Below are 52473 nucleotides of genomic sequence, written 5' to 3'. Positions count from 1 at the left end.
AGACGAGCCCACGCAGGGATCCCTGGAGGGTGGTGGGCTGGGAGAGGAACTGTACCCTCCCTCCGAGCAGCTGCCTGTCATAATGCAGCCACAGGAGGCAGCAAAAGTTCAGTCAGGTTCACCCCAAATTGATAAAGAAGCTCTGGGGCACTGGACACCAGCATGAGGGTGGGAGAGTGGCAAAGAGCCAAGACTGGGACAGGAGGAGGAGCAACAGGCAAGACACTTCCTCTGTAAACCCCTGCTCCCAGCTGGGAAGAGACAGCAGCAGTACTGTGGACACCAGTGCTCGGAGGCACTGGAGGAGCGCCTGGGTGGGTGTGATAGACTCAGTGTGACCAGATAGTCCCATGCTGAGTCACGTCTGAGAGGCCCTGCAGCTTCCTCCCCTTGCTGTTGGGTCCTGGAGCACACCCCATTGCTCCTCCCTTCTTCAAAAGGAAGGAAAGTGTGAGCTCCAGCCCTCTGCAGAGTAAGAGCAGCCAAGAGGCCCAAGCCACCAGCCCTCTGAAAACCTTCCCCCATCAGAGCTCTGCAGGGGACAGATTGACTCACCACAAGAGTGTGCAGCCAGTGGTCCCTCCCCCCACTGCTGGGATGGACAGTCGGCAGCACACCACCACCACCAAGGAGCCTGAGATCGAGCTGTTTGTGAAGGTGGGTCTTGGGGGCGGGGGGGGGGCAGGGGAGCAGTGACTCTTTGGCTCACCCTCACCAAGATCCAGCTGGGTCCAAGTGGTGGAACTTCATGGGTGTCTTCATATTCTGTGAGGCTAGAGATGGGTACCAATTTCAGTGCCACTCGCCACAAAGACCGGCTAAACGGTTGCCCAAATGAGGGGACCACACGGTGATGTGGGGACTGTGGGGTGTCACACCCAGCATCCTGAAGGATGCCCTGGTCTTGTGAGTTTTGTGCACCCTGGACAAGTGGCACAGCATGATGAAGGAGTGGGAACACACATGCCTCTCAAAACCCAGATAAGCCTAGACAAGACAAGCCCCAGCCTGGGAACAGCAAGCAGGAGGGCTGGGAGCAGCCACTTCAGCTGCTTCTGAGAGCAGGATTACGAAACAAGCATGGATAGCTTGGGGAACTGGTGCGGGAGTCCATGTATGGGCGAGATGGGGTGGCATCGCAGAGGAGTATTTGCTGGAAATGGTTTTTGTTTTTTTCCCTGTTAAGCAATTTTCCGAACCCTTTCCTTGGAATATTTTAACGCTCAAGTTCGAAGTATCTGCAGCAGCCATGGGTGGTGCAAAAAGAGAGGAGCTAAAGCTGGTGGTTGGTAACTCTGTCTGCCCACAGCAATGCCTGGGAGGCCCCGGGACATGCTGTCAAGTGACAGTGGCTAGGGGGCAATGCCTCTCTGTGCCACCTCATGGAGGTTTTAAGGGTGGATTCTCTGTAGCCACTCAGGTCCACAGGCTTCATTGCCCTCCTCCTGGGGCAGTTTAGTGCCCAAAATGACTAGGTCAGAGGCGCTGGCTTCCCTGGCACAGGCACCCAGCAGCTCCAGGCACTGAATGGTGCCTTCCTTGAGCACTAGTTAGACATACTTGCTAGAAGGGATTATCTGAGCCTTCCCAGGAGAGATCTCCCTCATCCCCTTGCCAAAAGTGTAGCCACAGCACTTCCTGCTGGACATTGAGCTTGGCTGAGGAGAACAAGTGAATTCTTGGTAAAAGTAATCTGAGTCTTGAATTCTCTGCTCAACACGTCTCCCTGGGATGGCTAGAAAAGAAAACGATACATGAGGTGACCGCAATGGCGGCAGCACATTCTAGGGGGTTTTCAGAGGGAAGTGAAACAGAAAACCAGCAGCACTGTCAGGACTTCCCCTGTGTTGTAATTTAGTGTGAAAAAACCGTTCTGGCTTGTCTGTCCACAGAAAAGTTGATGCTATGCCTCCCCTTCCCAGCACTCAGGACCCAGCTTTACCAAAGACACAGTGGCTCTAGCTGCTGACAGGCACCTTCCTGTGCCATCAACACCTCCCTAGGCTGGGAACACCCCAGACAGGGCTGTTGCTGTGACCAGTGACAGCTGTAAATCATGGGGGAAGCTGGTGCTCCCACAGGCACCTACTGATCCAGCATGGCATGGCATGGCATGGCATGGCATGGCATGGCATAGCACCCTGCCTTTCACTTTGGCAAATGCTGCAGTTACCATGGTAAGCATGGACAGGGTGCAGAGCAACTTCTGCTTTACCCTGAGGCCAGGGTGGGTGGTTTCCAAGGGGCTGGCAGTTTCTCACCCTGCCACATCCCTCACAAGAGCATCCTCTTGCCGGCTGCGAGATTCTCCCTGCCTGGGAGCAGGCTCTGCTCTGCAGCTCCACCAGGCATTTCGCTGCTTCCTGGCTCTCAGAGTGGCTGTAGGAGCTGTGGCAGGTCCCATGGGGACCGAATATTTAGCAGTGCCCCAAGCAGGCAAAACTGTTCCCTCCTCCCACTGAGTTCAAGGTTGTTTCACCACGGGGAAACCACAGGAACTGCCAGTAGAGTTTCAATGCCCTGTGCAGCCTAGTGATGCCTCAGAAAGTTGGGGCTAAAAGCCTACAACCCTCCTAGAGATTCTGTGCTAGTCTATGCTGGGTTTATCTATCATCTGAAGACCAAAGAATGAGGAATGTGCCCCTGCCCCAGTTCCTGCTGCAGCGGGAGGAGCAGCAGAGGCACTTTGGGGATGGAAGTTAGGAGTTAAGAGCAAGGACTCCCCCCACTCTGTGCTGCTCTGCATTTCCCAGGGAGGGAGGGTGCATGGCTGCAAGTCTCCCCTGAGGACTCCTGGCTCCCTGAGGCTCCCCCCACGGCTAGTGGTTGCCAGCAAGGCCCTTCCAGAGCCTGATGGTCCCCCAGCAGTGTCCTGGCACTGGTGGAGCTCCCCTCCAATTCCTCCAGATAAAGGTTTTGGCTCTGAGCATCCTGGTATGGACCTGATTCTTTCTCCCTGCAGAGACCATCCTGATTTTCTTTTCACCTTAGTCCAAAATTCCCCACCTCTCTATTTTTAAAAGATAAGGGGGAAGACCAGCCTGAACAGCTCAGGGACTGACCAGACAAGCATGGAAAAACCTGAAGCAGGAGATCAGAGTCTATGCCCAGAGCAGCCCAAGCAAAGGACAGCCCTCCCCTCCCCTTCACCACTGTCCCAATGCAGCTTCACCAGAGCTATGTGCTGCCATGGCTCAGCACAACAGCTCCTGGGGGGACAAAAGGACAAATTAAGTCCTCGCATTCCCAGCCTTGTGCCAGGCCAGGGAAGTAGAATAGAGTGCAGCTGGCAGGGAGAGCAGGGAGGAAAGCATTGGTCCTCATGCTAGGCAGCCACAAAGGTCTTGCTGAGCTGTTGATTTGGAGATGCTTCAAAGAATGGCCGTAGTTTGGGGTCATAGGTGTCAGGGGTGCTGGGGAGGGGGAGCAGAGATGCCCTGCACTCTTGCCCATGGGCAGCCCTCAAGGCTGTTCTCTGGCTCTCCCCTCTAACTCCTTCAAAGGAGGTCTGAGACCCAGTTTCACCCCTTTCCAAAGAAGCTCTATTTGCTGTTAATGACACAGGATGTTTCTGAGCTGTAGCCCCTCTTGGGAGTATTTGCTATTAATAGACACTGACCAGTCTCATGTGTAGATTCAGCTTCACTGTTGGACACATCCTAGGGAATCAACATTTCTCAGTTCCCATTCGCTGCCTCAGATTTCATTACATAATTTCATGACAGCTGAGTATAAAAAATACTTCTTAAAAGTAATTTTCTTTCCTCTGGAAGGACTAAAAGACCTTGGCATGATGGATAAACAGACCCCCCTGGTCCAGCTTACTACCAGGAGTATTGGGGGTTGTTTTGATCCTTTTACAGTCCCCCTTAGGGTGAGTCTGATGTGAGTGTTATCTTCCTGGAGAAGCTGAGCACTCCAGACTCCACAGGTTTTTGGGCATCTGTAGTGACTTGTAGCACCTACCTCCAGCCCAGGAGAACCAGGCACAGGTCTCTGCCTCTTCAGCCATCCTCTCTTTGGGTCCCAAAAGAGGTGTGAGCTCTGGAGCCACATCCAGCTGCCCACCGTGGAGGTTTTTGCTGCTACTTGACTCTGCCAGATCCTCTTAAATCTCATCACTCTCCTGCTTAGCCTCAGGACTTCAGTTCACTATCAGATATCAAGGCTTAGTGCAGAGCTGTCCCACTATAGCTCATGTCCCACCACACACTGCTCCTTGGGAGCAGCATCCCTCTGTGATGGGGCTGGTGAGAGCTGTACTGCTCCTCCTTGCCAGAGCAGGGTGGCCACATGAGCCGGAGCACCATGGTTCATGTGCAGCTTAGGAGCCTGGTAATTCTCTTAAATACGTTCAGTTTCCTGTGAGCCGTTTTACCTCTTACCACAGCACAACTTTCCTCTCACAGCAGCATCTCAGCCAGTTTTTGTGAACCGAACCTGCCATATCCTCTTTTCAAACTCCTCATAAGGTGTTTCAGTCATTTTTGCAAAGGATATTTCCAGCTGCTACATAGCAAAGAAATGTGCTTTGCTCTGCCTGTGCTCATGGAGAGGGGCTGAAAGGGGTTCCTTTAGCACCTGACAGTCATCTCTGTTTCCTCCCAATGCTGTGTGGGATGCCAGCACAAATTCTCTTTGGCACAACCCTTCTGTACCCAGCCTGGGATAGGCTGCTGGGTGGTTCTTGGCCTGGGGACTTCGTGCCTGGGTTCGTTGTGCCTGGGTTCATTAAACACACACAAGACCGGAAGCAGACATGAACAGCACATGAAAACAAACTTCTCTTTTCCTGGCAAACATGAGCTCATTTCCCTTCTCCCACCCTCTCCAGCCTGGCCTCCTGGCCAAGGGGACCCTCCCTTCCTCCCCATCCATTAGCAATCACCTTCTCCCCCTGCCTCCTTCTCCACTTCCTTTTGGCTTTATCTCACATTTCTGGGAGGATCCAACCCCTGGCATCCTGAGTATGCTCTTATGTTCTTTCCAGTGGCTCTTAGGGCCATGGCTCAGAGTGGGTCCTACAGCTGATCCCCCCTGGAGTCGGGCGGGGCTCCCTGCAGCCTGCTATGCCCCGTGGCTCTTTGGCTCCAGGCATCCTCACTGTGGAAAGGTTAAATTGTCATTTTTCTGCTTTCCTGGCAGGCTGGTCTGGATGGAGAAAACATCGGAAACTGCCCCTTCTGCCAGCGTCTCTTCATGGTGCTCTGGCTCAAAGGGGTCAAGTTCAATGTCACCACAGTGGACATGACCAGGTGAGGTGGCACTGAAGCCCTGGGCCAGCAATGGGGTGAGACATGCCCAGCTCAGCTCCCCCATCAGCACTTCTTCCCCCTGCCTGCTCTGTAGCCAGTGTGTCACTGCACAGGGACAATCGCTGCCCACAGACTGCCCACCTCACTTGGGATGCAAGTGTGGGCCAGCACAGACTTGGGCTACCTGCCAAAGTGCACGGCCCAGGGACTCCCTGTCCTGCTGGATGTGAGGATGACTTGAAGGCACCGCTGGGCAGATGCAGAGGCTGGGGAGCACTTAGCTTCCTGAAGCCAGCAGAGCTGAGAGTGTTTCTGTTCCTGTGCCCCCTCCTAGCCCCCACCTCTGCCATGGCTACTTTCCTTGGGGGCTGGTGGAGGCAGAGGTGGTACAGGCTCTGAGCCAGCTTCTTTTCTCTGCTCCAGGAAACCTGAAGAGTTGAAAGATTTAGCACCGGGCACCAACCCACCCTTCTTGCTGTTCAACAAGGAGCTGAAAACAGACTTCATCAAGATTGAGGAGTTCCTGGAGCAGACCCTGGGTCCACCCATGTAACTGCAAACTCACTTTTTCCCCATTTCGGGGCCTGTCACAGTGTTGTCCAGGACTTGGCAGATGGGGAGACCGAGGCAGGGTGCCAGGAGGTGCCCCAGGGCAGCCCAGGCAGGCGGATGCCTCCCGCAGCCCCTGAGCCTGCTCTGAAGGGCAGGGCCTTCAATGCTGAGGGGCTGAGTCCACCAGGGAGGGCATGGGGACAACAGGAATGGAAAACAATGGGAGGAAATGCACCAGCCATTGCATCCCCACTCTGGGGGCAGAGGTGGAACATGGGAGGTCCCTGCAGGGACCCTGGCACTGGTGGCTTTGCCACTGGCTGCAGCAGCTGGTGTTGAGGTAGAGGGGAATGTGAGACCCCTTTGCCTGTTTGTATTCAGTACACTCAGCTGAGTGAAAGCAAAGGCCCATTCTTGACAGCAGCAATGCAGGTGGCCCATAGGGCGGTTTGGGGGTGGTCTTCCCTGAGTTCACTGGGGAGCCCCCCAAACCAGCCTCCCCCATGCCCTGTGTGGCTTCAGCCCCCCCTTTGCTGCAGAAGAGGAAGCTCAAATGCATTTGTCACCTGCCTCCTTGAATATGTCTGCCCTTGCAGCACACCCTGGGACACAGTTCCTGAGGAAGTCACGGGAGCTTCTGGCTTCCTGAGACCCCTCTGTACCAATGTGCATCCTCTGGGCTGGGCCAGAACTGCCTGCAGGCAGAGCTCTTCTCTGGGGATCCATTGCTACCAGTGTCCCCAAGCTGTGAGGTATCTGCCCTGAGATTATCTCCTGGCAAACACAGCTCACAGGGTGGCAGCTGCAATAATTCACATCATCATCATTCTCCCACAGCCAGCTGAATATCCCCTGAATCCTCCAGTACCAGGCCTGGGCTCTATGGCCCAGAAACTGACACTGATACGTCCCTGCTCCATCGCTGCTCCATCCCTACCTGCACTGATATAAGTGTCTTTTTCAAGGTATCCACACCTGAGCCCAAGGTACAAGGAGTCCTTTGATGTGGGCAGTGACATCTTTGCCAAATTCTCGGCATACATCAAGAACCCACGGAAAGAAGCAAATATCAGTAAGGACTGCGGGTTGCTGGACTCTAGAGAGCTGCAGCAAAAGAAATGCTTTTGTCTGCTGGCAAATCCTGCCATCAGGTTAAGGGTCCTGCTGCCTGCCTCTCCCAAACCTCCATGGGACGTGGAGGGCCAGAGGGGAAGGATAAAGGCAGTTCTCTGCTCCTTCCACAGAGATAACAGCAGAGCATGGGGTGCTGTAGTCCCCTGGGAACAGAGATTGGCCAGGGTCAATGTTGTGTCCCAATGGTGTGGCCCTGAGGGCGTTTTCCCTCTTTGCAAAACCTGTGGGAGGCTTAGCCAGCCCAGCCCAGCCTAAAGCTTGCCTGGGAGCCCAGGGCACACACTCACTACTCTTGGTTTCCCTCCCTCCCAGATTTTGAGAAGGCCCTGCTGCGGGAATTTCAGCGCCTGGATGTCTACCTGAACACTCCTCTCCCAGAGGAGATTGACCAGGACAGTGTGGAGGACATCACCATCTCCAAGAGGAAATTCCTGGATGGAGACCATCTAACTCTGGCTGATTGCAACCTCCTGCCCAAATTGCATATCATCAAGGTAACGGCACCAGCTCCCAGAGCCAGGGTAGGGGGGTACCTGCTCCAAGAAGAGTGGACAGGGAGTACCCCTGCCAAAGCCAGAGAGTGAGTCTTGCCCAGGTCTTGGAAGTTTCAGCCTCCTCCTCCTCCTTCACTCTCCTCTAGATTGCAGCCAAAAAGTACCGTGACTTCGAGATCCCAGAGGACATGACGGGCGTCTGGCGCTACCTCAACAATGCCTATGCCTGTGATGAGTTCAATCACACCTGTCCTGCCGATGAGGAGATCGAGCACACATATGCCAGTGTTGCCAGGAAGATGACCTAACCATAGAGTGGGGTGGGCTGGCGGCATTGCCCTGGCTGAGCCCTCCAACTCTGCAGTCCTGACACAGCCAAAACCAGCCAATGGAGAGACTGGAGAGAGTTTGCAGCATCACTAGCTCCTGCCTTTCAGAAACAGCACCTTGCTTCACAGCCCCTGCCACTGCCTCCTCCTTGTGTGCTGTTGGCTGCAACCCCTGCACACCAGCAGCACTGACCACATGTATACACTCCTCCTGCCTGGATGTAGCTGCATCCCTACTCCCCAAAAACATTTCTCACAGCCTGTGACTATGTGTCATGGGAAAAGCTGAGCACGCACCTCCTGCAGTGGTGCTTTCATGGAAGAGATGAGACCCACAAATGGCTAGGCCAGCCCAGCCTCCCCATCCCCATCTGTCAGCCCTCTATGGTCCCAGCCATCCTGTGCTTGCTTTGGGATCCCAGTGCTTCCCCTGGACTGGAGCTGTTTGCATTCACCTCTTGCCAACCTGCTCAACACCTGGGGCTGGCATTTGGGTAGCCCTCTCTTCCAAGACATCAGCTCCCTCTGAAGATATGGAAAGGCTCTGCCCTGGCAGCTCATTGCAGTGAAAAATTGTGCTCACTGTTGAGGGCTGCGACATGGGTCTGACTCCCCATAGGACATGGGAGTGATGCCTGGTGCAACAGCGCCAGGACCAGCTATGGGAGGAAACAAAGGGTCAGGGGACCTGCAAAGGGCCTGAGGATGAAGGGCTGAGGATCAGGGCATCCCTCCCACGATTGCCAGTGCCCAGGGCCATGTGCTGCTGGTTGCAAGGTCCCGCATAGCTCCTCCCAGCTCAGAAGCCTCTGTGCCTTGCAGGGCTCTGCAGAGGGTGCAGCCATGCTCTAGCTCCATATACCCCTCTAGTTCCCACCAACACCTCTGGCACCTGAGCCTGGGAGCAGCCACAGGGTAGGGCACATGTTAGGTTTCCACACTGGAAAGTCCAGGAGAACAGACGGCAGTTGTTTGGCAAAGTGCTGTCTCTGTGGAAAGGTGTGGGCAGTGCCCTTTGGGTCAGCATGCCTTCATGTTCTGTGTCACTAAAATGAGGCATCATACTGCTCTGCACAGCCATGACATCCTATGTTGCCCCTCCAACACCTCCAGCTCCCCCAGGACTCCCACCAGAGCTTGAGAATTCGGCCAGCCCTCCCTAACCAGCCCCAGGGCAAACCGATACTGTACAGTGGGCGTGGTGGGTTCTGTGGGAACTGAAGTGCGTAGAGCCCCATCGGCCCTCACTGCCACTTTCCTCTTTGCACTAAAAGTGTGTCCTCACAAGCCTGCCTCAGATAGTGCTGGGTTTGGGGACTGGGTTTGTTACTAATGGGTTTTGGTTTGTTGGTTTTTATAAACTAATAACAGCAGTAAACTATGTTTTATTATGCTTTTCTGGTGTGCTGTCAGCCAGGCGCCAAGGCTGCTGGCATAGAGGGTGCTGTGGAGTGGAGGGGGCTTTCCTGCAGTGGAAACTCGTCTGCGATTTAGCAGAAGTGAAGCTGTAGCTGCAGTGTCTCCTGGCCTGGATCACTGGCTCATAGTCAGCCCAACGTGTCCTGGTGCCTGGGGCTGTTCCTCCCTAGAGGCAGGACTGGCACTTCTCCTGGCTGACCAGCACAAGGTCTGGCTTTTCAAAAGCTCTGCTGTTCACTGTGGCTGTGTTGTGGCGCAATTCAGAACAGGTGCTGAGGTCTGGGGAGTGTTGGAGAGGGAAATACCCATACTCACTCTCTGGAAAAAAGGCAGACAATGATGGAGGCCACCAGTGTACCAAAGCACCATCCATTGGATAGGGTGACGAAAGGTGGCTTTTCTGAGGGAACAGCACTGAGGCGGTTCACACTCTTCCCAAAGCTGCAGGTACAGAGGCAGTCCCCAGCCACTGGCTGTGTCAGCTGGGACCTGACCCAGCTCTCCTGTGTTGAGGTTTTTCCAGTTCTCATTAGAGATCTTGTTTTTTACCCCTGACTTCACTTTCAAATTATCATGCTATCAGCCAATTGGAATTGCTTCTAATTACTTGTCTTCCCCTGGAAGGCTTTAATTCAGAGAAATCCACCTGGAATGGGTCCCTCTGATGACCTCAGCCAGGCCCCTTCTTGCTGTGACTGCAGCTCATGCCCTATCTTACTGAGCACCACATTTCCTGAGGGCAGTGGGAAAGTGACTGACAGGCACAAGAAGATTTTAGGAGCAAATTCAGGAGCTTAAAATCCCGAGGTGTTTTTCATGGAGGAGAGGAGACAGGACAACTTGTTCTGTGCCTTTCCCTACCTGCACTGACACTGGAGCTCAGACAGGTTGAACAGTGCTTGCTTCATAGTGCCACATGGAAAGTCCCTCTGAACTGGCATGAGATCCATGTTTCTCAGTCTCGTGTCCTCTCATCTTGTGGGGTGGGACATCACACTGGGACTTCTTGAGGAAGATGGGACAGGATGCTGAGCAGCCCAAGCATCTATTGTTTAATCATGAGGCTGACCGTGATCCTGCTGACCACAAAACAGAGGCTTTCATTTCTCATGGAGTGGTTGAATGTGCGTTATCCAGAGATCATTGATTATCTCTGTCTGCCAGTCCCCATCTGTCAGGCATGGTTATGACTGGGAAACAGCTGAGGTGAAGCTATCATCCATTTCAAGTGGGCATGCCACATAGCTGGGACTTTTCTCCTAAAAAAAAAATCTGTATCTAGCCTGTTTTGCATGCTCTGGAAAACAGAGATGGAAAGAACCAGAATCCTGCCAGGTTTCATGTCACAGCATGAAAAATCCTGGAGACATGCTTATCGTATTTGCTGTGGTGCCATGAGGAGGAAGCACAGACCGCCCCTCCCCAAACTCAGAGTGCATTGTGACCCAATATGCACCCAACTCACAGGGCAGCTTGCTGGTCCTGTCTGTCAGTGTGAGCATGAATGATCCTGGGGAGCAGAGAGCCACTGGAGCAGTGCCAGGAAGTGAGAAAGTGAGCTGAGCTGCTGTTCCTGCAGGCGACAGGATCAGAAATCCCCTGACATGCACCTGAAGGATGGGAAGCACAAGGACTGGCCGAATGTCACAGACCCTGGGAAGAGCAGTGGTGAGTGGTAAGGGCAACACACGGAAGGTTGTCCTGCGGAGTATGGGGACCTGGTGACCAACCTAGGTGGTATATGACTCCATCAGGGTGCCCATGGCACCTTCTGAGTGTAGGCACTTGCCATGCATCCCCAGGGGAGGGCACTACCAGACCGGCACATGAAGTAGGACCAGTTTTGCTTTACAGTCCCCTGGGATGACCTGAACATCCCAATTGCCCTGCTTGGGTCCTGATCCACTTAACTGCAGGAAAGCTCCTGCCTGGAGAGAAACCACACAGGTGTGAGCCACTAAGTTCACTTCTCTGCAGCCTGTCAGCTCGGCAGCCCTCTTCATGCACATCCTCCAACACACCACACCCAGGCTCCAGCTTTTGGGGCTCTCACAGTCCCCACCCACATCCTGATGGGCTTCCCAACCAAACCAAGCAGCTGAGAGAGGGAGGTGCAGCAGGAGTCAGTGGCCTGGATGTTGCAGCTCAGACCTGTCAACCCATGAAGGCTTTTTGGGCTGAAGGATGGAGTCCAGCACGACAGCTCTGAGGCTGCTGCTCTGTGCTGCTTCAGGGACCTACCTAGATCTACAGAACTGTCACAAAGGCAACTTGCACTGGGAGGCTGAGTGACAGGGCCTCAGTGAGGTCCCAGGTCTTTGCCCTATACACAGATGTGCTGTACAGCGCTTAAGGTAGCTGTGAGGATTTGGGGTGGCTCTGGGCTGTCCCAGAGAGGTGGCAGGGCAGCTGCAGTGACAGGCAAGAGACAGAGCACACAGAGCAGGGTGGGCGCAGGGTCAGAGCACACCCTCCTCTTTGCAGCTCTGCCTCCCATGGTTTTCAAAGGCGAATGGGGATGGTCCTGGGTACGAGCAGCCTGCTTGATTTTCCCCCATCATTTCAGGGGCCACCACATCTCTCATGGTTGTCAGGCACAATGGTTCCCACGCAGTGACTGTGAAAGTCCCATTACCTCCCAAAAGGAAATTTTCCACTGTGCACCACTTTCATAGGCTGGCAGCTCTGCTCTCTGAGAATTATTAATAAGAAATACCCTCTTGCACAGTTCTAAACCCACTGTTTCTAATAAAGAGTTGTTTGAAGCATCCCTCTTGTTGCTTTGATCTGGCACCAGCAGAACCGGAAAACACCACAGAGAGAAGGCAGTAACAGCCGATAGATCGTGGTGAGTCAGAGCTTTCACCAGCCCCCACACCAGTACCTGCAGGCACAGCGTTGTGCCATGGGCCTGAGGCCAGCACCAGAGATGGCATCTGACCTCTGAGATGATGGTGCTGCTGTAGGGTGGGCTGGGTACCTAAGGCCCAGTCGCTGGCTCAGCCCTTTCCACGCTGTGGAGGAAGCATGGAATGCTGAGAGAAGACCCAGCTGTATGCATGTGACTGAGGCTGAAGTGGTGATGGAGGGACTGGTCCAGTGTCCTGCGCAGACCTGCCTGGCACTGAGGTCTTGCCTGGGGCTGGGGGCTTACCTCTGACCTGGGTCCATTCTCCAGCACAGTCCAGTCCTGTTCAGCATATAATAACCTGCCAGGTATACTGAAGTGGGATCTAATTCAGTGACTCCACCCAGGCCCCATGCTGCACATAGTGGTGACAGGTCTCTCTTGGGACATGCTGGGACCTCACCCTGTAGCGAATGTTGCACTTTCTCTCTGCGACTCTTCGGAAACCTGCATGCTGCTCACACCTCCGAGGCAAAACAGAAACCCCCTCCGCATCCACTCAGAAACTTCAGCTGCTGAACGGCATCTTGAAATGTCAAAAGCCCTCTGTCTTTTTCAGCTCCCCATGAACAACTCTTTCATATGAGTGGGAACATTCTAGCTGCTCAACCACCCCTGGGCCAGGGCAAGCCCCTGCTGCCAGTGACTGCCTGAATCACCCATGGGGATCCCAGCACCCTTGTCCTGCCATGGTCTCAGGAAAGAGTTGATCCTCTTCTGACCTGCAAAGGCCTGGCCAGCTGTGATCAGAGCACTGGTCATGCCCCAGTGCAAGCCCTGCTCCCACAACACAGCAGCTGTGGGAGCCAGTCTGGTCCCATTGCACCAGTCCCATGTTCTGGCAAACCACCCAGGACTGGGCTGGAGCAGCATGATGGACACTCTGCTGGGCCTGGACCAGCTCCTGCCTGGGGTGTGGTTCCTGCCCAGAGCCTGTAGCACAAACAGCAGCTCTGACTGATGCTCCTGCTGAGAGGTGTCTGGGCCCATGCAGTGACCTTCCAGAGTGGTGTGGGCTTGGAGGCCCTATGGGCTCTGGGGATGAGGCAATTGATCAAACAGGGCTGCAGGCATGTAGGGCTTGACCATGACCTTGAGGCAGATCAGAGACTGTGCAGGACAAAGGAGATGGCAACGAGACACCAGTTTCATAGGTAGCAAAAAGCATATGGGTGATACATGTGTTCCTCAAGCAGCTCTTGGGACTGTCTCTTGCCTTTTGTTGTTGTTAATTCAGGTCAATTTCTTCAATACACCACACGTCCTCCCATCATCTGTGCAGGATTGGCCTGGGTCAGATGCCAGATACACCCCAAAGCTGCTCCATCACTCTGTCTACAAGGTCCCAATTCCTGTTAGCAAACCTGTTTCAGCTTGGGCTCCTCACTCCACAGGTCCTGCCTGCCGGGAGCTTGCTCCAGCCATGATCTTCCCATGGAGTCATGGCCTCCTTTGGGCATCTTGTGTGGGGTCCTCTCTAAGCGGCAGGTGGATCTCTGCTCCTTCATGGACCCTTGTGGGCTACAGGGGCCAGCCTGCAGTAGGAGGCAGGGATGGAACATGGCTGGGGTGTCAGGGGTGACTCACAGGGCTGGAACATGGCCCTGCACAGCCCCAAAGGCTCCCCAAGACTGGCAGCACGGTACCTCCATCCCTTCCACCAGCTGCCTGGACACTAGACACCAGTTTCTCACCTGTTCCCAGATCTAGAGTAATTCTTGTGAGTCCAGGAGCCTGGATTTGTCACTGCATTTTGACTCCACTGATCCCAGCATGTGTCACAGCACAAGGAGGTTTCCCCTCGCCTCTGTGGCTTCAGGTACAGCTCCAAAACACATCCCGAGGGACAACTGCAGGGCAGGGCCTCTCAGTCATCAATCATCCCAGTGCTGGCAGCAGGAATACTAAATGTATCCCATGGTGCTAAAACCCAGTCTTTTCCCACAGGGGAGCAAGACAGAGATTGTGGGTGCAATTTTCTGCTGGGAAAACCCCAAGTTTACTCAGTGCCTTTCCTGACTGCTGCACAGGGAAGGGCCGTGCTGGGTCTATAACACAGAATCAATTAATAGAGAAGCCAGTTTTCTACAATAAATTAGTGATATTTAAAAACAACTCCAGCATACAATCAACATTTCCACAGATGTAAAAACCCCAACATTTTTTCATTAAAGACCTTTATAAATATATACATATATATGAGTGTTACATTGGTATAGATACTGTACCACACATGCACACATACAGACAGAGAAATAGGTAAGAGTTTTGGGGGTTCAGTTTTGGTCCATGCTCCCTATGCTGTGTCTCAAGAGCACCAAACTCCAGAGGAAAGCTCTGGATCCCGCCCATCCTTGGCGGCCGAGTCCGGAATATGCCCCTGCCTGCCCGTGGGAGCCAGCCCCAGTCCCACCCCCAGCCCGGAACCAACAGGTTGGGACAGGCAGCCGCCAGGGCTGGGGAGCTCCGGGAGCCGCCTTGGGCTCTGCTGGGAAGCAGGAGGCTGCCGGGGAGCCCCACTCGCTATGGCTCACTGCCGGGCGGGCCACGTGGCTCGTAGCCGGAGAAGGCAAATATCCGCAGGACGCTGCGGGGCGAGGGGGGCAGCTGGCAGGGGCTGGAAACACACGGTTCTGCCGGCTCCGGGTAGCCTCGCTGCACGGTGCTGTCATCTTGCTCTGGCTCAGTCCCGCCACCAAGCAGGGGTTGAGGTGCAGAGAGGAGCTGCCCTCCCTCCTCCTCCTCCACGCTGGTCGGGAGCTTTACCGAGCTCAGCCGGGTCCAGTGCTCAGCCGTGCAGAGCCTCTCCTGCAGGTACTCCTGGCTGCAGCTTCTGCTTCTCATGGGCAGAGGAAGGTGGCTGCCTGCTCCCAGGACTGGGCACTGGCATTTAGAATAAAGCTGGAAGTGCAGGGGGAGCCATATCTCAGGTATCTGGCTGTCCCTATCACCTATGTATCTGTTTCCAGTCAGTCCCACTAACACCAGCTGCTCTGGCAAATCATCTTCATCACCTGCCTCCCCATCTTTCTCCAGCTGTGAGGGGACCTGGGAACCCAAGGCGTGCCCCAGCTGCACCCTTTGAGTGCAGGATGGGTCCCTTCCCTCAGGGCAGTCTGGGCCAAACCCATTGGCACAGTAGCCACTCACATCCCGGGCAAGGCCTCGGAGGACCTGTGGGACCATGGCTGATGTCTGTTCAGCTGTGGATGGCCCGTGGGAGGGGAGCACAGTCTGCAGGAGCAGGGCCAGTGGGTCCTCCTCAAGCTGGAGGGGAGGCACCTGTATGGTCCCACTCAGCTCGCTGTTCTGGAGAGCCTGCAAAGACACAAGCGGTGACATGGTCAGCCTCAGCCAGCCGAAGCTCTGCCAGCTTGGGGATGACGAACTATGGTGAACAGCAAGGGCTGCACTGCCTGAGACCCAATCCTCAGCTGTGACCCATGGCTGGCTGATGCCCTCCACCAGTAGCTTCTTCTTGGGGGACAGTGGTTCAGACAGCAGGGGAGGCACCTGGGTACTAGAATGGGCTTGGTGGTGTGAGTGTTGGAGGAAAGGAGGTGCTGAGCCCCTGCAAATGCAGGGAACCCTGGCTTGGCTGTGGCTACACACAAGATGGAGGCTGAAGGAAGATTGTCACTCACCAGTGCTTTTGGGAGATGCGTCTCTGGAGGACTGGGAAAGACATGCAGCTGCATGAAGCAGAGCCCGGCCACACTTAGTAGCAGTAGCAGGAAGAAGGCACTCAGCACAGCAGGAACCCATGGAAAGCCTGCCAGGAGGTCACAGCAGGCTGAGGGGTCACTCAAGCACATCCCTCCCACCCCACCCTCTATCAGTGTTTCCCATCCATGTCAGGCTGGGATGTTTCAGGAGGCAAGCCCAAGGCAGATGACAAGAAAGCATTGCCATGAGAGGTCCCCACTGGGCAGCACTGGGCCACAACCCTGATCACAGTGGCTGGGAGTGAGGGACCCACACCTCCACACAAGTCCTGTTGTGAGCAGGACCTGAAATGCAACTGTGCCAGCTGAGCTGCTGAGAGTTGTCCCACCTGCAGGGCCTGCTGGAGTCACCAGGCACTGCTCCACCTCCCGGCTCCGCTTCTTGGCCATGTCTGCAGCCACTGTCCGGACACAGTACTGTGTGCTGGACTTCAGGTGCCTAAAGGTGCAAGGCACTTCCTCACTGCTCTGTTTACAAGGCACCTGAAAGCAGATGGGACAGGTGGCCACAGCAGCTGGAGGAGGGGTTTGTGCATGGCTTCACTGCTCTATGCAGCCTCAACATCCCACTTGCCCCATGGTCCCTCCAACACTCAGTTCTTTGCCCCAGGAGGTGTTCAGGTCCCAGAGCATCTCCTGAAACTCCTGTGGCATCACCTTTCATCTGAACAGAACCAGTCCAGTTCTTCTTACCCAGGGCAACGAAGGAGTCTCCTGCCTCACTGAGGTGGGAGCCCCAGATTGGGGATGCAGAGCACCTCACACCTGCATGCACTGCAAGGTATGGGCAGGGCTGCAGCACAGGCACCCCCACACCACTGCAACCTGAGACAGTAGCTTTCCTGCACCAGGAAAGCTTGTGCAAGCCCTGCACCTCTGAGCCCTGCCCAGCTACCACACACCTGCTGGATAAGCAGGTCCCCCTCGTACAGCTGCAGCCAATACCACAACTTCAGCAGCACTTGGTCGACTGGCTTGTAGGAACCAGTTCTTCTCTGGTAGGGAGTGAGTGGTGTGATAATGTTTATGCTGAGGATTTGATCCTGGAGCAGCCAGGACAATCTGGGGGGACCAACAATTGCTGTAGGGAAGGAAATAAAAAAAGAAAATTAAGGCCTTCAAAGGCAGACATTTTGTTTCTCTAGAAATGATATTTTCTGTCTGACATTCCCCTCCCAGAGCACAGAAGCTCCTTGGGTCTTGCCTGATGGCACTTTGTGCTCTGAAACCAGCTCTAGGAATGGCAGCCATCACATCTCCATGACAGCTATCATTGCTTCTGCCTCCTTTTCACACTGACAGACCTATGGCACCACCAGCTTCTGCTGCTGAGACCTTCATCCCTGAGCCATCCACCACGGCCTGGAGACCCACTGCCAAGGCCAGCAATCACTTTCTAACTGAATGCATCCACTTTAATGCCAGTTGGATGCAGAGGGAATGAACAAGGTGAACAAGGGAACACAGACTGCCAACATAGAACCCATTTAGCTGCTCACACGTTCAGTTTATTGCAACAACCCCTGTGATGGAGGTCAGAGGAGGGTCCTGAAAATTTTCTAGGTCCAAGATACTGCCAGTTTTTTTGGACAGAACAGCCAATCTGTGACTGAGAAGAGGCACATTCCCACACCTGGCAAACACAATAGTCAGGGTGAGTGGATGGATGACCAGAGGCTCTGCTCCTGCCTGCACCAGCTTCATCTTGCTGGGGCAAAAACCCCAGGACCATGACAGTGGAGGAAGGTGAGCCTTTCAAAAGCCAAGCCCAGAGGAATATCCTCTTTCCTGCCCCATATTGCTGCATTCCCCAGAGACCCAAATTCTCACAGTTCCTTGGTGGCCTGGGGCCTCCTATCCGTCACCTCACTCTGTCTTTTCTGTCCTTTTTTGCTCTTCACCCAGCCCTCCTCTAGCAGCTCTGCCTCATCCCTTTCCTCTGGTTAGAGCTCTTTCCTCTTTTCCCTCCAATATCCTAATATGCTTTCCCATTGTATCCCATCAGATCTCTCCAAGGACCCCTCTCCCCACTGGCCCCCAGGACGTGCCCAGCTGGAGGATCTCCCCAGTCCTTACTGTCTCTGTACAGCTGCAGCTCGCTGGAACTGGCCCACTCGGACTGCTGACCTCCGGCCACCACTCTCACCCGTGCCCAGTAGATATCATGAATCCTGTCAAAATACAGCTCACACACCCAGGAGCTTCTGCTGTTCCCCCCGCAGGCACCTGCCTTGGTCCAGTTCAAGGTTCTGCCCAGGGAGAAAGCAAAAGGATTGCTTCTTTTCAGCATCTTCCCAACCCAAAGGGAGGGCTGCCCAGCCACTGCCATCCTGCCCAGGTGGAAAGTGTAGGAAAGCCCAGGTATCAGCCAACAGCATCCTGGGATGCGTAAGGAGCGGGGCCACCAGCAAGTCGACTTCCTCCTAGGGACAGATGGCACCTGGCACTGCGCCCTGACCTGTGCTTTCCACGATGAGAAAACACACAGCCATGGCAGGCAGAACCCACCAAGGAGTTGAGGCTGTTGAGGCTCTGTGGTACGAGGGAAACTGAGTGAGCGGTGACAGCTTGAGCCTCAGAAAAAGATGACTTTGGGTGGGGGGTCTTATCAACATGAGAAGGAGATAGAGCCTTCCTCTCAGTGGTGCCCAGCAAAAGGACAAGAGGCAGCGGGCACAGGTTGAAATACAGAAAACCCCATTTAGCATAATGGAAAAAAAACCAAATCCAAAACTCCAGTCCAAAAGCAACCCCTTAGTTTGTTAGTGGGAGAGTGACTGGGAAAGGGACCAAGCTGTCCAGGGAGCTTGTCCTGAAGTTGTTCAAAACCCACCAGGACATAGTCCTGAGCTGACCTTGCATGTACAGGGGGTGGACACGCCAATCCCTGACAATTCCACTGCTCTGTTACTCTGTGGCATTTACTGACAACAGTCCTCTAGCTGCCAGGGGTCCCCAACAGCCTCTGCCAGGGTATAAGAGGACCAGACCCCTTCACCCCCTCCTTCCCACCTACCTGTTCCTCCACTCCACCTCATAAGTGGCATAGCTGGGTGAACTGGGGTCTGGCTCCCAGCGCAGCTGGACGTGGAAGTTCTGTGCCTCCAGCCTCACATGCCGTGGCCTCAGCAGCATCCCTGGGGAGGGAGCAGAGTGGTATGATCCTGCAGGGTCCCCTTGTGGCCCAGTGCACAGGTTCCTCAGCTTCAGCCTGGCATGGGCAAACACTGACTTCAGAGCAGGTGCTCAGCACTTGCATGCCCCCAATCCGTCACACACTGAGAACACCCTCGCCATGCTTCTGCCAAAGCAGACACAGCTGACAAAACAGGGGAGCCAACACCCTGACACAGCTTCTGCTGACCCTGGACTTTTGTTTTTCATCACACCTTGACGACCACTTGGGCCCCTCCTCTTCAGTACCTTCAGTAGGTCTGAGAGGTGTCCCTGTGGCCTCCTGCCCTGAAGCCAGGACCACGCCCCCAACCCCTGTCTGTGGTGACAGCTTCAGCACTGGCTTACCCTGGAGCAGGGAGCAGCTGGCCAGGGACAGCAACAGGAGCAGGGCAGGGCTCATCCTACAACAGCCCATCCATCTGCCCCCACACTACGCTGCTGCACCAGGGGCTGTGGAAAGGGATGGGTGTGCTGGAGCTGTTCCACTACCTGCAGACATGACAGGCTGCTGGGACCTGGGATTAAAAACAGGGTGTTATTCCCAGGAGCTTCAGCCAGTGAAGCTGGTCCCCTGCCCCATGGAGTCCACGTGCCTATCCTGGCACAGAGGTGTCCTCTGTGAAGGGGCAGGGGACCTTCTGCTGCACCCTGGTGCTGCAGCAGGACAGGTACCCTCAGGGTGGTAGGTGTCCACAGGGACAGTGGGCGACTGCCGCACCGTGCACGTGCTGCAGCGACCTTCTGTGGCACCCACCTCTGGCACCCTGTGGTGAGACACCACACTGCCTTTGTCACCAGGATGTGGGTCTGAGAAAGCTCCTCACCTGATGCTCACGCCACTGGGGAGGTGACTCAGCCCAGCTCTGGGTATGAGTCACACTGGCACAACCTGTGACACCACTGCCAGGACACCCCCAGCCATCCCACAGCCTCCCTGGTATGGGGAGGGTATGTGACAGCACCCAAAAGGCAAAATGGGGCACAATGAGGGACCCTCTTGGGCTGTAAGCAGAGACCTCAGACTGCAAATCACAGCACGGGCTTGTCCCACTGGGCACCTGCATCTGACACCTGGCCAGTCACTTCTTACCTTGACCTTGCCCCACCATTTAGCCACCAGGAATCTTTCCCTGTTCTTGCTGGTCATGGAGGTAACCTTCCTCTGCCAGAGTGGACATGCAAGGGCTCTGAGGCCACCAACACCAACCTTCTGGTTATGAGGACACATGAAGTGAAGATGAAAGTGGGGAGCCCAGGGCCATTTCCAGAGGCAGAGGGGTGAGAGCACCCCTGGCCAGACAGGATACCTGTGGGGCTGGCTCACCACTGCCACTGCTTCTTGCTCTTCCCATTTCATACTGACTCTGCACCGTTACAAGCACAACCACCTCAGCACGGGGGTATAAAACATTTCCCCCATGTTTTCTCTGCTGTCCCTTGCAGCATTAAGAGCTTGAAACAAGGAGGAACAGTCAACAAGCAGGGACATGCAGCTGCAAACTGCGGGCGAGGGCTGAGGTGAGACCTCTGAAACACCAGAGCCGAAGCACAGGCAGCTGGTCTAGGGGTTCCCTCTGCCCTGAGACCAGCAAAAGCCCTCCTGGCTTTGCAACAGAGCCCATTGAAGGAGGCAGCATTTCTGCCTGGAGGGAGAAAGAGCCTCCAGGATTGTTCCAGGGGCTTGTGGAGGCACAGAGCTGGGGAACTGACAGAGACCCTAGGACTGGCTGCCTGGAGGCAGGGACAGGGCTGCTCCCACTGCAGAAGGCAGCACAAGGCGGGAAATGCCTCCCTGAAGCAGCAAGGGTGACTGCAGGCCAGTCGCTCCCAGCCCCTCTGAATCCCAGCACATCCATTCCCCTTCTGCCATGCCAGAGGAAAAATCTCAGCAACTCTGTGTTGTGGCAATAACAGATTGCGGGGATTACACATCCTCTCCTTTGCATCCCCATCACACCACCCAGAAGCACCAGCACTCCCCCCTACCTTGATCCAGCACTTACTCTCTGCCCCTCTGCTGTATCAGGAACCCACCTCACCCACTACACTGCTAAACGCAACACCCTCAGCTCAGCAACCTCACGTTTTGCTCGAGTGTTCACAGGAAGCGTTACCACGGTCTGCTCAGCTGCCAGGCTTCCTCCAGATGGGGGGCAGTCCGTGTTGCCTGTGCCACCACGCTGGGAGATGTGATTTGACTTGGGTGGTTTGTACCTCCTTTGCTGAACCAGGGTTTGCTTTTCTTCCTTCCTTGCTTCCTCATTAGCAACGTTCCAGCTGGGGGCGGGCGCTCAGCAGTGCCCTCTGCAAACCAGAGCTGAGCCACAGCCTATCCCAGCACACCGTCCCAGCATACTGCACTTACCCCTGCAGGGACCACCAGTGGCGTGGGGACAGAGAAGCATAGGACTCAGGCCAGGGGTGACACATCGCAGAGCAGACACAGACCAGGACATCCCAGCAAAACCAGTAGCAGGTTTTATCCTTGCCAAGACTAGGGCAGCGGGCTGGGCACACAGGGCTGCGGGCCCTCATTTTGCCCTGGAGACCACAAGGGACTTGCACATGGCTCTACATCACCTCAAGAGTTCCAAGCCTCTGGCAGTCCACTGGGACAAAATACAGCTGGACGTGTGTGCTTCCCAAGAACTGTGCAACCATTACAAGCCTAACAGAGCCACTGACGGCAGCATGTGGGACTCACAGGCACCCTTCAGCTCTGCCCAGAGCCCAGCAGTCACTGTCAGCCTGGGCATTCCAAAACAAGAGCCTCGGAGTGGCCAAGTGCCACCCTGGGGGCTAATGCCAGCATCTCCACTGTTGCCCTGCACCACTCCACTGGCGAGCAGTGCTGGGCAGCCAACACATCCCTGGCAGAGATGAGGCTGGGGCCTGGCGGGAGCTGGGAGGGAGACAGCCATGAGGAAAAGGACACACAGACACAGTAGACTGGACAGGCTCTTTAATACCTCTCTCAATGAGAACACTTTGTGCTTGCTGCCTGCTCAGATGAACCACTCACATTGCTGCCCATGTCCACTCCTGGGGCAGATTAGCAGGACAGGTAGCAGGAGATACCGGGCAGGCAGGACGATCCTCCCAGAGAGAAGGGGAAGACACAAACCGGAGATGCTTTAGCCAGTGCTGAAATGCTCTCAGCCATACCTGACAGCTGCAGAGCCCAGCACTCACCACCCCACAAAGCACTGTTGGTGAGGCAGGCCTATGGCTCCTCCAGCCCCCCGAACCCCTCTCCCTTTTCGGTCAGAGGGTGGGGGTAAGCCTGCAGGAGCTTGGGAGGACTGTGGGGGCTGGCAAGCCGGCGTGCAGCAAGCACACTCCACCCCTGTGGATAAGGCTCAGGCCAAGGAGGAGCCCCATAGGCCCAGGCAGCCCTGAGAGGTGCTGTGCAGCTGCCCCCAGCAGTCTGGAAGCACATCCTCTGCCCAGCTCTCACTCAACGTTTTGAAAGCAGAAGGATTACAGAGCTGGCCAACTCCACAGTCTGGAAAAGGTGGGTGGATGCCCACTGCAGGCAGGATGCAGGCAGGACATCCTCAGACTGTGGCACTGGGCTCCTGAGGGGTTTGGGAAAGGCAGGTCTCTCCCTGACAGAGGGTGCCACAGGGATGAGGACTCCAGTGGCAACGTCCCAGCTGTTCCTGGGCTGGAGGCACCACCAGCCGCTCCCAGCAGGGCACAGGGGGATGCAGAGGGAGCAGGCAGTGCCATGATGGGATGAAGCATCAGCAGTTGTCATTGCCTGTCCCTGCATCCCAAGGTTAAACTTTCCCTGGTAAAACCCATCCTCCAAAGGCTTTCTCCAGGTACCGGGCCACTGCCAGCGTCAAGTGGTCGTTGTAGGCAGCTGCCACCAGCTGAATGCCCAGCGGCAGCCCCTCACTGCCCAGCCCCAGCGGGCATTGTGTCACTGGCAGGCCAAGGACATTGAAGATGGCTGCAAGAGAGAAGGTTGGATGGATCAAAGTGAGCACAATGACTGGGATACATCACTGCCTGGCTCTCCCACCCTGGGCAGGCAGCTCTGCCATAAACAGCACCAAGATCCTGGGAGTTGGTGCTTCATGCAGAAGTCCAGAGACATGGTGACAAGGGACATCACTGGACAGAGATTCCCAGTGCCCACATCATGTGTATAAACAGCACCCATGAGGGATGGCACATACTGTGGCATGCCAAATTTGGGACATTCCTGCCCCAGACACCAGCCCTCCATCACTCCAAAGCCAGACAGCACTGACACTGGCACCGAGGTGTTCAGACCACATGGGAACCACAAAGGGAGCCCCAGGCTGTACCCCAAGAGGTGGCAGGTCTGAGGTTGCTGGTAAACCATTACAGCAGCAACTGTAACCCCTCTGGAGCATGGAGGCCCTCAATATAACACACAAAGTCAGACCTGCCCTGCTGTGGACAGGGATCTTCAGCAAAAGGTAAAAGACAAAAAAAAAGCAAAAAAAGCATGACAACCCTCGCCCCACTCTCTGGAGCAGCAAGACACCTCTCTTAGCTGCACAGCCCACCATCAGCAATGCAAACGCTCTGGATACAACAACCCAGCTACCAGCCCACACTGCTGTCACAGGGAGACCATCTTGGCAGCCCTACCTGCAATCCCACAGATGCCAGGGCTGCTCACCTGTGTAAGCAAAATTGAAGGGCATGCAGATGGGGGAGTGGTGCTTGGGGGCAATGGTGGGGTGCGAGGGATAGAGGAGCACCCCGTCCGGCCCCAGCAGTGCCTCCATCTCCTCCTGTAGACTCTTCCCCATGCTCACCAGCTTGGCCTTTCCACTGAGGTTAAGGTTCACCAGCTTCTCTGTTAGTCCCAGGGCTGCAGCAAAAGTAGAAATGGGGACAGGAACGAGTGAGAGGACTGTGGGCTATGCAGGGCAGAAACACATTGCCCAGCCACATGCAACATCCCCTGCTTCTGGGGTGGCCCCCCAAGTACCCTTTCCTGCCAGTAGCCACAGCGGATTGCCCCTAGCACAGCTTTGTGGGCAGCATCCCCCCAGCTCTGGCAAGGGAAAAACATTCAGCCTGCCCCTTCCTTCCAGCTTTTCCAGCCAGTGGGGATGAGCAGATCTGGCAGAATGACCTCAGCACTCATTAGACAGCAGCACGACTGCACCAATTAGGATTCTCTAGTACCTGCTGCTATGAAACAAGGTCGGTGCAGACCCTGACTGTCCCTCTGAGCCCCCAGCAGTTCCAGCAGGGCTCACAGCAGGAGTGAACCCTGCTCCCAGCTCCATCATCCTCATTTCTTCCCCCAAGCTACCCACTCCCATTTATCAAAGATGCACTCTCTTGAGCTTCCATGTGACTCAAAGACCCAGAGTGTCATTACAAAACTAGGCTGAAGCTGCTCAGGGCAAACCCCGAGTTCCTTTACTGGGCATTGGAAGGGTTGTATCTGCATTTAACTTGCCCACCCCACCACTGCCTCTGCACTTCCTGGGGCCCCTGCCAGCATTACCGATAGCTGGGAGAGTGTGAGAAGACATCCCCACGAGCCACTTCATCAGCTCCCACAGTGGCCACACTGGCTTCCCGTGATCCCCCAGCAGGTCCGTGAATCTTTGTGCCTCCTGTAACACACCCACTCCCCCCATCAGCACAGCCAACATGCAGCAGGGAGGCACAAGCTGGCAAGGGACAGCAAAATTCCGGTTGTCACGTTATCCCAATGTGAGGCGTTCCTGCTGTCACACAGGAGGTGCCCATCAGGAGTACTCCACAGCTCTGACATTGATCCAGGGCAGCAGCAGGAGTATCTTTCCCTGCCACAGACAGCAAGGAGAAGGAAGAGTCCCCCAAACCAGCACCCAGCTGACATGATGCAAGGGATAATGTCCCAGAGGCACTTCCTCCTGTGATATGACCATAGGACCTGGAGAAGGAGGCAGAGGAGCCAGACAAGCCCTTCTCAGTGTGGTGGGGCTGGGCTGTTTCATCACTGCCTCTGTCCCAGGAATGCACAAGTTATGACACTCCCAGAAGCTTATTTTATTACAAAATACTTTCCTGCATGCACAGAGCATAGCACAGCAGCTGCAAAAACAACATAACACAAGCAGGCCTCCTGCTGGAAAACTCCTAGCCCCCTGCCTGTCCTGGCATCCCAAAGGGTGTTAATACCAGCCTACAAGTCAGAAGACACAGCATGGGGCAAAGAGCAAGGCAGGATGCCCCCTGCTTGGCTAATTTACCAACCTGCATGGAAAAGGTCAATGTGCCAAACCTCCCCGTCCCTATTACCATATTACTCCTCTGCTGAGAGCCATGGCCTCAACCCAAGGGACAGCAAGGGAGAAGGGGCTGTCCAACTTTAGGGGGGAGATGAAAGGAGGATTGAGGGGGAAAATGGAGTAGGCAAAGCCCCCAGGTAGGTTTGGGAAGCCTCTCCACAGCTGGCCCCAAACAGCTGATGCCTCCAAAGTCGTGCCTTTGCCAACTCACTCTGACACACCTGCCCCTCGCTGTCCTTGGATGACATCATGGCTGACCAGATCTGGAAGGAATACTTCATCTTGTGGATTGCCACACGCTGAACCCGGACCCCGAGGTCACTTTCAAGGTGCTCCACCACCTGAAGGGAAGAGCAAGGACAGGTTTATTTCCACAAAAATGAGATGCACTGCCATCAGCCCATGGAAACAATAGAGAAGAGGGTAAGGAGACCTACTCGCAAAATTCCCCTTGTGTCCTCCTTAGCCCTGAAGCAGAAAAAGTTCTGTCCATTTTTGAACCCCTGAAAGCACAGGACTGGGAGGCAAAGCTGCCTCCCCAGCCCTTCATCCTGCCAAGATGCAGATGAGCTCCCTGCAGGAGCCACACACAAAGCAGTTCTTTCCCCTCCCCAGGGCTCCTTTGACTCATCTACCCAGCTTTTATCTTCAGGCTCACCCCAGTGAGTACCATCCTCTGCTGCTTCCTACCTTCTTTTGGGCCTGCAAGATCTCCTTGTCCACAGGGGATACAAAAATGGACCCGCCGTCATGATCCATGCAGTGGAATTTGATTTTCTCCAGTGACACTTTCTCATTCAGTTTCAGCCTGGGAAAGGAATGGTGCTTTGTCACAAACCCATCCCCAACTCCTCTGCAGCTGCTAGAGGTTCTCACACCCTTGTTAAGTGTCCTCAGGAGACCCTGCTCCATCCCCCAGAACGGCAAGGTGAGAAGACCCTGAAGACACACAGCATCTACTGCCCACAACACATCCAGCTGATTACCCGCCCCCTCAGCCCCAGCAAGTTTCTGTCAGGAAAGTTCTTATCTCTCCAGAAGCACCTTGTGATTACAAGCCCTGACTGCAGCCAAGGCTGTGATTGCACAAGAGCCAGGGAAAAAGCGAAGTGGTAATGGAGAGAGCAACTGTGTGCAGGCTGTGGCAAAAAGGAGGGCTGCCCCATGTGCCCCATCTCTGCTCTGCTCCCCACTGGCACACAGCACAGTTGCCCTTGGTTGCATAGACCAAAAACTGAAGGAACTGAACTGGCCATGGTGTGGGATGGAAAACCCCTCATTTAACAAGAGGAAAAAGGCTCTGTAATACCCAGGAGCAAGGTCACCCTGGGAGGGGAGGGATGTGTGGGACAGAGCTCGGAAGCAGTTCACTGGTGAAGGGGGATCTATCAGTCTGCCCATGGCTGCCAGTTCCTGGGAGCATGTGAATGGTGGGAAGGGCAGTCCCAGCAGCCAAGGTCCTGCTGAAGCTAGCAGCAGAGGAAGGAAATCAGTAACAAGCAAACTGGGTGGGGTGCAGACCTACCTCGTACAAAGGACTAATACATTGCGAGGACCAGAGAGCTGTCAACTCCAGCTCAGCAGCTGGGAGCAGTGGGAACAACTCACTTGCTGACCCCAGGACCGGCCATGACTCTCAACACAGGCTCCAGGTCCTCTGCGTAGCGGCACATGGGCCCCGTGCACAGGTAGCTGGTCCGCACCCCATGAGCATTTGGAAACTGGCCGTCATTGGGCACCACCCCTGAGAGCAGAGATGTCAGATAGTACCCTGAGTATTGCCTCCAGATGGGGACAGCCCTGCTGGGGGTCTTTGGATGCAGGGAGGTTGCACACCCCACAAGTGCTGATGGCAAGGTGCATGGGGTGGGGAAGGGAGGAAAAGCACCAGTCAGGACACTGGAAGTCAGAGAAACATTCCAGCTGATCCCAACCTTGTGAAAACATCCCATGCTGCGGATGCAATACTTGGGTAAACCCCCGCCCGTCTCCCACATTCCTGGCATTCTGCCACCGAAAGCTTCCCAAATGCCAACCCCAGCTGTGCTCCCTCAACAGGCTTGTCACACGCAAGGGGTTACCTGACTCCCTACAGCAATCCCACCAGTGACCAGAACAGGGGTGTCCTGAAGGGGTTCACCCCACAGCCCTCATTCCACCTCATGACATTTCTCCTGGCAGGGAAGAGGAGGAGACCCCAACACCCACCTTACCTGTTGTGGGCTTATGGCCAAAGACTCCATTGAAGAAGGCAGGCATCCGGATGCTTCCACCGATGTCAGAGCCCACACCTATAACTGAGCAGGCAGCTGCCAATACACTGCCCTCCCCACCTGCACAGGAGAAAATATGGCAAAACCCCACAGATTTATGGTGCAAATCATCCAGCAGAGCAGCAGCACCTCACAGTGAGGGTAGGGGCCTAAAGAGAAAGAGGGGTAGGGGGCACCTTGGCTTTAGTGATGGCTGGGGAACAGCTGGGGAATGTGGGCCAAAGGGATTTTCCTGCCAAAGTACAACAGAGCAAGCTGAAGCAATGCCAGATGAAACACCCAGAAGAGGCAAAGCAGCTGGACCTCCCAGTAGCCAACAGCAGTGCCCAGGAAAGAGGCCCGTAAGCTCTGCAAGAGCCCAGGGACACATTAATAGCTGTGTGCAGAAACTTGGAACTTTTCTCTTGCTGCATTTTAATCTGCCACTCGTGCAGGACTATGCCAAGGTGCCAGGGCTCACCTGAGCTGCCGCCCACAATCCTCTGCAGATCGTAGGGGTTGTTGGTCCGCCCGTAGACCCTGTTGCTGGACTCATACCACATGCAGAGCTCACTGCAGTTCGTGACACCCAGTGGGATGGCACCTGCCTGCTTCAGCCGCGACACCACTGTGGCATCTGAGGTGGCAATCACGTTGCGGCGGTTGACCAAGCCAGAGGTGTTGGGCATCCCTGTGGTGCCAAGGTCAACAGGAGAGAGGCATCAAGGCCACTGCCCTGAGACAACTCGGGGCTGCAGGAAGCAGGTTCCCGATGAGGGCTGCTCCTCTGAGGCAGCACAAGCTCTGCAGCACCTGTGTGCTACAAATGAATACAAATGCAGAAGTCCAAGGCAGAGCTTGGTGCAAACCGGGGTAAGGGAGACTACTTCCCTCCAAGCACCTGCCACAGCCACCCACCACTCTGGGGAACACATCAAGACCTGGAGAGGCACAAAGATAAACCCACCGTAGAGAGAAAAGGCCTCCTTAACGGTGATGGGAACCCCCAACAAGGGGAACTTCTCCTCCAGGCAGTCATCGCCAGGACCCTCTGAAAGCAGCTTATCGACCTGCTGGGCTTCCTGCAGGGCCTCCTCAAACCTGCAACAAAGCACCCGGCGATGTTCTGGCCTTGGATCAGAGGGGAGTGGGGCCCCTGCAGGCCGGGCGGACCCCAAGTGCAGCAAGAGCTTCTGGGGGTGAGACTGCCTGGTCTTTGCCGGAGCCGGGAGTGGCATCCCGGCAAAGCCGCCGCTGGGGGCTCAGCACGGTGCTGCGGTGGTGGCGCGGGGGCCCCGTGCCCCTGGCGTAGTGCAGCGGCCTGGCCTGGGTGGGGCCCGAAGGGAGGCAGGTGGGGAGCCACTCTCTCCTGGAGCGTGCCCTCTGCCCCCAGCTCACCTGTCCTTAACGACGGCATTGATGAGGGGATTCACCTCCTTGATCCTTTCCACGTACGCCTCCACCACCTCGATGCACGTCACCTGGCCACGGGGCACAGCGGGACCCGCCGTCAGGCGCGGGCGCTGGGCGGCCCGAGACCCGCCGTCCCCGCTCCCCCTCCCCGGGGCGCGGGTGGTACCTGCCGCGCGCGGAGAGCGGCACACCCGCCGTCCCCGCTCCCCCTCCCCGGGGCGCGGGTGGTACCTGCCGCGCGCGGAGCAGCTCCGCGAGGCGCCGCGCGGACAGCAGCAGCAGCGCTCGCCGCGGCGGCGGGACGGCCCGCGGGGCAGCGCGCGCGGGGCCGGCGCGCGGCGGCGGCAGCAGCGCGAGCACCGCGAGGCAGGCGCGCGACAGCAGCCGCAGCAGCAGAGCGAGACAGCGCTCCGCGCGCGACAGCGCCATGGCGACACTGCGCGCGACACCCCGCTCCGCGCGGAAGTGACGTCAGGGCGACGCACCTCCCGCGTTGCCGCGGCGACCCTTCCGCCGCGGCCTGTGCCGGGGCTCGTCCCGCTGCCGCCTGCCCGGGGGCCGCATCCGCCCGGACCCCCCTGGGAACGCAGCGGGGTTCGGGACGGCGGGGCGAAGGGCGGCCTCGCCCATCTTCTGTCTCGCTGCGCGCCGCTCAGGGCCGCTCTGCCCGCCCCGGGCCGGCTCTGCTCCGGGACAAAGGCAACGGGTCGGGGTCGCACAGGGCAGGCGAGCTGTGCTGGCTTGAGGTGACACCGGCGCTCCCGATGTGCGGCGTGTGCGGGTTAGCGAAACGCGCCCCGGGCAGGGGCTGCGCTGACAGCCTCGGCTGGACAGGTGAGGTGGCAGCCTGAGGCGCCGCGCTGAGCCCAGCAGCCACAATGCCTCTGAGCTTCCCGCGAGAACGTTCCGTGCTGGACTGTGAAGGAGACGCTTCTCTTTCCTGCAGAGGTGGCCCGTCCCCATCTAAAAGCCTGTCCTCTGTGTCAGACACGAATGCTCTATTGGGTGTTACATAACTATGGGGCATTAAGAACGATCAGTTTAAGGTTGACATCAAATTATAATGTCCTTTTGCATTATAAACACCGAGCCTCATTCTTGAGCTTTTCCCTTATAAAATGCAGCTATAACCACATTTATTTTTAAACATGCTCTGAGGTGTTCATGTGCTTGATTATGGACACTGGAAGAGCAGTGTATAATCCTCAGCCCTCAGGGCAAAAGAATTGGTAATGCTGGGGGGAAAAAAAATCTTGTATTTTAAAGCAAGGATTTAAGCGGCATGGGAGCAGGCCTTACTGCATCTCTTCCCTTCCACATAGTTGGCAATTGAATTATCAGCGCAAAGCAAGGCTACAAAGGGATGCATTTCTTGTGAAAATCTTTCATGACTGCAGAGTCAACGTCAGCATTTATAGAACAGTTTGCAGCACACACGCCTTTGAAGGCCATTGGCCGACCTCTGTCCCCTAAAACCGAAGCTAACAATTGAAGTAATCTTGATTGTAGGTAGTATTTCACAAATATTTCACAAATAATTTTTTTTTCCCTGCCTGATGCAGGGGGCGGGGTGGGGCGAGGCTAGGCGAGGGCTTCCTCAGAGCTCAGGAGTAAGTCAGGTGTCCTCTGTCTTCCAGAGCTAAAACAGTAAAACTCTTCTGAACTACCCTCCTAAATGTAATATCAGCAGTGCTTTTGTCAGTTTTTCCCCCTCAATCTCTTGGTGGATTTGCTGGTTTCCCTCCTTCAAATCCTGCTCAAATGTTGGCAGAAAGGGGTACAAACCAAAACATTTCTGTCCTGGGTCTCTGCTTCTGTTGCTGCTCTGCAGAGACCTTCCCTAAGCTCTGGCATTTTGTTTGCCATGGAAAGTGTCTTCCTTAATCTTTGTCTTTTAACATTTCAAGAAGAGAGCTTTGAAATTCACACTGGATCAGCTCAGCTGCTGCGTTGCTGTCTGTGTGCCCCCCTTGTTCCTGCTCTTCCCGTTACATACCAGTGCTGTCCCAGACAGCAGCTCAGGCTGCTCCTCCATTAGGTCAAGCTAAGGAGCTTCCTGGGAGCTGAGCAAAAAAGAACAGCTACCAGAGCTCATGGCCACTCTACTCATGGTAGCCCAGTGGAGTTTTGTTTCCATGAAAAATGGAAAAAGTCGGATACAAATTGCTCTAGAAATAAAGCAGTAAGGTCTGGAAACCTAAGGTTGAAGTGATTTGGATTGTTTTTCAGTTACAATAACCAGCCAACCAAGCAAACACCACCCTGGATGCACACTAAGAAGCCAGTTAATTCCAGTCTGATTGCCAAAAGCATTGAGGCTCAACATACAGAGCGAAGCTCACCCATTCAGACCTGTCCCACCAAGGGACACCAGCTGCTTAGAACAAAAACATTTCTGGGTCTAGCACTCTGGGAGTTTATGCTTGTCATTATCCTCAGTCATTTCATTAGTACCAAAGGCTTAAAAAACCAGAAGAGGTTATCAAGGACACATGGAAAGCTGGAGTGGTTCTGCCAGCTGTGTGGATGTGTGTTGTAACCACTAATTGCTTGGGAAGCCATGGAACAGGCTTGGCAGCCGACTGCAAGGCTGGCGGGAAGAAGAGGCGTGCGCTGATTGGCAATACCACAATCTGGCTGCCTTCACAGTGTTCTCCAAAGCTCTTCTCGATCTAGACCCCAATGCACAAAAAAACCCCCTTTTTGGAAATTAAAAGAAGAAAAATAACCCGATAGCACAATTGTTTGTGAAAGGAGTCCTTTAAATCTTGTCCTTAAAATAATGCTTCCAAAGAAACCTGGGGTTTGTGCAGCCCAGTGCTGGGATGGGGAGGAGTGGGAAGGGATGTTTAAAGGTTCAGGTTTAAACACAGCAATTCAGATGCTTAATTCCTAGCTGATCCCAGAAGAAAAAAAAAAAAAAAAAAAAAACACAAAACCCCCCCCCCCCCAAAAAAAAAAAAACACCACAAAAAAAAAAAAAAAACCACAAAAAAACCAAACTGGGTTTGATGGCAGTTCCTCCAAGCCTGCCCTTAGCCAGATCCACCACGGGGGGATTCTGTGCTCCGTGTTTCCATCAGCTGTCTTCTTGCGTGCTGGCCCGGGATCCATCAGAAGGTGTTGGGTGCCCATGCTGCTTACTCGGGGCTTGCAGAGAAAGAGCTCTGACCTCACCTTGCTCTTGCTGAGCAGGGCGCCTCCTGTCCCTGCTGGGGCACAGGAGGTCCCCATCCCCAACACCTCATTCCCGGAAGGACAGGAGGGCGCAGAGGGGATCCCATCCTGCCTATGTGAGTCCACAGCAGCTGGCACTACCAAGGTCTTGGGCTCTCTTGATACAACACTGCCATGAGGTCACCACCCACAGACCCACGGGCAGGGCAGCTCAGGGCTATCCCACCTCGCCCTCGGTTCTGGCACGGCTGCAGTGGGACTGGGCCGAACCAAGCCTTGCACCGCACAGCTTCCAGACACACTGCCCTGGAAGCAGCCAGAGCTGCCTGTAGCCGGGGACAGTCTCCCTTCAGAGCAGGGTGCTGGGACGGGGAACACGGGTGTCATGGGGCTTCCTTCCGCTGCCGCCGCAGCGACGGTGCTGAGCACCCCGGGGTCGGGACTGTGCCACGGGAGGTCGCTCTGCTACCGCCGATCGGTATCCCTGGCCCTGCCCCGCAGGGCCGCAGCTGTTCCCTCTGCACGGAGCCAAGGGTACACTGTGTTCATTCCGAGTCCTTGATTAAACAAAATGTTTATGCGTGCCTCCAGCAAACATCTTGGCGGCTGCACGAAGCCTGTTCGCTGCTGCTGCTCCAACTGCACTGCAATTGGGGCAGGGGAACTCTTCAGGAACTCGCTGGCCTTCCTGGGATGGTCCCCACTCCAGGAACACCCCGTCTGTCCCTGATCCCTGCACCCCCAGTTCCATTGGAGGGACCTTGTCTGCTGGGGAATGCTGTGCCTCGCAGCCCCCTGGTGCCAAGCAGAGCTGCTACCCATTCCTGCAGCCGGGAAAGGCTGGGTGGGGGCATGCTTTGCTTCTTTACCCTGAGGGAGTGACACCTACCTCACAAACCCACCACCCATTTCCCACTTAAGCAGGGCTTGAGATTTCAAGAGCAGCTAAGACATTTCCTGGGCTCCACAGTGCTTCCAGCAGAGCAGCATACTCTGACACTGTGCCTTCCTGACATCTGGCTGCTGCACCCTCTGATGATGTCCATGTACAGCACATGGAGTTGGGTGGGCATATCCAGCCCTGGCCAGAGCAACTGCAGGGCTCAGACTGCTTCCCAGGGCCTGATTGCAACTACATGTCCCCTGCCTGTCCAGCCAGTGTCGTCCAGAATGTGCCTGCTTTCTTCCCTGTCTGAGGGGATTATGTCAGTTGTGCACATCTGGAGTTAACTGGGGACAGGCTGACCCTGCTGTGTCATCACTCAGGCATCATGCAGCTGCTGATCTATGCCTGGAGGGCAGCCCTCAGACAGATGTGCTGTCACCACAATTACTCTGTTGCTCCAGCTGATACCTCCAAACCCCTTGGAGGGAGTAGGTTACCTCCCTCCCCAAGGCATATACTCTGTGAGGATGGAGCAGCATGTCCTGGGTGAGTGGGAACCAGCATATTGAGGTCATTTACAACCCTGCCAGGTGATATCAAGGGAAGGATTCTGCAGGACTGAGAGAGAGCCAAGACCAAAGCTCACAGCTCCATCCTTGAACTCAGGAGGCCAGAGAGGAGAAGGTGCGCATGGCCACTCAGATGACATCAATCCACACCAGACTCCCAGCCTGGAGTGTTTCCCAAGAGCATGGACTTTCAGCAGATCCGGTTGCCCAAGCGGCTTGCCCTTGCCAGGCTGTGTGCCACGGCTCTTGCGAAATAGTGTTGATAAACACTCCAGGGCATGCCAAGTCTTGCAGGATGACAGCTGATGTGCCTGGGATGGAGGGAGTGCCTGCGCAGTAAGAGGAATTTTCCACTCCTCTGTGACAAGCGTGCCTGACCCTGCTGGGGGGACTGTCCCCAGCAAGGCAGAGTTTATCTGCTGGTGTCCCAGCTGGCTTGTCAGGCCCAATAAACTCCCTATGCAATGTCTGTCCTTAGGCACACAGCAAAGCAAGGGGTGGTTGAGTTGCCTGGGGCATGGTGGCACCCTACTGGCTGGGTTAGGGTCCCACCATCCCCAAGGAGACCCCACCACCCCCATTTCACCATGGGCCTATTCTTGTGTCCTGGCAATGAACTGCCCCTTAGCTTCCCCTTTCCAAGCACATGGCCCATGTCGTGGTGAGCCATTTGCTTCTCCATTCTCTGTCCTAAGGACTTGCCTTCCTGTGATTCTGGTCCCCTTTCCATATGCCCTGTGGGCAGTGGGTGACCCTTGACAGGGCCCTCCATGCTGCCTGGGTAAGTTCTGCCCAGGTGTGTCTTCTAGCAAGTTGGAAATGCCTCAAAGACCAGTGAGTTTGTGGTATGAAGAGGGTGTGCTCAGTCCTGTGCTGGTCAATGTTTGGTAATTAGCATGTGAAAGCCCAATTTGATTTGACCGGTGTGTCCTGGAGCTGCAGTTCCTTTCGTCCACCCTGCCATCCCACAGTGCTCTCAACAGAAACATGAAAAGTTCATGCCAGGCACCATAGACCACAACGCACCTGTGCACAGTGCCACGTGTCCCTGTCCCCCAGTGCAACCTGGCACATGCTGTGCCGTCAATGGCAAAGTAGCTAAACATCAGCCAACACCTGGAGAGAATGGGGCAGTCACAGGCCCCCTGTGAGAATGGAATGTTGCGAATGAGAGCTCTGGGAGGATCCTTCCTTCCTTCCTTCCTTCCTTCCTTCCTTCCTTCCTTCCTTCCTTCCTTCCTTCCTTCCTTCTGTTTCTGTTTCTGTTTCTGTTTCTGTTTCTGTTTCTGTTTCTGTTTCTGTTTCTGTTTCTGTTTCTGTTTTTCTCTTTTCTCCCTTTCTTCTTCTCTTTTGCTGCCCCCTGGACATGCCTCTGCTGCCACCCTGATGCTCCCTTGCTTATCCTTCTGGTATCTGGGCTATAAGTAGCAGAGATGTTCACAGCCCAGGGCTGCTCATACCATTTCACACCTGGCTGCTGCCCTGTGCTATGTGTAGTGGCTGTCCCAGCCCAGCTGGGCTGTGATGGAGCAGCACCACTTGCTCTGACTGATCAGAGTCCCCTGTCCCTGGTCCCGTGTCCCTGCAGCCTCCAGGTCAGTGGGTGCTGGACCAAGGCACTGTGGGAGCCAAGACAGCGACAGAGTGATGGGATGCACTTGCTGAGGGTCCTGCTAGGAGCACATCCTGGGAACAGGCACATGCAGGGGTCTGTTGCTGTGTGGGAACCTGCACTTTGGATGGAGACAGTGGCAAGAGGAACAGGGATTTACAGAAGCAGACACAGGAACACTGCTGTCTCTTGGCCCCAGCTTGTGGCATCGTGGTTTGTGCATGTAGGCAGAGGTGACAGTGGCAGCGTAGCTTTTCGTGCCTTCACCTCTCCACTGGGGAGAGACAGAGCTTGGGCAAAAGGCAGCAGCAGCAGCAGTGAGCCCCATCCTGCCCCTGGGTGTTTGGGACATGCTGTTCTCTCAAGCGATGATAAGGACGATCAATAATAAAAGCAGGCAGATGGAACGCGAGCCCGGCCTCCAGCCAGCGACCTTCAGGAGCTGGGTTACTAGAGCAGGCGCAGGCGTTTTGGCAGTGGCCAGAGCAGCGTCGCATCGGGAGCCAGTGCAGGGTAAACACGGCTGCTGCAGTGTTGTGACAGCGCTGCCCGAGTGCATGGCTCGGCCACCGGCCCCCTGGCATGCAGCCTGATAGCACTAGGCATCGCGGCAGCTCAGGCACACGCTGTGCACCTTCGTAACGAGCTGGGACAGTGACAAAACTCCACGGAGCGTAGGGCTGCGTGTGCTGCTGTCCCCGATCACCGCGGTGGCGTGTGGCCCGGCAGCCGCGCACATGCGCTGGGGAGGCACGGCTGGCCAAGCCTCCGGAGTAACCCTGAGTACTTACATAACCATTAGCCTGCACAAACCACTGCACAAACATGACCCACTCACCGCCGATCTCAGCAAGATCCTGATAAAGCAGAAAAACAGCAGCCGCAGCCCAGTGCCTGGACACAGCTGGCCCAGGCTGTGTGGGGCTGTGACGTGGGAGGGTCGGCAATGTCGTTGCCAAGCAGCTGTGGGGCTGCGTAACAGCCTGGAAGGTTCGAGCTGGCCCAGCGCCGACATAGGCGACTGCCTTCCAGCAGGTTCTGTCTCCTTCTGAGCTTCTTGGAGCTGCAGCGAGGCTCAGGGTTTTGCAATTTTCCAGGAGACAAAGGGCTGTGGGGCTACACAAAGCGACACCTCCTGCCCCCAGTGGAGAGTACTTCTGCCCTCAGGGACAAAACAGCCTTTGCGGGGGGGAGGGATGCCGAGGATCCCAGCCTTAGACAGGAATGTCCCTGCCTGGTGAAAACACAAGCTGTTTCTTTCTTTGCTGCCCAAAGAGCACTTCTTTCTCCTGAAGATTGACATGACAAGGGGTTTGGGATGCGCTGTCTCGTGTCTTTTGTTTTGGGGACAGAGCAGCATCACTCCCATCAGTACTCTCCGTGGGGGAATTCTGGCCATGGCACACGTACTCCACAGTGCTAGCAGGTATTGTGTCCCTCACATTCTTCTCTCCCCCTCATGGGGCCTGGTCTCTGTCCCAAGCCTGAATGTGACACCAGCGGACTTCGGCTCTGTCGGCTCCATCTGGCAGTTCCTGCACTGCTACAGCTATGTGTGACCCTCTCTGGGGTCACTCTAAGCCCACGCCAGAAGTCCCTCCCTATGCCTCTGCACCTCATCTTGTCCAGGGCTGCAGCTGGACCAGCAAAGAAACCTCCCTGCTGGCACCACATGGAGAAGCTTGGTTGGGCTCTGGAGAGGTGAAGGCTGCTGCTGGCACAGTTGGGAAGATCATCACAGCTCCCTTGTGGAAGGCCAAGTCTTGCACAGTACAGCTGGGTGGGAGAAGAGGAGCTTGCTCCCGTGTGCAGTACGGGGCAGCAGGTGCTCCAAGGCATATGCTTCCCCATCTGGATCAGGAAGCCCTTCTCCAGCCCTGCACATTGCTCCCCTTCCTCTGGGCACACAAAGCAGGACAACTTCTCCAGCCCTTTGAGTGTCTGCAGCAAAGACCCACTGAGAAAAGCCTAAAAATAACCTAGAAATAGTAGAGGAGAAAAAAAAAAGGGGGGCTCTTTATTGCTTAGCCAACAGCAGAACCAGTCGTTGCCTGGCAAAAATGAGAGAGGAGCTGGGAGTTAAAATAACATCCGCTTGCAGGGAGCCAGCCTAGGCAGCCACATTCCCAGGTTTCCTGCAGGCAGGAGCAATGTGCTGCTGCCTGCGGGGGCTAAACGTTTGGGTATTGTGTTCCTGAGCCACATCCAAGGTCTGTGCTCCTCCAAGCTCCCAGTGGGGATGCAGGGGCCCCTCCCTACACCAGCAGGATGCTCTTCTCAACTGCCTGTGGCCCCAGGAGTCATTCCCCTCCTGCAGAGGATAGCAGGATGGGGTTTGTCCTGATATACTGGATATAGCTGGTGCCACTTACTGCAGGTTTGGGCTGCTGGGCTTCCAGCAGTGGCTGGTATGGGGAGTAGGGATGTGGCTGGGGAAGCCTGGGAGAAACAACCAGAGTGAGGGAAGCCAGGCTGTGGGTGTTGCCTTCCTGGGTCTGTCCCAGCTGTGGGATAGCTGGTAGACTCCTTGTGTGGCAGTGATGGGAACAGCCTGCTCACCATGTCAGTACCCTGGGTCTGACCTGGGAGCATCGCTGCTGCCTCACCAGGTTTCGCTGCAGGAATGGGCAGCTTTTCACAGTGAGTGAGGGAACCAGCCCCTTCATCCCATTCATAGCAACCAGGTATGCAGACTAGGGATGCCTGTGGTTTTCACTTGGAAGGTGCTGAAAGCTATCAGAAAACAGAGTTATATAAAAAATCATTTACAGAGTCTAGTCAAGTGGATCCGGCACAAGCCCAGCACATCCTGTCCCTCCTGTGGCATGCAAGGCCAGTTCTCTGGGGCAGGAGCAGCTTGCTTAGGACAGCCAACAGCTTTACTGGGCCCTCCCCATCATGGATAGCAGCCAAGACAAGTGCTCTCCATGTCAGGAGTCTCTCTTGGGCTTGACCTCAAACACACCTGCAGGCCTGGAGTAGCAGAGGTGACTCTCATGAGCCCAGCTGCAGTGGTGATAGCTTATCTCTCACTCTGTGCCATGACTCTGCTCCTCCAGTGGAGCAATGTGATTTCAAAGTGGTAAATAAAACACTCCGGGCTCTGCTCTTCCTAAGCACAGAGCAGCCACATCCTTTAGGGATATCTCTATTGTGATGTCCACACGGGCCAAGTCCTGCCTTTGTGAAGCTGCTCCTGAGCCCACAGGGAGCAATCTGGGTGGCTCTGCCCTCCTGCAGCCAGGAAAGCCCAGAGCACTGAGCATCTTGACTGCTTTGGAGGAGTCTTATGGGTGGGAGCATGGGGTCTTGACACCCCTAAAGAACTTGACACTTGTGACTGAAGGACTGGGCTCCATAGGAATCTGACCTCATTGCTTTTAAATCTGCCGGCTGGAATATGCATCTGGTCTGTTCTTGTGCTCCTGCCAGGGCTCCTGGGGAGTGGGTGGAAGTCATGAGTGAGCAGAGAAATCAGGAGGTTTGTGCCAGGCAAGAGTGTGCAAGAGCTAATGGAGGGCGTGCTATGGGGACACAGAGCAGAGCTGGAGTCCCGAGTTTGTCCCCAGAGCTGAAGCTTGAACCTTCCCTTGTGTCAGGCAGGTTGAAAACAAGTCTGCCCTGAGCCTACAGGAAAGAACATGAGCCTGCAGCTGTTGTGCAACTTCTCACCCTGCCTGTTTTCCATTGGGCATGGTGCAGAGCTGTGGCAGGTATGCCATTTCCCAGGACTCTGTCCTAGGTGAGGGCAAACCTATCATAGAATCTGCCCTCGTGTCTAAAATCTGTCAGGAATGTGTCCCACCCCATTCCCTCCATTGCCTGTGCAGTCCATAGGGCTGTACTTGTCAGCCCTGGGGCTCTACCCAGCCCCTGCCCATAGGGAGGCAAGTGAGCAGCATGAGAGCTGCCTTTTGGGACCTGGTGGCTCCAAGCTGGCTCCAAGTTGTGCCAGCCCTAGGGCAGTTTATAGGACCATGGTGTCACAAGTTGGGCACCAAAAGGAAGAAGAGCACTTGCCAGGCTCCCAGGGCTGCCTCTGTCCAGAACACAGGGTTTCTGAGAGGCATCTGGATACTGCCTCATGAACACTCATTCATCTGCCAGTGTTTGCCCAGGCCACTGTCTCCTACCACTCCACCTCATGCACGGTGAGTGTGCCCTGAGTCAAGACGGGATGCCCATCACACTACAGCAACTCGGCCCCCTGCACCATCTCTGGCCATAGCACACAGTGTGACCAAAGTATGTGGACCACAGCAGAGCTCTGGGTCAGTCCTATTTATGTCCTCAGCTGAGTGAGCCTCAGCCTTAACAAATCTGCAGCATTGTCCTCTCTGCATCCAATTAGCTTCTGCTCCATTCTTGCCTGTCCTCTCTACTGCTTGGCTTTGCTGCCTCCCTCTCCTTGCAGGGCAGCCATGGCACTGCTTTCCTTCCCCACTTCACCTGTGCCAGCTCTAGCCTGGGCCACAGCACACACTGCACCTTGCCTATTGCTCAGTCCCAGCCTGGGGGGATTTCATCCCCAGTGTTCCAGCACTGGGAGAGAGGACCTAGCAGACTCCATGACGCTGTGCTTGTCTCCTGGTCCTCAGACAGAGGATCAGGAGTTCATCACACTCCCTCGGACAGAGGCAAAGCCTGTGCTAGTGATTTGGCTTTGGCCCAGCCTTGCATTTCTCTCTGTAGTTTCTTGGAAGGTCCCAGTTGCTGCTGGGACCTGGGACCCTGTATCACTGGTTGGGATGACCCAGCAGCTGGAGGGGAGGTGTGTTGCACCACAGTGAGGGATATTGGGACTAGCTGTGACAAAATGGCCTTCCCTTTGATCAAGTAGTGATGCCTCCCCTTGTGGGGTGGACTTTGTGCAACTTGAGGGAATGTGGGAACTCTGTCTGCACAGCCAGGCATCCATTCCCAGCGCTACCATTGGCAGGGGCAGAGGAGCAGGGCACCCTTGCAGGATTTCTCACCATCGCTTGTTTTCTGCTCATGGCAGAGCAATGTGTGTCTCATGACCGCACTTCTGGTGGCCAGGAAAGTGAGGCAGAACACTATGCCACAGTCTGGACCCTCTTGGGCTCAGGGGCTGTGTGACCATGCTGGTCCCCAAGAAGATGACATCTCAGTGCTGCAGCCCCAGCTGTGCCTTTTACCTGGGGAGGTGAAGCTGCCTGTCCCTGGAGAGGCTCAGGTGCTCAAAGGTAACCTGAACCCACTTGTCATCGCTGCACTTTGGCACAGCCGTATGGCACACTCCTTGGAATAGGGCTTGCAGTGGCCTTGTCCTGTCCTGTTCCCTGCCCCAGTTCCCAGTGGATACGTGTTAAGCTGATATGGGCTGCACCAGGCGGCGGCAGTGTGTGACCCTCGCTCCTTCCCCGGCCGTGGATAGGAGAAGGGTGCAGCTGGAGCCAGGGTGCTGTGCTGCCCATGGGCTGCCCTGTGCCAGGCCAGGGCTGTGGGGCTGACACCCCTCCAGAGAAGCATTCCCACTGCTCTGTTTCCTCCTCTGGCAATGTGAAGAGGCAGAGCTCGGCCCTGTGCTGGAGGGCAGCCGGGCTGGAGGGGCTCCAAGGACACATTGGGGTGAGGGGACAGGGTGGCTGTGAGCGGCACAGCAGGGCTGTGGTTTAAGCCCTGCACAGCACTGAGGTTTGAGGCAGCAGTGCGTGGAAGTCGGAAAGAACAAACTGTTCAGCTGCCAGCCCTTCCAGCTTCTGCTTTCTAACAGCCCAAACAAACACGAAAGTGCTGGCTCAGCCGCAGCTGGCTGGCCTGGCCTGTTCGTGTGGACACAGCCATCCCATTCCTAGTCCTGCAGCCCAGCCTTGCTGGGTCATTGCTTCTCCGTAGGTGGGTAAGGGGCTCTGCTCCCCCATTCGTCACTGCAGCTGTGCAACCCCTTCCAGTGCCACCAGTGATGGTGCCACCGGGCAGCTTCTTGGGATCCCACTCCAGTGATGACTGGTGGTCACTTGTCCCTGCAGAGATGGACAACCCCATGGCTCAGAAGCTCCTGTGCACTCTGCTCTGTCCTGTTCAGGCCCAGCAGGCAGCATAGGATTGCCGTGGAGATGCCATTTGCTACGGCAGGGAGACAGGGTTGACACAGAGATGCCACATCTGATCTGTGTGTAAGAGGAGAGCATTGACCCACCATCAGTGCACCCATAGTTCTGGAGATGGGCACAGGCTACAGGACCCACATGGTTCAGCCATGCATGGGGGCAGGGACAAGCCTTCATGTCCTCAGTCAAGCTGTGGGATCAAGAAGATGCCAGGTTGAGGGATGCAGGAGGAGATTGCAAATTGCGCAGAGGGGGAACTGAGTGCCTGGAGAGCCCAGAGCAGAGTTCTGTAGGTGACAGAAAGGGGAAGCTGTGGGCTGTGACCAGCTCTGACAAACAATGCTGGGCTGTGGTGTCTTGTCACACACGCCAAATTCACACGCGGGGGGGGCGGAGGGGGGGCGGAGGGTGCAGGTGGGTGGGGGAATGGGGAAGGGGTGGAGAGCTCTGTTACGTAGAGTGTCCTTCAGCCTTCCTTCCTGTGGCCACGGGATGACGGTATATAAACAGTGGAGCTATAATTATCTGGGGTGGTGAGCAGCGCACCCAACTGCTGGCTGCCACGGGCAGAGCTGGGGACAGTAGTGCAGAGCTCCTGGGGCTGTCACCCAGCTCCACTGCTGCCCATCACAGCTCCTCCATTTTTGTCATAGGGTAACTGCTGTCCATTGTGTTAAGGAGATCCGGGTGCTTAGTGTTTCTATGGGCAAAATGGACACCTGAGAGTTTTACTGGACCTTATCTTTAGGAAATTTGGGCCAGAGGGACTCCAGGATGCCCTCAGAAAGCAGCAATGCCCATATGAGTGCCCTGCATCTCTGAGTGCAGGCAGATGGTTCCCCTGAGCACACCAGTGCATGTTCACCATAGGTGGGAGGAGAGGAGAAGCAGCAGAAAAGGGTCAGGGCAACACTGGAAACTGCTGGGTGCGACTGGGAGGGGTGAGAGGGAGTTTTGGCAAGTCCTTGTGTTGGAGAAGTGCTGGTGCAGTGGTCAGACAGGACAGAAAGGGAAGGACCACAGTGAGTTTGGAGGTTGTTTCCTGGGGCAGACAGAGGTCTGTGGCCTGGGGTGTAGGTGGCTGTGTCCCTCTAGGGCATACTTCACCTGCTCCTTTGTGTGGCTTACATCATCCAGGTCAGGCTGAGGTAGCTCCAGTTTGGGCCATAATTTCTGGAACACGTCGGAAATTGTGAGCAGGGAGTGAGAAACTAAGTCACTGCACGAAGACACCTGGTCTTTGTGAAAGGCTCAGTCCAGGCCTGGCTGAGTGGTGTAGAAAGTGTTCAGGATTAGTTTGTGCTTAAAATTTATAGCCCCTCCAGCCTCCTCACCCTCAGCTGAGCACAGTGTTTGCTTTTTCTTCCCTGCCTGGGCTCCAATACTGACAAGTGCTGGGTACATTCCACGTCCAACACAAAAAAAAAAACCCCAAAACATGCAAGAGAAAACTATGTTCACATTTGGAAGTAAAGAAAGAATCCATCATTTCAAAACCAATCCACACTTGGCAGGGAGCTGAGTAGGGAATGGAAAAAGCCACCTGACCAAAGCTGAATGGGTCACCAAAGAGGTTCTGGTGGCCCAGCTGGGCCACCTGGTTTGGGGCAAGTGGTTCCAAAGTGGCAAGTTTCCTGGTCACCCTGGGAAACCCAAAATATGCCAAACTGAGGGAGAGGTTTTGGGGTATTTTAGGGCACTTTGGAACAGGCCAACAGCTCTTGAAGAGCTCTGCATTGGTGGACACAGAGCAAGAAGTGTCAGGCAGTGGCTCCAGTGTCGGTGGTGACTTGTCACAAAGAGGCAGGCTGGGTCAAGCATGGACACATCTCCTCCTGTGGAGGGTGAGCTCCATGCCACAGACTGAGGTGGTTTGGGCTGGCTCTGCCACCCTGGAATCACATCGTCTGTCCTGTGGCTGTGGATTCCTGACTCCAGTGCTGGCTTGAGCTATTCACATCTCCTGGGGATCTCAGCCCCAGCACATCACACTGCACAGGAGCTCCTGGATGAGTCTCAGGAGCTTGGGAGGGCTGGCAGGTCTCATCTCTTGCTTGCCCCATCTCTCACCCTGCTCAGCACCAGCTGAGAGCAGCCTTCAGCCAGGGACAGACTGGGGATCCAGAGTGCTTCATCACAGATTGTGACAGCAGGAACATGTCCAATGACAGGACACCAGCAGTTTGGCAGAGACCATGTTCCCTTGCAAGGGAAAAGGGGACAAAGGATCATGTGCAGACTCCGGTAGCAATGGCTGCAGGCACAGACACAGTCCCTGTGGAAGGTCTGCAGCAGAGTCAGGGTGAGGAGGAACTCCTGCTCAGTGCAGAGGCTACACTGCTGCTGGGAGGCCAGCCCATGTTCCTGCTAAGCAGCTTGGGAAGCCAGCCAGCACCTGCAGCCCCAACTCACCTGCCTTGCTCCTCCTCTCCTGCAGGGAAGGACAAACCTAGGATTAGCTGTTCCTAACACATTCCAGATACTTACCTCCCAGGATTCCTGCTCTGAAGGACTTTGTTGATGAAAGACACAAACCTGGAACAGACTGTTTGCTGATGAAAGACACAGTGGAAGTTGCCAGCAGAGCAAGTTCCCCATGTGCTTGCATCAGGCTCTCAGTTTTCACTGGGGTGAGGCACGGCCTATTACATTCTGGGTCTTAGACTGGAGACAGACATATGACAGGACTCACCGAGACCATGCGACAAACAGCAAAGATTTATTATGGCCGCCCTCTTACACAGGGGGTTTAAAATTCCCGGGATTATACAACTGATTGGTCGGGGTCTTAGCACTTCTCAGCTTCCTGGCCTGTGATACGTCTGCATTCAGGACTGAATAGGATTGGCTGGGATCCCTGCTTGGGTTCAAATCCATCCCATCATTGCTCACCAAGGGACTTGTTTACTTCTAGGCTTGTTGAGGTTGGGGGTCTGTTATGGCCAAATTCATCTTTGCAGCTGCAGCCATGACAACAGCCAGCACCCCGTGCCTGGCTATGGTCCTGTTTGTCTCGTGGACCTCCTGTCCCAAAAAGTGATGAGGAAGCAGCTGCTGCCATTTTGTCCTTCTGACGAGAGTGGCAAGGGAGCTGGAGAGTACAGCTACATTCCATGGGTACCCTGAGAACAGGTTGTTCCCCTCAGCCGCCCTGGGGACAGTGGGAGCAGAAAGGGAGTTTGGCCCAGGGCTGTGCAGGATCTGTGGCTGGAGGGTAGGGTTTGAGGAGGGTGCTGAAGCTGGGGTGGGAGCTGATGTGGCTCTGAGGGTATTGTGCAGCAGGCAGAGGCATCACCCTGCAGCACCAGCACTTGTTCCCCTGTCCAGGTGGACACCTACCCACACAGGCTGACCAAGGACTTCTCCACAAGCACAGGCAGAGGGTGAACCTCTCCCACTGCAGTGATGCAATCCTGGAATCACCCCTGAAGATACTCATCCAGACTCCACTTTTGGAGCTGACTCACAGTCTGCTTTCATCCTGGAACACTTTGTGCCTGCCCCAAGCAGCTGTGGTGGCAAGTGTTTCTTGTCATCAAGCCCTGCAGGTATCATACGTGCCAGAGGACCCGAGGGCCCATGGGGCCTGTATGAGCAGCTGGGACCCAATGGGGTGCAGGCTGGGCTCGTAACCCAGAGTATCAGCAAAACATTTGTCCTTTCCCTGTCCTGTGGAGAGGATGGGTCCCCAGGGCAGAGGTGACCTCCAGTTCGTGTGAGCAGCATGCCACTGGAGATGGGGACCCATAGGTGGTCTTGGCAGAGGGGATCCCAGCAGGCATTTCATCGTCCTCATCTGACTGCCTTGGACTAGGCTTAAAGGTGGGCTGTCCCCAGCCCAGTGAGAAGAGCTTCCCTGGTGAGATATCATCTCCTCCTTGGTAGGAGAGTTAAACTTTGAAGATCATTGTGGATCCCTTCCAGCTCAGGGTATTCTATAATTCTACTCCTTAAGAGCTTCTCTGTCCTCAAGGACCTGCCCCTTTCACTCTCAGCCAAAGCTGGTCCCAGAGGGATGTGTGGAGTGAGCCCCATCTCCATGCCTCTCTTTTACCCGTGGGTTGTTTTTCCCCAGCACAAATACATCTGGGCTGGCTCATGGGCTCTGTTTTCTTCCCCTGGCAGAGAGTTGTGCCAACAAAGCCACGTTTCTTCCTTATCCCTCCCCTTTCTAATTGGTTCCATGTGGATCCAATTTCACCATGTCCTGGAACAGGCTTGGGTTCCCTGCTTACATGAAGTTGAAAACAAGGGCTGAGGCACCAGCTGTTGGCAGCAGAACATGTCCTCCCTGCATTGTCCTTGGAGCATAGTGTGGCTTCCAGGCTTGGCTCTTCCAGGTGCCTGAGACCTGTAGTTCTTCCTCAGGGAATGAAAGACGTACAAACACCCATGTTGGTGCAGCGGGGCCCCAGGCAGGGCTGTGAAGCCACAGCTGGGCCCTGTGATGGATCCTGGGCTCATTAACTGAGCATCACACCCCTAGCACTCCTCCCACCCCCTTCTCGTGCACCCTGTGTGACTTCTCCTGGGACAGCCCCTGCTTGGGGTTCCTGTGGTGCCACTTGTCCCCACTGCAAGCCCTGGCTCTGCCCTGCCACAAAGCTCAGATGGCCTGGCCATGCAATGGCCCTGGCAGCTTACCACATCCTAGAGGAGAAACAGCAAGCCTCTTTGGAAAAGGCTTGAGGCTTTTTGTGTCTGGTTCCTTTTCTGTCTCAGCCTCCTCCTGGCACATGCTGGGAGGCCCTGAAGTGAGACTTCACAGAGGAGCAGCATCACACATAGCAGATCAGGGATTAGGGGGTGCAGAAGCCCCTGACTGTGCATCCCAGGCCAGTCTGGCAGTTTCAGTGGCAAGTATGGTCCCCACCAGCCATGGCCACACCCTGATGCTCACCCTCTTGTTGGAAGGAGCCAGCTGAGATGTGGCGATGGTAAGGACAGGCTGGATCTGGGAGGTAGCATGTCACGTGCTATGGCTTCACTGGTGTCCAGTGAGGCTGCTGCCCAAGCTTGCCTGTTCCTCACCTGCCCAGCATGACCATGGAGAGATTGCCATTCACCAGGTCATGGTCTAGCAGCATCTGCATGTGTTTGCTTGTGTTTAGGGGAGCACTGTGGTCTTCCCTAAATCCTCTCTCTGGAGAGGGGCATTGCTGCACCAGCCCTCTGCATCCTGACTAGATGCACAGCAAGAGCGAGCTGCTGTCTCACCTTGTTGGTGGCCTCGTTCCCTGTTTGGCCAGTTCTGATATGACTGACCTTGGAAGGGTGATGCTGGGTGGGTGGCACCCCACATGGCATCTCCCAGCAGCAGAGGGTCTCCAGGTTGCTCTGTGCCAGCTGCACTCAGAGGCACTGGGATGGCTGTGGGGTGCCAAGGCCCTTCCAATATGTAGCTTGAAGGGCCACATGGAGTCACATCAAAGGGACATGGGACAGAGAAGGGCTTTTAGGATGGAGCAGGGATTTGGTGATCCAGCAGAACTGCAGAAAATAGCCTGTCTCCCTGGATGCCTGGGTGCCATCCAGCCTCAACAGAGCCCAGCTCCCACGACACACTCGGCCATCACACAGACTGTGTCTGGGGTGGCTCTGGCATGACCTGGCTCCAGAGAAGCCCCGCCCTGTGCCTTGGCCTGTGCTTTGTCACCAATGGTGACTGCAGAGCTGGGGATGCTCCTGAAAAGCACAAAGGCCTTTCTGTCTGTGGAGGGCTCACATCGTAATTTTCCATCCCAGATTCAATGCCATTGCGCACACTGCTCATCTTTCCAAGGCAGTGAAGGGGCCTTTGTGTGCCAGCACAGTGGCTCTGTCGCCCTGCAGAGTCTGCCCCTCACTCCTTGGATCACACTGCTTTGTTTGCACTGGGTTTGACCAGACCATGAAGTACCTTCTCACGTTCATTTATTCTCCTAGCAGAGCTGTTTAGCCTGGCACTGCCAGGCAGGGACAGACACCTGCTGGCTGTCACCTCTGCTGGTAGGGCCTCTGTCTGCATCTCTGAAATGGTGTGTCCCCTGTGTCCCCACATCACCATGTGACAGTGCCACTGCCTGTGTCCATGAAGTGGTGTGGGTTGGCGCACAATGGCTGTGCTGCTCAGGGGTGCAGACCTTGGGAGGGGTGATGTTCTGGAAGCTTGGATGTCCCCTTAGGCCTGTGGCAGGATAGGAAGGGCAGTATGAGCCCTCAGGCTCTTGAGCTTCCTGGGCATGGAGTGGTGGTGGAAGGACTGTGTCTCTTAACCGAGGAAAGCTTCATCAACCCAGAGCTGAGATGGAGCAGGGACCATGGGTGATGGTGGCTGTCTCAGACCCCAGCTACCCAGAGACCATCTGCAGGATGTCCCTGGGGAGCCCAGAGAGTGCCAGCCCTGGGTGTGTTTGAAGTCAGGCCTTGGTTTTCCCAAGGGAGGACTTGCCCTGAGCCAGGAGCTACAGAACCACCCACCCCAGCAGCATCCCAGTCCCCATTGTGTCTGTGGGGTGTATGGAGAAGCCAGGAAGTCAGAGCAGATGAAGTCAGAGGTGATGGCAAGGGAGGGCTGGAGCATGAGGCACAACAGGAGAGCAGGCTTGGGAGAATGCCAAGGCACAGGTTTTGCCAGTAGAAGAGGCTCTGAGCAAGGAAATCCCCTTTTATTGCCTAGTTTGTTCTAGCTGGGCTTAAGGACAAGGATCTGAAGATTTCCCTTGAGCACCATCACTGGCCCCAGTACATGGTGTCCACCTGGGGCAGAGCCCTGTGGGGCTGAAGCCAAGTGGGACTGCGGTGGGCACAAAGTGTGTCTGGACACGCTGAGCCCACACAGATATGCTGCCTGTAGCTGGATCCCAGGGATCACACACCCCTGTGGGGGTGTACACGTGCACGTGTGTGCACACATGCCTTGTGCATGTAGCTTGATCCCACAGGATCTGAATGCCAGCATGAGAGTGGGTGTGGGTGTTTGTGCAAGCACGCTTCTGTGCATGGCTCCGCTCTGTGCAGATCGCAGCGATCACTGCAAGGGTGTTCTCTCTTCTGTTATTCCTTGACTGTTTTTTCTCCTCAAACCCCTACATTTAATCGTTTTCCACCCTGGAACATTACTGCTTTTTCCTGGCAGCCACATTGGTGCCTTGTGTGGCATGGGGGATGTGTGGAGGTGCAGGCACATGGTCTCAGTGTTGTCCCCTCAGCCTATGCATTCCGTTGCTCAAGCGATGTGACACAATGTGCTGGTTTGGAAGTGTCCATCTGATGGAGCCATATGCCAAGACCTGGGGCAGGGGACACTGTGGGCATCGTGGCTTTGCTATGTCTGGGGGTGGAGCCTTGGCCCCGAGTGCAACACCCCTGCCCACTGCCAGATGGGCAGGGCAGGACGAGGGTGCTGGGATGCCAACCCTCTCTTTTGGACACTGCACCAAGCAGGAGAAAAGTCTCTTTCCCAATATCAGCCACATGCTGCTGTTTTCTAGTGGGAGAGGAAACCACTGGCTGCACATGTGTGTGCCAGCACACACCTCAGCCTAGCTCATTCCATGCCCCTGATCCTCCCATGGCCCCACGCTACAGCAGGTCTTTGCAGGTCACCTCAACCATCCAAACGTGTCGAGCTGCAACTCCGTGACTGATGGGGCACAGACAGGGACCCTGCTCATCCTGATGGCCCCTCTCTAGGGGCATCCTGTCCCCTGCAGCACCTGTTTTCTCCCACCCACTCCCCACCTCTTTCTTAAAGTTTCACCCTTATTTCAACAGGCAAAAGCATCCACCTACCCTGCACCTCCCCTCCCTCTCCAAATCAAAGCTATTCTCTTGTTTTCAGCCAGTTACTATCCTGGAGTTAAAAATAACAAGGAATTTACAGCCCTTGACCTTGAACTTGGCCAAGCACTTCCACAGAGCGGAGTGCTTCCACTTCTTGCAGTGTCAGCAGAGCACTTGATGGCTCATCCTGGATTTTCCTCCATCTAGGGCACAGCACTGGGATGCTGTCCAGACTGGCACCGGCTGAGGGGGATGCTGTGAGCTGGTCACGTAAGAGGGGTGGGGCTTGCCACAGGCACGGGAGCCGGGTGGAGTGTGATCCTGGGAGTTCAAGTACCCAAGGTGTCATGAGATCTGGGGCTTTTTTCACATTCTGTCTAATGACATTTCCTTTGTTGATGTTATTAGCATGGATTTAGAAAGGTTCCCAGATTTTCTCTTTCATAATTGGGAACGCACAAAACTCAAAGGAAACTCGTTTCAGTGTCATTGTCTTTAAAAGGAAAACTGGAATTATCACTTAATGCTGGGACTCCTGCAGCCACAGTCCTCGACGTTGACCCCCAGCCTATGTTTGCAGGTCATTGCTACTTCAGGGACATGACGACTGTCCATGTCCCCGTGGCTCTTCATGTGCCTCTTATGTGGGGCAGACCTGCTCTGACTTGGGCAGGATGCCCAAGGGGAGTGTGATGGAAACAGGAGGTGCTACAACTTCACCATACCTGTGGGACACAGATGCACCCGCTAATGCACCAGCTGTTGTGAGACATCCAGGCCCCTTACTCTTCCCTTTCTCCCCCAAAAAGAGGTTGCAGACCATGGGCTGTGTACCCACCCCAGGAAGGGATGGAGAGGGCTGATGACCCACTCACGTCAGCACGGATCTGAGCAGGCAGCAGTGCTGCTGCAGGGATGGACCAGTCTTTGGGAGCCCCAGCCCCTTGCCAGTGGTAGGGCAGGGACCATCACCTGAATGGGAACATCCTGCACTGCTCCTAGTGCTCCTGACACCAGTGTCAGCTGTGACATTAAACTAGGTGGATATGTTCACCCATCTGGATGGATATAGTGGAATGTGATCCAGCCTTCCACTTCCCATGGTAATCCCAGTCCTGACAAAGGGTTCTGCCAGGTCCCCCAGGATCCTGTCCCTGCTGTAGAATAGGACTGATTCCTACTGTACCAGGGAAAGCATGCGAGGCTGTGCCATCCTCTCCCTGCCCCAAGTTAGCACACAGCCCACTTGATTGCTTCCTTGTGGGATGAGTTTGGAGAGTGTCCATCATTTGAAGAAATAACACTGATGTTACTGCAGGCCAACGGCACAACCCTTGCTGTGGCAGAGAAGCCCAGAGACCCTTGGCAGCTCAGCGTGGGCTGGGCCAGCACAACCTGCTATGGTCTGCCTGGAGATGGGAACACAAAGCTGTTGTCTGCAGGTACTGCTCGTGGCCCCCCTGCTGTTCACCGTTTGGCTGCCAGTGTCCCAGGTGCTCATGCTGGTATCAGCCGTGTGCTGAGTCCATCACTGTATCACATCACTTGGGTGCCAGTGGATCCCCACAAAGCTGGGCCTGCTCTCACCTGGTTTAAGCCAACAGCAGCTGGCATCCCAAGGGGTGGCTGTTAAATTGTCTCTGCATTTTTCAGTTGTGGCTGCTTCCAGTGCCTGCTGTCTTCTTCCCCACTTGGCCTGGGGAGGCAAGGACAGGGGAGCTGGAGCTGTCTGGCTGCTCTGGCAGATAGAGGCTATAGAGTCTGTGGAAGGTTATGGAGTCTGGGAATGTGGCACTAAGGTGCCAAGCGGCTCCCACCATTCTGCAGGAAGGCTGGGTGTGCTGGGCAGGGCAAAGGGCTGCAAGGAGAGAGCAGGCAGTGCTGCTGGTGTTGCTCAGGCGACACTACCCAGGTACTTTTTGCCTGTGTTGTTTTCCAGAGCAGGGGCAGTAAGGTTTGGCTCATGGGAAGAGAGCCCACAGGGAGCAGGAATGATTCATCAGCTGAATTAAGCAGATTTATGAGGTTATTTCTCAAATGTGTGTGTCATGCCATCCTGGCTTGACTGCACGACAGCACTGCTGCCAGGGCAGAGTCTGCCAGACCACAGCTCTTCCATCAAAACAACTCTAGTGGGCAATAAAGCTGGGATAAATGCAGCAGCACTGGCTTGGTCTGCACAGGAGGCCTCACATCCACACTTCCCAGGGCCAGGCTGCTGCTATTTGCAGTCACTGAGGAGCCCTGGGCAGGGGGAGGGAGCAGGAACACACCAGAGCTCAAGGAGTTTGAGCTGTGGTTGGGGATTTCATGCTGGAGAGTAACTTGCTGGAGAAAAAGTGCAATTTCTCCTTGTTTCCTTGTCTTGCAACATCTGAGTTGCCCTACCAGGAGCTGGGGGCCACTGTTCTGTAGAACAGATGTCCCACTGGACAGTGGATGTCGTTGGGGCCACAAATCATCCAGGAAGGATGCACCGCTAGAGTTGTGGCATCTGTGGGATCATGCCAGTCCATGGCCCCAACGGGAACAGTGGGAAGAATTCAGGAAGTGCAGTGCCTGTGCCCAGAACAGGGCTAGGGTTATGAGACTCACAGCTAGGATTGGGTTATTCCAAGGTGCTTGGAATAGGTGCTTGGGTTATTCCAAGGAGTATCCATACCTGAGTAAAGGACACTGTTTGAGGCTGGTCCAAAGGAAACCCTCATCCATTCCTTTGGATGCTCCAAAAGGAGACCCCTGGCAACGTTTCTAAGGTTCAGTTTTCTACTAGCACTACCTCTCAGCCAAGAGGGTTAAAGTCAGGTGTGCAGCCTGCCTCTCCTTGCAGGCACTGAGACTTTCCCATCACCAATGAGCTCCTCCAGAAAACATCACCCCTCCACTTGGATGGAACTGTGGTGTCCTCCCGGCGGTGCCCACCACACCCCAGGGCCACCATGGCCAGCCCTGTGGCACCCCCAAACCAGGGACAAGCCTGTCTTGCTAAATGAGTAGAAAATGAGTCCTGGGACATTCCTGCCTGAGAGTAATTTAAAATCTACTAAAAGAGGTTACAACCTTCCAAGAAATATGTCTCTGGGAAGCTGCCCAGTGGGAAAGAGGACAGATCCAGAACATCCCAGCAGTGAGGGAAGATTGAAAACAAGCTAGGAATAAAAAAAAATGACTATATATATATAAACATGCTGGGCAGAAAAGCCAGCGCCTCAGCCTGTGTTCTTTGGTTGTTGTTGTTGTTTCTAAAGCTTTGATTTGGAAAATTGCTGCTATTTATAGCCCTCCCCTTTCCCCGCAGTGGTTACTGTGCTGATCCCTTCCAGATGCTCGTTCCTAACAGAGCAGTGCTGGGGGGGCTATCGGGAGCTGGGGATAATTTTGCAGCATTGCAAAACTGGGGATGTGAAAGGGAGGCGTGAACAGCCTCAACACTCATGTGAGGGTGGGTTCACAAAGCA

The 52473-nt window shown here is 55.3% G+C and overlaps 3 protein-coding genes across 4 annotated transcripts; 1 reads left to right on the top strand and 2 right to left on the bottom strand.

Moving 5' to 3' along the window:
* Positions 1 to 271: 271 nt before the first annotated feature.
* Positions 272 to 9157, top strand: CLIC2 (chloride intracellular channel 2). The gene is made up of 6 exons (XM_066202379.1): positions 272 to 657; positions 5146 to 5255; positions 5679 to 5804; positions 6773 to 6879; positions 7254 to 7435; positions 7582 to 9157. The coding sequence occupies exons 1-6, from the start codon at positions 598 to 600 to the stop codon at positions 7741 to 7743; spliced, it is 747 nt and encodes a 248-aa protein (XP_066058476.1). The 5' UTR covers positions 272 to 597; the 3' UTR covers positions 7744 to 9157.
* A 4732-nt stretch (positions 9158 to 13889) lies between these two features.
* On the bottom strand, positions 13890 to 19494 carry LOC136300196 (uncharacterized). Its single transcript, XM_066202412.1, has 7 exons — positions 19339 to 19494; positions 18833 to 18953; positions 17893 to 18065; positions 16719 to 16897; positions 16146 to 16299; positions 15736 to 15863; positions 13890 to 15409 (listed from the first exon to the last, which is right to left on the bottom strand). The coding sequence occupies exons 1-7, from the start codon at positions 19406 to 19408 to the stop codon at positions 14615 to 14617; spliced, it is 1620 nt and encodes a 539-aa protein (XP_066058509.1). The 5' UTR covers positions 19409 to 19494; the 3' UTR covers positions 13890 to 14614.
* A 2444-nt stretch (positions 19495 to 21938) lies between these two features.
* On the bottom strand, positions 21939 to 29362 carry FAAH2 (fatty acid amide hydrolase 2). 2 transcript variants are annotated; one of them, XM_066202510.1, is made up of 12 exons: positions 29165 to 29362; positions 28919 to 29001; positions 28488 to 28621; positions 28002 to 28211; positions 27482 to 27601; positions 26877 to 27012; positions 25959 to 26076; positions 25490 to 25609; positions 25129 to 25233; positions 24497 to 24608; positions 23654 to 23848; positions 21939 to 22951 (listed from the first exon to the last, which is right to left on the bottom strand). In XM_066202510.1, the coding sequence occupies exons 1-12, from the start codon at positions 29360 to 29362 to the stop codon at positions 22776 to 22778; spliced, it is 1707 nt and encodes a 568-aa protein (XP_066058607.1). In that variant the 3' UTR covers positions 21939 to 22775. The 2 variants fall into 2 exon arrangements, with proteins under 2 accessions (XP_066058607.1, XP_066058606.1); XM_066202509.1 differs by lacking the exon at positions 25129 to 25233.
* Positions 29363 to 52473: the final 23111 nt, after the last annotated feature.

This window comes from Chamaea fasciata, unplaced genomic scaffold (genome assembly GCF_029207755.1).
Source record: "Chamaea fasciata isolate MVZ Bird 193981 ecotype frontalis unplaced genomic scaffold, bChaFas1.0.hap1 SCAF_22, whole genome shotgun sequence".
NCBI lineage: Eukaryota > Metazoa > Chordata > Aves > Passeriformes > Sylviidae > Chamaea > Chamaea fasciata.
This window is presented reverse-complemented; position numbering and strand designations above follow the sequence as displayed.

Bases quoted from the DNA above. Each gene is read 5' to 3' on its own strand.
- FAAH2 (XM_066202510.1), bottom strand. From the start codon at position 29,362: ATGGCGCTGTCGCGCGCGGAGCGCTGTCTCGCTCTGCTGCTGCGGCTG. The intron at 27,602-28,001 runs GTGAGCCCTGGC...TCTCCTGTGCAG, and splicing joins GATTGTGGGCGGCAGCTCAG to GTGGGGAGGGCAGTGTATTG. The intron at 26,077-26,876 runs GTGAGTTGTTCC...TTCCTTTCCCAG, and splicing joins GCCGGTCCTGGGGTCAGCAA to GCTGAAACTGAATGAGAAAG.
- LOC136300196 (XM_066202412.1), bottom strand. From the start codon at position 19,408: ATGGGCTGTTGTAGGATGAGCCCTGCCCTGCTCCTGTTGCTGTCCCTG. The intron at 18,066-18,832 runs GTAGGTGGGAAG...CTCCCTGGGCAG, and splicing joins GAGGTGGAGTGGAGGAACAG to AACCTTGAACTGGACCAAGG. The intron at 15,410-15,735 runs GTGAGTGACAAT...GTGTCTTTGCAG, and splicing joins CGCATCTCCCAAAAGCACTG to GCTCTCCAGAACAGCGAGCT.
- CLIC2 (XM_066202379.1), top strand. From the start codon at position 598: ATGGACAGTCGGCAGCACACCACCACCACCAAGGAGCCTGAGATCGAG. The intron at 5,256-5,678 runs GTGAGGTGGCAC...TCTCTGCTCCAG, and splicing joins ACCACAGTGGACATGACCAG to GAAACCTGAAGAGTTGAAAG. The intron at 7,436-7,581 runs GTAACGGCACCA...ACTCTCCTCTAG, and splicing joins CCAAATTGCATATCATCAAG to ATTGCAGCCAAAAAGTACCG.